Consider the following 64,923-nt stretch of genomic DNA (forward strand, 5'->3'; position numbering starts at 1 on the left):
GAGGGGAATGAATTTTGTTACTTACCTTGTGATCACTCCACCATGGTTAGTCCAAAAGCAAAATTACAAGTAGGTTCCATGAGATTGGAATGATGATTTTGGAACAACAAAGGGAGAGGGTCGATTGGGACATGGGAGGGAGGAAAGATAATTTGTGAAGCTTGTTCTTAAAATTAATCTCTACAAGGTACCTATTACAACAATTAGCATGATGATTCCATGATGAAAGATGAAATTTTGATGAAGTTTGGATTAGAGAGAGAGAGCCGAATTTTTGAGAGAGTGGTAGAAGGAAGGAGAGAGTTCTAGAGTGATGGTGAAGAATGTAGTAAGGCTAAAGTGCAACTTTGACCCCTTATCTTTCAAAAAGTTGCGATTTTGGCCCCCTAACTTTGAAAACTACAATTTTGGCCCCCTAACTTTGAAAACTGCTGAGAAGGCGACACGTGTCCAAAAAAAGGGGACATTTTGAAAAGATAAGGGGTCATAATCGCAACATTTTGAAAAGATAAGGGGTCAAAAGACATATTTTTCCCTTATGTTAGGGGGTTAAAAGAGCATATTTCCCTAAACATGGGGGGCCAAAATTGTAGTTTTCAAAGTTAAGGGGCCAAAATCGCAACTTTTCGAAAGATAGGGGGCCAAAGTTGCACTTTAGCCTAAGAATGAGAAAAATCTAGTCTTGGCCCAATTAAAATAAAAATCTTGAATGGCAAGTTACCAAAATGTCCTTCAAGAGAAAATACACAATTATCCTTCTTTAATTCATAACCACTTAATCCCTCAAGTCCGTTGGAATAGTGTCTGAGATATTTGCCGAATATCGTCATACATTTCTCAATAAATAATTAATCCTTCGAAAATTATTTTCGTCTGATATGTTTAACTGATACAACAATCTATTTAAAATTACGCGGGATATTACACTCTACCCCCCTTAAAGAAATTTCGTCCTCGAAATTTAGAGTTTACATGATAATAAGTGCGAATAATTTCTCTGTACTTTCGATCTTAGACTTCCACATACGTCTGTTACCAACTGATTCTCTTTATCCGACTAAATTATCAGTTTCCCTTGTTACATAAAGTCTTCCGACTACCTAGCCATAGATACAACTTACTTGAATTAATATGTTAAACCGATTTCAGGACATGTTTTCCAATCTCATATGTCGAAAAGATTCGATAATAACCTTCTTGTCTGTGAGTTATGGAACACATTATACACATCCCGAACATAGTGGATTATAAAGCTAACCGATGCATCTGATATCTTTCGAGTAATTTCCTTGTTCCACATACTCTTTATAAATTGTCTTAGGTTACTCTTACTTGTTTACCTATACTGAATTCTTGAAAAATCCCATACGTTTACTAGAGTAACACTTCTATCGACTTCGTCAACTTTTATCTTGTCTTGGACAGATATGACCTTTGAGTGATCTTTCATGTTATGTCTGGTCCTAATAAAATTTTACTTCTGAACTGTGCCCCAAATAACGAGGTCTTATAATGATAATCGTACCATACTCTGTATAAGATCGTCCCTACTCTGAGTAATATCTAATGTCAAGTTTATTTCTTCGAAAGTAAGAATTGTTTCAATTTTCTCCGTTAATCAACACATAAATAGGAAAATGTTACTTCTGATATATGTTATGTTTTATATGAATAAACTCAACATGGTGCTACCTCAAACATCTGTTGGAAGTACTAACTGACGAGTACAATCCATAAGTCAGATTTAAATACATAGTGTACTAACTGGCGAGTACATTAAGTATATAAATCTTAAATGAGACTGGTGCACTGACTGGCGAGTACACAATACACGAGGTAGTATAACTGATAGCTTAATACATAACATATATTTGTAGTCATTCAACTTTGCTTCATCTATACCAGATTTTAAATCAATCACGATACACCTTGATCATATTAGGATGAGTAGAAAGTATCATCATAGATCTTCTCTTGAACTTATATGTTCAAAATATACATTTCATTCTTGAACAATATTGTTATAGTTGTTACTCTAGGGAATGTTTTATCATCTTTTCTTAATTCCATACTCATAACCTGAACATGCGTAGTCTCATACCGTAGATCACATAATTTTCTAACTTGTGTGATATCAATCTTTTCTTTACCTCAAAAATATGGAGTTTAGATTCCTGAACTTCACGACTAAAATTGCATTCAAGCATTTGCATTCATATTCTGAGTAGTATTTGTTCCCTCAAATACATGTTAATGTTCCCTCAAATACATGTTAATATACTTGATATTCCATGATAGTATTTCAAACCAAAATAAAAATAAAATCTTCAAGATACAACATTCATATTCGTTGCCTCATACATGACTCCTTTTTAACTAATCTGATACTTCTAAGTCATTCTTCGAAATCACCGCGTCGATTAACCGGGTTACATACTATAGGTGATTCCAATTTCTTATATTTAATAAGGTAGGAACACCTTCATCCTACTCTTACTACTTGAACTTTTAATATCTGTGAATTATGCGGTTTGGAAAATTGTTTAATTCGTCTCTTAAGATTTCCCATAAATATCTCATTCAAAGTCTTAAACTTTTGCATATTATGTTACTTCTTGCTGATTAATATTTCGCTGCGCTACTCTGATTTATTAGTTCACTTCGCTTAGGTGTACTGCTCCAACCATACTGTAAATTTCTCCATCTCATTACTACGTTATGAACATGGGGATAACTCTACACTTCTTGCTATTTCGAGCACCGACTTATAATCACTGACGAGTCATTTTTCAAATACTGCAATTTTTTTTTTTTTAAACATGCACTACATACTTGTTCTCGCAAAGTGTTCCTTGAATGATTCTCACATTCACATTATTTATGAACTAAAACATACCTGGATATTTGAGACTTATTTCGATTTAGTTTGTTCTTGTCTGTAATGACAGTTACACTTACGATCACCTCTGTAATAACTTCGACTCCCAAAATTCGATTTAGTTAACAAAATCATTCTTTTGGTTTTCAAGACACTTGCATAAGAAAAATCATCAGATAAAAATGTTTCTCCTCAATACTTTACTTCGTTCTTAAGTCTTTTACACTAGCGACAATTTTTCCTGTGGCAGAACCTTAAAAAAATTTCAAATTCAAAAATCTTGATTAATCCCTAACACATCAACCTATTAGTTCACTGTACTTTGGCAACTTCTTATTCAGTCTTCATTTTCCGTTCCTATTAAAAAGTTACATCTCGTCTCTGACCATTACCAGGATCTCTTTCCACTTACTACCATACTTGTATTTCTTAGTTCGAAGATCAACTTAATATCATGATAAATGCAAGGGGTCTTATCCAATTTCTTTAGCGTACAATTCTTTTTAGTTTAACCTTTCTGCAATTCCCTGCCAATAAATATTACATCCAAATCGTGCTCTAATCCGTAAAGATCTTCTCACTACTATTTATTCGTCCTTCTTGACTCTTATGCTGCATAGCATCTTCACTTTACTGATTCATAAATCTAGCACTTTAGATTCGGGAGGTTTGACTAATCCGATATAGTTTATCTGACCTACGTCTTCCATTCATTACTCACATCGGGGTTTTCCTTGTCTGCTCCAAAATAATTTGCTTAATTTCAAATTAATTCACTTAACAACTCAGGCATTAAAACCTCGTCCATTTCAAGCGTTCAAGCTCTTTGCTCTTTACATACTCTATTGTTCCTGAGAGCTTACAGATTCCTTCAATCATATGATAACTTCCTAATACCAAGTTTCTCTTCCTATTATGCAACCTTGAATTGCACTCACGACTATAACTTTACTCTGTATCTTATTCCTACTTCTAAACAATGGCTTCCGTTAAAAGTTTTAAATCAATCCTTAAATATTCCTGAGTCTCTTACTTTTCCACATGCGATGTATCGTTTAACCACATGTCCAATAATCTCAGGACACTTTGTCTTTGCTTCCGGAAAAATATTATCCACCATCTGGCGTTGAATACTTCCTTATCAAAATCCGCTATAAAACCTGACACCTAGACCTTACTCCTTCGTACGCCTCATTCCTCCGAGGTTCTATTCAGCTCTCAGACATTTGTTCTAACTGTCATATACTAGTTTGAGTTGATCAGGCTCAGCTAGACATGACATTAGAATAAATATCCGGAACCCAATGGTCCCTCTTCATTTTATTGAATTCTAATGACCCAAGGCACGATCTGAATCGACCGGCTCTGATACCAAATTGTAACGCCCATACTAAACTTATCTAGAATATTTAGAATGTGCGTTAGATTTAGTACAGGGTACATTAAAATTACAATATTTTAAAATTTTCGACTGAATAAATATATATACATCACTGCAAGATCATACATTTGCTATCTGAATACATGTCTGGAGGCGTAATAAATAATCTGAACTGATATGACACGAGCATGTGAAAATATATTATTCAGCCTCCTGAATTGTCTCCTTGCCACGTACAACCTGCTGATCTGAAATAAAATAAAAGGGATTGGGGTGAGACGGGATGTCTCAGCGAGTTCCACCTATCCTAGGCTGTAGGCAATCTCAGGGAACCTAGGATCGCCATCTGTCTCTAAACTCAACCCATTTCGGGTTTATATAGTCTTATCATGCATAACTGAGCGATCGGGGGATAACTAGGATCGCTATCTGAATTACTAATATAATCCTGATACTAATACTCAACTCATAATCATAATTATAATCATAATGTCTGTCATATTATGTTAGAAATGTTAGCGTTGAACAAACAATATTATCTGAGTTGATTTTACGGAATAAACCCAGGTGGAGTAAACCCGGAATTTATTCCACTCTGACCGGTAATAATTTCCAACTGGCGGGAACCCAACTGACGGGGATACCGGACTCCTCTGATTATTGTGGGGTCATCCTCGCGGATAGTGCCCGTTCCAACTGGCGGGAACCTTTCGTATCCAACTGGCGGGATAGCGAAAGCCACAACTTAAACATGTTTTAATATTATAATTGAACTGATTTCTAATAACTGAGTTAATCCTCAACTCCACTACTGACGGGGAGATAGAGAGGAATAACTTAACTGATTTTCTTTTAATGAAAACATCCTGAAACTAATAATAAAGACGTAGTGATTCCGTCTTTGTTCTGAAATTAATTCGGATACTAACCTATTCAGGTTCTAGGCATATCGTTGTCATATACCATTCCTAAAAGGTTATAAAATTTTCCCCATATCCTGATAAATTAAATCCGACTAATTAAGCCGAACATTCATACTTAGAATTCTTTACTTTCCATTAATTGGAAATCTACCCATGAACAATTTGTTTCAATGGCCATTTTACTCTAAACATTCCTTTACACAAATAAATATACATTATGGTAGTGTATGATTAGAGGATATGCATAATACAATTTCGGCTACATATTCGGCAATAATGAGAATTGGAGTCTTAGCCAAGTCAAACCATTATATTACCTTAAAAGTGTAATTTAATTTAGCTAAGAGTCAAAATAAAGTAATAAAATCAAACAATTCTCACTTTACGTAACATTAGCCGAAATTGCATATTCATTCATTCTTACGTAAAACTTATCATAATATTTTTCCTCTAACTTCTACATTACCAAAATCATATTTATCAACATAAAAGTTATTTTAGAGTACTCTAGCAAGGGTATACATCTTAATCATATTGTCACTAAATTATGTACTAATGTACTAAATCTAATTCTATTATTCTAAAGGCATAATTTAACTACCCCAAGGGAAGTTTTCTAACTAAAGGAACTCACCTTAACATTTTTCTGAAGTCCCGACGCTGCTTAAGTCCCATTTCAGCTCCTGCTATGCCCAATAAGCACTTTTCGCCAAAACAGCTTAAATGCAGCTTATGGCTTCTGTATGCTCCAATTATAGCCCAGACTTCGATTCAAACTCTTATTATGTCTACTAAACATATACATTCAGTTCTGGACCCATTTGTTAACTAAAACTCGCAATTTAGCTTATTCGGCAAAATCTTCGTCTAAACCCGTAAGCATTTTCCTGCAGGATTTACCAAACTTCAATTGTGTTTTCTGAATTCGTTTCTAATCCAAATCACACGAAATTTATATCCAATTTGAAGGGAATTACGTGCAGAATCCATAAATCCAATAATTACTCGATTATGGATTACACAGCAGCATATACGAACCAATGAAGACCATATGAGTTTCGTCTCAAAATCATGAATTTCAAGTATACTCACTTATAACAACAACTACAACTCAAAATACACCAACAACAACTCATCAAGGCTACTAAACCACTTTTCTATATTAATTTCCTTCAATTCCAAGTTTCTACTTCTAGTCCATTCTTCAAAAATTTAACTTATTAGTAAACTCACCTTAAATGTATAATTCATAAGCTCCTTGTGCATCAACTTGTCACTACCATAATCACTCACAACACAATTTTGCATTCCTATAACATAAACCCAAGTAATATCAACAAAAGGAAACATTGGGAGTGGTGGTGATGAATTCGGTCATCATGGAAAGGAGAGGGGAATGAATTTTGTTACTTACCTTGTGATCACTCCACCATGGTTAGTCCAAAAGCAAAATTACAAGTAGGTTCCATGAGATTGGAATGATGATTTTGGAACAACAAAGGGAGAGGGTCGATTGGGACATGGGAGGGAGGAAAGATAATTTGTGAAGCTTGTTCTTAAAATTAATCTCTACAAGGTACCTATTACAACAATTAGCATGATGATTCCATGATGAAAGATGAAATTTTGATGAAGTTTGGATTAGAGAGAGAGAGCCGAATTTTTGAGAGAGTGGTAGAAGGAAGGAGAGAGTTCTAGAGTGATGGTGAAGAATGTAGTAAGAATGAGAAAAATCTAGTCTTGGCCCAATTAAAATAAAAATCTTGAATGTCAAGTTACCAAAATGTCCTTCAAGAGAAAATACACAATTATCCTTCTTTAATTCATAACCACTTAATCCCTCAAGTCCGTTGGAATAGTGTCTGAGATATTTGCCGAATATCGTCATACATTTCTCAATAAATAATTAATCCTTCGAAAATTATTTTCGTCTGATATGTTTAACTGATACAACAATCTATTTAAAATTACGCGGGATATTACACATGTGTTGCTATTCATGGAATATTAAATATATAATATATCTAAACTATTATTTTAATTGAATTTTTTCTTTCCACACACATATACACACGAATCTATTTATATCTAAATTATTTTGTGTTTGAAATTAAAAGTAACAAAACCAAATGATACACTTCATTATATTTTGTATTTTCGTTCTTAAAAAATAGCATATTTTTTTTTTTTTTTTTGCAAAAAGGAAGATGCATAGAGCATCAACCAGAATTCATTGAAAAGAGAAAAAGGAGTACAAAAAGAAAAGGGGGACTAGGCCAAGACCTTTTCAGAAATTAACAAATCTAAACTTAGGTATACCCAACCTATTCATGATGTACTCCCCCTAATTACCTCAGGGATAAAACTATACCAAGTCAAAAAATTAAGAGGCAATGCTAAACCAAGATTGGCCATACCATCTGCACATGCATTGCCCTCTCTATATACATGAGAGAAAATGAAACCTATGGAGTTAACATAATTCAAACAGTTTTGCCATCTATTTCTAATGGGCCAAGGGATGATTGAAGAAGATTTAAGAGCCAAATATACTAGCTGAGAATCTGTTTCCAGCCACAGGAAGTTGAAGTTTCTGCTCTGAGCTATTTCCATTGCAATGATAGCAGCCATGAGTTCTGCATGAAAAGCATTCACATTTCCAAGATTCTGAGCAAAGCATCCAATACACAAACCATCTTTATCTCTAAAAATTCCGCCTGCAGAAGCTTTGTTAGGATTTTTAGTGGCAGCACCATCTGTGTTGACTTTGATCCAGTTGAAAATAGGAGGGGACCAAATCACTTCCTTAATCTGAGGAGCATTTGGAGGGTGTATGTTGATTCTGAAATGTTTCAGAATTCTGAATTCAGTCATATCTGGAGAAGAGGTTTTGGATGTATGGCAGCCCGATAGATGAACCGAAGAAATAATGTTGTTGATGATGATCTTCCAGTGGATGTGCTTGTCTTGAAATCTAGCTTGATTCCTTCTGAACCAAATCGCAGATATGATATTAATTATGCTGGCTTGAATCACCACTTTGCATTGAGGGGACCAATTCCTCTTGCATATTTTCCAGATATCACTGTAATCCAGAACCTGAAAAGAAATATTAACAATTCCAGCTAACCAATTCCATATATGTTTAGCAAACATACATTCAAAGAATAAGTGAGATGAAGTTTCAGCAGTTTGGTTGCAATTAGAGCAGATAGAGGCTAAAGAACAACCTGATGACATCCTGTCATTACGTAATATTAGAGACTTATTGTGACATTTTGATAGAGTTCTCATGCAATTTATACTGTTCTGGAGTGCAAAAAGCTTAAAATTTGAAGTCTGTTCGAAGGAAATCGCGCCACGCCAATTTCAAGCCGTGCTGCGATTTTTGAAGCAAAATTACACACTTCCTGTAAAGAGGAAATCGCGGCACGCCATTATACAAGGCACGGCGCGATTTTGATGGGTCAGGCCCATGACTTCTATAAATACTGCACTCAATCTGAAGAACAAGGGTTACGATTTTGGAGAACGAAAGTGCGATTTTAACACCCAGAAGGCTGCAGCGGAGAGGATTTCATCATCTCTAACTCAGTTTATGTATGTTTTAATTCTTTCATTGATTATGCTATTTGTAAACTCAATTATGAGTAGCTAAATCTCTTAGAGATTAGGTCGGAGATGGACCTATGTAACCCTAATTGATCATATGTTGATGTGAAACTCTATTGTTTATTAATGAAATTCTAGTCTTTATTCAATTCAATTGTTCTTACTGCTTTTTATATCCTGATCAAATATAAACATGATTTTGTGAGATCGAATGACTACTGACCATAGCTTTCGACTTAGACCTAATTGAATTGTTCTAATAAACATGGTTAGTCTAGGAATGGATAATCGTTTGTTAGTGATATTAGGTTAACGTTCATAAAACCTTCAAGGATTATTAGACCACCTAAGGAATTAGGGGCTGTAGTTTAAGAAGAGGGTCCTAACTCAAGGGATTGATTAGGGCTAATTTGTTAACTATCGTGAAACTAGAAAATCATTAGTAACAATAGGTGCAGTAACCAATTAGGGGAAACATAGAGGATTCGAAGACCTGATCTCATCTCTCTCCATATTTTCTTAATCAAATCTATTTCTTTTATTTGATTTCTTAAAATCAAACCAAATCTACTGCCTAGTGGCAAATTAAAATAAACTTTTATAGATCCTAATTATATAACGAAATTGAATTATTGAAGTTAAAAACAGTCCTCGTGGGATCGATATTTTTACTACTTCGATAGTATTTGGTGCACTTGCCAAACGTCTATCAAGTTTTTGGCGCCGTTGCCGGGGACTGTTGAGTCATTTCAATTTTTCAATATTGTTTTTATTTGGGATTTTTTTTGTCATTTATATTCTTGTATATATATTTATAAAAAAAAAATATTATGCTCTTTGTTTTCTTCTCATTGTACTGTGCTACTGAAAAGTTTATCCAAGTTTTGCAGCTATGATAGACAGGGTACTCCTCTACGACACAGAAGAGATTGCTAAGTTGCAGTATGAAAAATATATGCTATCTTTTAAGATTAAAATTTTGGACAACAAAATCTCGAGTTGTGGTCATTATGAGGCGAATCAACCAGGTAGTGATGATGAAGGGAAGAAAGAGGTGATCAACATCGATTACAATACTCAACTTCAGAATATTTTAGATGATTTCTTGGTGTCAAATCAAGTTTCATTTGAGAAGTTTGATGTTCAGTGTGGTGATCTTGTTGAGAAAGCACATGAGTCTCAAAGGAAGCTAGTTCAGATGGAGACTGAATGTTACAAGGTTGTTGTGGAAGAAAATCCCAAAGTAAGGAGTGTTGACATTTTTCCGAAGTCTGAACCAACGGAGGTTGAGGAAATCACTCGTGTGCAAATGGATGCATGTCCTTCTTTACGGTGGGAGAGCTTAAACTCTAAAGGTTTAACAGTGAGAGCATGGGAGCATCTACTTCTTTGCTACAAATTCATGGAGTTCCTACCAAACAAGAGGAAGAAGAAGGATGATGTGTTCTTTCTGACATATTTGCCACCCTAACAGTGGTTGAAGCGTCAAGCTCAATGACGTAAAAGAAAGCGCTTGGTGGGAGGCAACCCACTATTTATTTTTCAGGTATGATTTTATTGCTTTCAAATACAAAAATACAAAAATATTTTTCTTTTCTTTTATTACAAGGCAGGAAAGTTTAAAAATTTGTTCAAAATATACCTCTTGCCAAGAAAATCATGCAAGGTACTGATGTCTTGCATAATTCTCTCCTCAAAAGTTTTTCAAAAATTCAATGAACTCAGGCATTTTTCAAGAAAACAAAAAAATTTTTTGGCCTGAGGAAGCAAAACACACTCCCTGTTTCATCAAAATCGCGCCGCTCTGTGTAATTTGGCGTGCCGCGATTTTGAGGAACAGAAAAGCACTTCCCCTGTTTTAATGAAATCGCGCCGCGCCTTGTGTTTGGCCGCAGCGCGATTTTGCTTGGAAGCTGCCCAGATGTTTCAAAAACCAGCCTTTTTCACCATCCTTCCCATTCCCATTTTCCTACCGTTACTCTATCAAAATTTCCCTACAAAACCTAACCACGAAATTCCTTCATTATCATCATCTTAATCACTTCCTAAACATCATCAAACCGCAAATTCATCATCCATTCATCAACCTAAACCTCCACAATTCACCAATTTTCCAAAACTCCACAAATTTCCCATTCACCATCTTCCTTTCACTCACAAATGGCCTCCAACCAAAGAAACACCCGCTCAAAGAAAGCCACCAACCCCAAGCCATCCACAAGCAAAGCCAAACGCCCTCGTGCCGCATCCGAACCACCCGAAAACGCCATTCATTTCATCAATGACCAAGCCCAAGAGTTCCACCAATCCATGAAAAGTTTTGAAGTTGTGGGGGAGAGAAAGTTTGACTTCACAAGGCTTGTTAAGTATCCGTTCTTTGAGGCTGAATTACGAAGGAGAGGGTGGACGAAGTTGAATGAGATGATCGATGAAGCGAACAACAAAACCGTGATCGTCGAATTCTTTGCAAATGCACGGGTTTCCGATACACCCTTTCAATCTTTTGTTCGGGGAAAGATAATTGATTTCAGCCCTGAAGCCCTTAATGAATGGCTGAATGTTCAACCGCCGGAGGAGTGTTGGGTTGAGAAATTGAGGAGGGAGAGATTTGGTATGACGGAGACTTCGGACCAGCTGTGGGTCAACCGTCCTAGGTTCTCAGCTGCGTTTGCTGCGGAGGCTCAATTGAATATGGGTCCTATGAGAGGTTTGGAGGCTCCCGTGAGCGCATGGAGCAATATTTTACACATCAAGAAGAGTATGGTCTGCGCATGAGGAGGGAAATCACTGATGATTTCAATGTCACCGAGCAAGATCAAGGGGATGGCATCTTTGAAGGATTGAGGACACCGGGGGCTGGACACTCGGATGATGATGTGAACATGGGCTGATCTACTGATGGATTAACATTTTCTGCTTTGTATTTTATTTTTAGTCATTTTTCTTCTGATGTATTTTCTTTATTTTCTTTTTAATGTCGAAGTCCATTGAACTTATTTCCCTATTGTAATTGCTCCTGCACTTGTTTATTATTAATGAATTTGTTTTGTTTCATGTGACCTATTCCAGTTTAGTAACAGTTGTTTGATGAAACGGTATTCCAAAAGTTCTAAAGGAGGGGTGACTTGATTCAAAGGCGAAGTGTACGGCGTTGCTAGGTAGTCACATACTCCCAGAAATCTCAGCCATAAGGTTCATTGCCAAATTTCTTTTTCAATTTACTTATATTTAGATTAGTTTACCATGCAACTACATTTCTAGAACTTGCATTGTTTCTCTATTATTGACTGGTCTTTGTCAATTACACACTGAGGCAAAAGTGCTTGGTCCTGTGAGCCTTTTTGAAGCCTACCCTGTTTTAAATTGTTAAATTTATCCTTTCTTAACCAATTGTGAGCCGGTAGGATTAGAACTTTTTGTTCGGTGACAAACTACATTACAAGCCTAGAGACTTTTAGGACTTGTCCCTTAATGTATTTTCTGAGTTAAGGCATTGTAGAATGTTGCTAAAGAATAAGTTTGGGGTTGCTATTGGAATTTGCAACCAACTAAGTTTGGGGTGGGGGTACTAGAGAATTAGAGAACAAAAATGAAAAGAAATATGAAATTGTCATGCAAAATACACACAAAAATCAAAAATGGTGTATCAAAAAAAAAAAAAAGAAATTGAATGATGAAAAAGGGACAAAACATCGAAAATCCGAGTAACTTCAAACTCGATTGTCCCTAAATGTTAAAAATGTTCTCTAGTACCTTTGCATTGATTGTATTTCCACAAGGTGAATGATTGAAGGATTGAATTTTGTGCTTTAACTTCCGTAGGAATGCCTAACTCAAATTTTGTGTAGCCTACTTATCCAAATATATCCCACCTTTCACCTAAGCCCCGTTATAACCCTAAAGACCTCAAAAGTGTGTAATGATATTGACTTTGATTGATATTTAGAAACTTTTCAAGCGTATGATGTAGACCTGCATGTCGACTGGTAGAACCCTGTTTCAATTTGATGCGAGGAGTTGTGAATTGGTGGATGCGAACAAGTCAAACTAGCTCATCTTTAGCTAGAAGGAGAATGAACTTTTGGGTACTATCGTTTTGTCAGGTAACTGTTATTTTACTGTCGTTTGTCACTGTTGCAAGCAAATTCCTTGAGGACAAGGAATGGTTTAAGTTTGGGGTTGTGATGACATCCTGTCATTACGTAATATTAGGGACTTATTGTGACATTTTGATAGAGTTCTCATGCAATTTATACTGTTCTGGAGTGCAAAAAGCTTAAAATTTGAAGTCTGTTCGAAGGAAATCGCGCCACGCCAATTTCAAGCCGTGCTGCGATTTTTGAAGCAAAATTACACACTTCCTGTAAAGAGGAAATCGCGGCACGCCATTATACAAGGCGCGGCGCGATTTTGATGGGTCAGGCCCATGACTTCTATAAATACTGCACTCAATCTGAAGAACAAGGGTTACGATTTTGGAGAACGAAAGTGCGATTTTAACACCCAGAAGGCTGCAGCGGAGAGGATTTCATCATCTCTAACTCAGTTTATGTATGTTTTAATTCTTTCATTGATTATGCTATTTGTAAACTCAATTATGAGTAGCTAAATCTCTTAGAGATTAGGTCGGAGATGAACCTATGTAACCCTAATTGATCATATGTTGCTGTGAAACTCTATTGTTTATTAATGAAATTCTAGTCTTTATTCAATTCAATTGTTCTTACTGCTTTTTATATCCTGATCAAATATAAACATGATTTTGTGAGATCGAATGACTACTGACCATAGCTTTCGACTTAGACCTAATTGAATTGTTCTAATAAACATGGTTAGTCTAGGAATGGATAATCGTTTGTTAGTGATATTAGGTTAACGTTCATAAAACCTTCAAGGATTATTAGACCACCTAAGGAATTAGGGGCTGTAGTTTAAGAAGAGGGTCCTAACTCAAGGGATTGATTAGGGCTAATTTGTTAACTATCGTGAAACTAGAAAATCATTAGTAACAATAGGTGCAGTAACCAATTAGGGGAAACATAGAGGATTCGAAGACCTGATCTCATCTCTCTCCATATTTTCTTAATCAAATCTATTTCTTTTATTTGATTTCTTAAAATCAAACCAAATCTACTGCCTAGTGGCAAATTAAAATAAACTTTTATACATCCTAATTATATAACGAAATTGAATTATTGAAGTTAAAAACAGTCCTCGTGGGATCGATATTTTTACTACTTCGATAGTATTTGGTGCACTTGCAAAACGTCTATCACAACCTCTCAGCATTAAGTTTTCATCAGTTGGGAGCCTATGATGCATTAACCTCCAAGTGAGAAAGGATTTGGTGGGAGGGATATCTTTGTTCCATATCAATTTGCTCCAATGAAAATTCTGTCCTCCTGGAGTCTTAAACATGTAAGCATCCTTGAGTGTGAGTTCACCATTTGTTGTATTCTTCCAGACAGTTTTATCTTCAATATTATCTGCTGGAATAATAACTTGCTGGACAATGAAGTTGATACCTGGAAATCTGTTTTGCACTGCCAATGGGACACTCCAGCTACCATTGACAATAAAATCCTGAACTAAAGCATGCAGGTGCTTAGATATATGATCAGGCAGATTAAATGTGGTAGATAAAGGTGCACCACACCAATTATCATTCCAGAAGCTCACATTTTCACCATTACCAATCAACCAACAAGACTGCTCATTAATATTCTCAAATTCAAATCTTATGCTGCTCCATATAGATGAATATATATGATAAGATATAGGCTTTTTTTGCTTAATTCATCTGCTTTTCAAAAGTAAAGCCCAAGGTTGTGATGAGTTCCAGAGATCCCAGCACATTTTAAGGTTAGTTGCTGCATTTAGGGATGTTAATGATCTAATGCCTAAACCCCCTTGGGAAAGAGGCCTGCAACATTTGCTCCAAGAGACTGTCACCAGTTTTCTTTTATCCACATCACCACTCCAAATAAAATTCCTAATCCATTTTTCCAGATCATTGAGGAGGGACTTTGGCCAACAGTACACTGATATACTATGAATCATCATACCTTGAATGACTGAATTTACCAGTTGAACCCTCCCAGCAATAGTTAAAAGGGATGATTTCCAAGCAGCTAGCTTACTTTTGATTTTGTCTGCAATAGGGGAAAGATGAATAGCTTTTGGCTTACCCCTAAAAATGGGGACCCCTAGATAATTGAAAGGTAAACTACCAATGTTGAAACCAATATCAGTTGAGATTTGATGAATTCTTGCATTTGATATAGAACCAGCATAAAGAGTAGATTTTGCAGGGTTTACTAATTGGCCAGATGTAGCAGCATACCTTTGAAAAAGATCCTTGAGAGCTTGAATGGATGATGTCTTAGCTTTGCAGAACACCATAATGTCATCTGCGTATAGAGTATGAGATGGAACTTGCTGGTGCCTGGACCCTTTGATAAGCTCCAACTTTCCTTGCTCCACAAGCTTCCTGATGCTTCTGCTGAGAACATCCTCTGCCAGACAGAAAAGAATGGGGGATAGGGGGTCTCCCTGCCTCACACCTCTTTTACATTTGAAAAATCCATGTTGCTTACCATTGATGGAAATGGAGAGATTGGCTGATTCTAAAATAGCACTGATCCAGCTGCAAAATTTGTTGTTAAAACCAAAGTGTTTCAACACATTCAATAAAAAACTCCATTCTATAGTATCAAATGCTTTTGCAATATCCACTTTGAAAGCAATATTGCCCCCAAAACATCTATTATGAAGCAGGTTGATAGCCTCTGAAGTTGTGCAAATGCAATCCCTGATGTTCCTTCCTTGAATAAATCCTCTTTGTTCATCAGAAATGATGGATTTCATGATAGGAGCCATCCTTTCAGCAAGAATCTTTGTTACAATTTTGAACTTAAAATTGGCAAGAGCAATAGGCCTGAATTGATCCACAGTATCTGCATTTTCATTTTTTGGGATTAGCACAATGGTGTTAGAATTGAAGCAAGATGGAAAACAACCCTTTGTAAAGAATTCAATGACAGCATTGCAGACATCATTGCTGATAAGACTCCAGAAAGCTTGATAAAAGATGGCACCAAATCCATCAGGACCAGGTGCTCCATCTTTATTAAGGGCAAAGACAGCATGCTTGATTTCCTCAGTTGTAGGAATCATGGTTAACATTGTGTTTGTGTTGTTGGAAATCACATTAGGAATCACCTCCTCCACAAGCTCATTAACCTGCAAAACAATGTTAGAAGAAAATAAAGTTTGAAAATGATTTGTAAAAAGTGTGGCAATTTGCTCTGGATCATTGATTATGTCATCATCAACTCTGATAGCAGTGATAGGTTTGGTTTTGGATTTGATTTTGGCTAGTCTATGAAATTATCTGGTGTTTCTATCACCCTCTAGGTGCCAATTTGTTTTAGCTCTTTCTTGCCAGAAAGCCTCTTCTTTGTTAAGTGCATCTTCAAAATTGATATGTGCTATCTTTTGTTGCTCTAATAAGTCATCATTTATTCCTTGAATATCCAACAGCTCCTGGATTTCAGCCAGTTTGTTCTCAGCTTCATTGACTATAACATGAACATTGCCAAAAATGTTATGATTCCAATCTTTGAGATTCAGTTTCAAAGCTTTGAGTTTTTGAGATAGCACAAACATAGGAGTACCAGCAACAGTTTCATTCCATGTTTCATTTACAATTCTCTTGCAGTCATCATGCAGCAACCACATTTTCATGAACCTGAATGTTGTAGCTTTAGAAATTGAGGAAGTCTTGAACTCTAGAAGAATGGGGAAGTGGTCTGACTTGTGCCTAGTCAGAGTTGAAACTGTAAGTGATTCACAGTGATCAAGCCAAGATTGGTTACATATGGCTCTATCTAACCTCCTTTCAGTATGTCTAGCTCTTCCTCTTCCATTGGACCAAGTAAACTGAACACCCCTAGTAGGAATATGGTATAAATTATTAGTGTCAGACCAGTTATAGAATTCTTCCATAGGTATTCTAGCAGGGCTGATATTTCCTCTATTTTCATGTGAACCAAGAATAGAGTTGAAATCACCTATAGAACACCATGGAATATTGTGTTGGTTATGAATGATTTGAAGTTTGGACCAAAGAAGTCTTCTTGTGATATAGTTAGTAGAGGCATATATAGCATTAAATCCAAAGGTTAAGTTATCAACACATATGGTGAAGGAAACTTGTTGGTTGTCAATATCTATAATTGTGGGATTCAGGTCTTTGGTGCATATACACCATAGGTTAGGAGTGAGATCATTTCTGTTGTTAAGAGCAAACATTTTTAGGTTTAGTCTATGCAGCCAGTAATGAGGAAATTTACTAAATTGGATCCAAGGTTCAGCAATCAAAATAATGTCAGGTTTGTGTTTATCTATAAATCTTTTAAGGGCCAATCTTGTTGGGGACTTGGCTATCCCCCTAATGTTCCAAAAAAGACACTTCATTTGAAAGATAGTGGGTTAACTACCTTTGATCTGGTGACATATGAGCTGGAAGCTGCATTATTCTTCTTCTTTTTGAATTTTTTCAGGTTTGACTTTGAGGTGACCACTTTGAATCCTGAATCCTCAATGTTGTGCTGGATTTCCTGTGCAATTTGATGATCAATCTGTCTTTGTTGTTGCTCCAGTGTGACTTCAGCATCATCCTCTAATTCTGCCAAATTAGCCCATGACTTGTTGAGAAAGTCCATGTCTTGTTGTATTCTGGTAGGAGTGTTTTGAGGTGTAACTTCTGCATTTGATTGTGGTGTGGACTGTGTTGTGTGAGTGTCTTGAGAGTGCTGGCTAGGATTGGATTTCTGGCTGTGTTGTGAAGTGGGGCTGTTGTTATTTGTCTGGCTAGTGCTTGTATTTTGGTTGTGTGAAGGATTCTGGCTGGGTTTGGAAAACTGGCTATTGTTTGTATTTTGGCTGCAGCCTTGTGCAGAATTTCTACCTAATGGAGTATTTTCAACAAATTCTGACCCATCAGATGAGTATTCCTCCTCATCCTCCTCTGCATCATCATGATTGAGTTGCCCTGCTACTTGCATAACGTTTCCTGCACAAGTCTCTTGTGCCATATCAGCATGATGAACATTGTCCTTGTTTAGCATCTTCTCAGCAGGGTGTACTTCTTCAGTCTTGTTTTCATCTTGATCAACATGAATGACCTCTACCTATTTTTCTTTCCTGACTGTCACCTTTCTAGTCTGATCTTTGCTTGATTCATTCCATTTTCTGCACTTATCAACACTGTGTCCCGTAATCCTGCAGTAGTTACAAAATGAAGGCAAGTTGTCGTAACCCAACTCCACAAAGAATGCATATCCTTTCCTTTCAACTAACACTTTATATTTTAGGTCCTTGGACAAATCCATATCAACAAGTACCCTAGCAAAGTGCCCAAAAGTCCTTTCAATGGCTGGTTTGCTAGTAATTGCATCAGTGCACAGTGGAGTACCAACACTACTTGCTATGGCAAAAAGAATTTTAGGTCTCCAATACTTTTGTGCTAGGCCATAGATACGGACCCACACTTGAGCAGATGAGTTTTGAAGCAAACTAGGATTAAAGTCGGTTGTCCAAGCAAATAATTTTAGAATTCCAGGATTCAAATTCCAGGATCCTACAGATCTTACACTATTGGCATCTTCTACAGAAGTGAATGTTAACTCGTAAAAACCCTTACCTAGCGAAGTTACGCCCCATCTTCCCAGATTCTTCCAAACTGGTTGAAGTTTTGAACGGAGCGCGACCACCGTGAGGGGTGTGGAACCTTTTGGCCATATGATTCTGGCATGTAAGTTGTGTTTGCAATCTTCCATACCTTTGTCATACTCATCATCAGGTATTGAAATAGCATAGTTGTCTCCTTTCTTGCTTGGAATAGGAAGCTGACTTTGGGGGATATCACAGACATTATTTAATACTTGGGCAAAAGATTTTTTGAGAATGGGTTTGGTGGGAGGTTGAGATTTAGTGGCGATCTTTGGTGATTCATCATCAAGAAGGAAATTCCAAGGGATTTGGTAAGGTTTGGTAGCCATTAGAGGGAAGATTAGAGAGGCGGTGATTGGAATGGCGTTGCTATCGGGGAAGATAATGAACAGTAAAAAAATCTCCAGAGCTCATTGTAAAAATTTTACCATGAGAAGTTTAATATCATCCATTAGACATTCGCTTAAAAAATAGCATATGTCGTATCTTCGTTAAGAAAATAAAGAAGTTTATATATTGTAATATTATTATAAAAATGGGTCAAACTTAAATGTCACTATAATGTGAAAACAATAATGAAAACAAACTATTAATAAGAATTATTTTTTTTTAATGAAACATTTAGTAAGAAAATATTCACTATTATCACTGATCAAAATTTTAATTGTTTATGCTTGGATCATTACATATATTATAATAATAAAAAAACACATAATATCGGAAGAAAAAAAATGACCTCTATTTTTACGATATTTTTAAATGATTATGTTAAATATATATGTCAAAATCACCTCAAACTTAGCATAGGAGATTTCATAAAAAAAAAAAAAAACTTAGAATAGGACTTTTTTATGATACGCTTTTAATGGCTATTAAAATAATTTATGGACATTAAAATTGATTCATGACCAAATAATTTTGTAAATGAATACCCTATATAGAACAATTGTTTTTTAAGAATGTTAAAAAAAATAATGGTTATTATACCAAATTACGGTGTGAAACAAGTCTATAAATTAGAAATTTGGATTGACATAATTTCACATCACAATTCACAACTCTTATCCCCCATTTTTTTTTTTCTATGTCACTCTTTCTTTTTCTTTCTATTTTGTTTAGTTTTTTATTCTTTGTTCTTCATTTTTTTTTTTACTTTGATATCAATGCTACAAGATTTATATTTCTTTTATGTTGTGATATCAATACTACAAGATTTATATTTCCTTTATGTTGTGATTTTGATGATTCAAATGTTCACACAAAGATTGTTTAGTTTTTTTTATGCTTTTTTCTTCATATTTTTTTTCATTGATGTCAATGTTTCAAGAGTAATATTTCCTGCATGCTGCGATTTTGATGAATCAAACGTTCACAACATAAAAATAGTTTCTTCGTCTCTCCTATAAAAAAAATCTTCATCTCTCATTTAATTTTTTTCTTGTGACTTATTTTATTCTTCCTTATGTTTTTATGACATTGTTTATGCTTTTTTGTTTTCTTTATTATTCTGTTTAAATTTATGGATGGTTCATAAATGAATACAATATTTTTTTTTTACTTTTGTGGTTCTGATGCATACAGGTGATGTAACGCCCATTTTGAAAGTGTCTAGAATATTCAAATGTGCGCTAAACTGATATTGGATAAATTAATTATACAATATAGAAAACGACATTAAGTCGAAAGATCTAGATACAACAACATCCCAAAGTTTCTATGTTACATTTTTACATCCAAGTTTGTCAAACGAGTATAAATACAAAAATTATACATCACACCACATAATATAACATATGCATCCCAAATCCACCTCAAGAAGATTCCATGAAAACTCGATCAATCCAATGCTTTTTCTTTACCTTTTCCACGAGAATTCTGTGAACCTGAACAAATAAGGAGTTGGATGAGACATAATGCCTCAGTGAGTTCTTTCTAGCCATAGGCTAGTGATAACCCCAGGGGAAAACCTATGGTTATCACGTGTCTAAAACACAACCTGACGGTTGATTATACGTGTGTGGTCATTTTTGTCTAGACGGATGTGCACTCTAGAGTCCGTCGAAGATTCTTCATAACATGTCATAGGCTCTATTATCAAGATTTGTGTCATGGCGGATAAGGGGAATCTAATACCGCAATACCAAGATACACTATACGCATCGAGGCCTAAACATAACATATTCATGACACAACCTAAGCCAGACGAATAGGGAAACCTAAGATCGTCATTGGCATACTTTCATAACTTATTCATAACTAACATCATATCATATTCATGCATGGATACATTCCTTAAATCATTATGTTAGCGTTGCTCAAACAAACATTATCTTGATTCATTTTACGGAAAGCCCCGGGTGGAGTAACCCCGAGTACACTCCCATACATGACCGATGAACCTAATTAGGGCACATTGGACTCCCTCAGTGTCGTGCGGGTCCCTTGCGGCTTGAACCATTCCCCTTGAATCGAGAACCTCTTGTATCCCCATGATGTGGATAACAAGAGACACGAGCACCTACATCTTGTATTAGTCTTGATCTTATGCATACATGAAAGGTTAAACTATTTGAGATAATTACTTATCTCGGGATCCCTGCTCGATCCCTTGTTGGTGAACTACATACTGGTTCATTCTTGTTCATGAGCGTAGGAAATATTCCTAGCATCTTAACATACATAAATATTCATGATCATCATACTAATTCTCGACAACTATGTCGAGGCTCTAGTTCCATTCCCCCTCTTATTACATCACTATCCGGATATATTGCATAGCCTATCATAACATCTCATGTGCTATTTGTCATTGAAACTCAGGATGTTGTTAATGAATTTCTTTACCAATATCCTTAGGTGAAATGTGCAATGATAACTTGACTTTGAGAGGTTTTTAAAGTTATAAGAGACTGCAGGAAAAAACTTGGTCGAAACCACTACATTTCATGAATTTTCTTGTAAAAAGTGCTGTGCTGTGAAATCTCGCTTGAGCGAGGTTCTTCAGTACCAGACCTGCAGAATTCGTAATTTCGACCTCTAAACCTCAAAATTAAGTTTCCATTGCACATAAACCACTTAGAATACATAGAAAACAACTTAGAACAATTACATGACAACAAACAACATAATTTCAATGATTAATGGCAAAAGGGGTACTAAAACCCTAAAACATACACTAACACAATCATGGTTTCTCACAAGAATTGCACAACCCAAAGGTAGGAGAAACTATCTAAGAACTCACCTTAAATAACCTGAAGATAAGCTCACAACCTCAAGACCTTGACATCCCAAACCATAGGAACAAAACTCTAGATAAGAGAAAGATGTTTGGTGAAGCTTGCTTCCAACTTGTCACCAACAACTAGCCAAACTCTAACCTTGCTTAGATTCTAATTTCTTGAAGGATTAGAAGATGTCTGAGTGAAGATCAAGGGACAAAGAAGAGTAGAGAAATCAAAGTTTTCCAGAGAGAAGGGAGAGCATAAAAGTTCTTAGAAAACCCTAGTGAGAGAAAGTGATAAGAATTATGAGAAATGTTGGCTCTATCCCACATAAATGTCTTTCCCACGTGAAAAGTCTTAAATGCCCCTTGTCATATTCGCGCGTATTTAATCGTTTCAGATAATACGTTAGTTCCTAAAAAGCGGGATATTACATCCTACCCCCCTTAAAAAAAATTTCATCCTCGAAATTTGAAATATACCTGAAAACAAATGCGGATACTGGTTCAACATATCTGATTCAAGTTCCCATGTTGCCTCACCATCTGGCGACCCTTTCCATACCACCTTCACTATGGAGATCTCTTTGTTCCTGAGAGACTTGACATCACGACCTACTATCCTTTCTGGATCCGGTTGAAACGTCAAATCAGATCTTAACTTTATGGAGTCTAATTCAACTGGCTGGAAAGGATCTGGAATATACTTCTTCAGCTGCGACACATGGAATACATCGTGTAATCCTGACATGGCTGGAGGCAAGGCTAACTGATAAGCCACTGGTCCAATACGCTTGAGTGTCAAAAACGGTCCTACATATCTAGGACTCAACTTCTTGGTCCTAAAGACACCTCTTAAACCCAGTTTAGGCGTAACTCTTAGGAATACATGATCACCTTCACTGAATTCTAAAGGTCTTCGCCTCTTGTCTGCATAACTTTTCTGACGACTCTAAGATATTCTCATTTTCTCTTGAATTGACTTAATCTTCAAAGTCGTTTCTTGAATGATCTCTGGTCCAAGGATGCTCTTATCTCCAACCTCAGCCCAACATAAAGGGGTTCTACACTTCCTACCATACAAAGCTTCATATGGTGCCATTCCGATACTTGAGTGATAGCTATTGTTGTAGGAAAATTCTATCAAAGGTAGATGATGGTTCCAACTTCCTCCATCTTCCAAAACACAAGCACGTAACATATCTTCTAAGGTTTGGATAGTCCTTTCTGATTGACCATCGGTCTACGGATGATGAGACATGCTTAATTTCAATTTAGTCCCCAAAGCTCTATGAAAAGCTCTCTAAAAGTGTGAAGTAAATATTGGATCCCTATCTGATATGATACGATACTCACTGGAACACTGTGTAGCTTGACTATCTCAGAAACGAACAAATCCGTATATTGCGATGTCTTTTAGGTAGATTTAACCGGTAAGAAATGAGCTGACTTAGTTAATCTATCCACAATCACCCATATTGAATCATGACCTTTCTGAGTACGGGGTAAACCTTCTACAAAATCCATGGTAATGTGCTCCCATTTCCACTGAGGAATCTCTAATGGTTGCAACATACCGGCTGGTCTTTGATGTTCTATCTTGACTTGTTGACATACAATACACCGCGCTACAAATTCAGCAATATCCTTTTTCATGCCGGGCCACCAGTATTCCTTCTTTAAATCTTGATACATCTTGGTTGTACTAGGGTGGATTGAAAAACTGCTCTTATGAGCTTCTTCCAAGATCAATCTTCTAAGCTCTTGGTCATTTGGGACACATAATCTTTCTTCAAACAAAAATGCTCCGTCCGAAGCCATAGAAAACTCTGGGTAACTACTTCGTCTCTGAAGTTCTGCATCGTCTCTTTGAGCTTGTATGATTCTGGATCGCAAGTCACACGAGACTTCCAAATTATGCAAACAAATACCATCACCAACTTCTGTGATTCCAAGGTTAAGATCATGAACTGTTTCATACATCTTACAAGCGTGCATCAAAACTTCGGCTTGTGCTAAAGCCTTATGACTCAAAGCGTCTGCTACAACGTTGGCCTTTCCTGGATGATACTTCAAGTCAAAATCAAAGTCTTTAAGGTACTCCATCCAATGCCTCTGCCTCATATTCAAATCTCTTTGATCAAATAGATATTTCAGACTCTTGTGGTCACTAAACAACTCAAAATGTGTTCCATAAAGGTGATGCATCCATATCTTCAGAACGAAGACTATAACTGCCAACTCCAAGTCATGGGCGGGATAGTTTGCTTCATGCGTCTTGAGTTGTCTAGATGCATAAGCCACCACATTGTTTTCTTGCATAAGTACTCCATCGAGTCCTTTAGACGATGCGTCACAAAACACCACATATTTCTTTTCTGGATCTGGAATCGTCAAAACAGGAGCTTGAGTCAACTTCTTCTTCAGGGTCCTAAAACTCTTTTCACATTCCTCATCCCACACGAAAGGCATCTCTTTCCTTGTGAGTCGAGTTAAAGGCAAAGCGATTTGAGAAAACTTCATGATGAAATGTCGGTAATAACCTGCTAATCCCAAAAAGCTTCGAATTTCAGAAACATTCTTCGGCCTTGCCCAATTTTGAACAGCCTCAACCTTAGATTGATCAACTGCTACACCACCCTAAGAAATGACCTGGCCCAAAAATTTGACTTCAGATAACCGAAACTCGCACTTACTGAACTTTGCAAACAATTGCTTCTCCCGAAGAATATCCAACACTATCCATAGATGCTGAGCATGCTCTTGCGGATTCTTGGAATAAACCAGAACGTCATCAATGAAAATAATGACAAACTGATCTAGATATGGTTGGAAAATCCGATTCATATAATCCATGAAAATTGCTGGTGCGTTGGATTCTCCAAAAGGCATAATCAGGAATTCATAGTGTCCGTAACGTGTTCTGAAAGCCGTCTTGGACACGTCAGAAGATTTGATGCGTATCTGAGGATAACCCGACCTAAGACCAATTTTTGAGAACACTGATGCTCCCTTAAGTTGGTCAAGTAAGTCATCAATCCTTGGCAAGGGATACTTGTTCTTGATGGTTACCTTATTCAGCTGACGATAATCAATACAAAGTCTCATGCTGCCATCTTTCTTCTTGACCAGCAATACCGGTGCACCCCATGGAGACACACTGGGCCTGATAAAATGCTTTTGAATAAGCTCTTCTAATTGTAATTTCAATTCTTTGAGTTCCAAAGGAGACATTCTATAAGGCGCTACCGACACTGGCTCGGCTCCTGGAATCAAATCAATCGAAAACTCAATTTCTCTTTCCGGTGGCAATCTAGTGATGTCGGCTGGAAAAACATCCAAATACTCACTAACTATAGGAATATCACTGGGGCTTAAATCTGATTCTGGAGTCACTGTGAGCATTACATAAAAACCTTTATCTTGTGCACAAATAAACTGAGCCATCTGATATGTGTGCTTAATCAGTTCTGACAAAGCTACTCCTTCCTCCGTGTTACTAGTAGGCATATAAATAGTTTTCTCTGCACACCCTATATACACATGGTTTGCTGACAGCCAGTTCATGCCTAAAATCACATCTTGTTGCTTCATCGGCAGACACACCAGATCTATATAATACGTCTTACTAGACAAGGTAATAGGACAATTTTTACAAACATGATTTGCTACGATTCCTCCATCGGTAGCCGTAGTTACCAACATAGGGGGATTCAACAAGGAAACAGATAATTGAAGTGCTTCAACACATTGAAAAGAAATAAAAGAACATGATGCACCGCAATCGAATAAAACTTTAATAGGATGTTGACCAAGAAAACACATACCACCGATCGAATCCTCCTTAGCATGTGCCTTCTTTCCATCAAAGGAATACACTCTACCGTTACTCATTGTAGTACTTACACCCTTGTCCTTGTTTCCTCTAGTTGGACAATTTGCCACAAAATGCCCTGCTTGACCACATGCAAAACAGTTGTCAGTGCCCATCCTGCATTGTCCCTGATGAGCCTTGCCACACTTCTTACAAGTTGGATTAGTCCTGGGTGGACCTGAGTACCTTCCCCTTTGCGGAGAGCCCTTAGGCTTCAGCTTATCATGATACTTGTCGACAAAGTTACCTCTGCTCCTCCCACTTGGCCCAGAACCTTCTCTAGCTGCCTTATCAAAACCTCTTTCAGCCTCCAAACTATTATGTACCATCTCGTCGAAATTTGTTAACCTTTGCTGACTTACCACAACATAAATTTCTCCCATCAAGGCATACTTATATTGGTTAACTTTCCATATCTCATTACTCGCATACTCGTGGTGAGTAGAGTAATAAGATAATTCCTCAAACTTCTTTGTGAAGTCTGTCACCGACATATGACCTTGCTTCAAATGAAGAAATTCCTGTTCCTTCCTGACCTTGTATGACAAAGGAAGATACTTCTCTTTCATCACTTGTTTGAAATTATCCCAGTTCAATTCTAGCCCATTAGTCTCCATCCTACGTTGAGCAGTTTCCCACCAATCCTGTGCTGCACCTTGGAATTGATTCGTTGCAAAAACCACCTTATCTTCCTCGGTACAGTTAACCATCAGAAAAATCTTTTCCATTTGCTTGATCCACCTCTTAGATTTAGGTGGCTCACATCTACCATCAAACTCCGGGGGATGGTTCCGATTGAATTCTCGAAAAGTTGGATTCCCCACAATCGGAGGTGGTGGAGGCGGTTGATGTATTCCCGGACCTCGCTGCATAGTTGCAGCCCACTGCTGCTGAGACTGAGTGTTCTGGTGAATCTGCTGCTGCATCATGTGCATCATGTGCTGATTTTGTTGCATCAGCTGTGCCCACATCTGAGCATCAGGGTTAACATTCTCCTCCACATCCGAGTTAACTCTTGGCCGACCAAGTCCCCTTCGTGCTCCAGACATTTTCGCTCTAACTGTCATATTTAAGTCAAAGTGATCAATTTCAACCAATATAACAATGAGGTCAATATCTTAAACACAAAAAGAACGACTACTTGGATTGTATTATTAATGACCCAAGGCAGATCTGGAACGACCTGCTCTGATACCAAATTGTAACGTCTATTTTGAAAGTGTCTAGAATATTCAAATGTGCGCTAAACTGATATTGGATACATTAATTATACAATATAGAAAATGACATTAAGTCGAAAGATCTAGATACAACAGCATCCCAAAGTTTCTATGTTACATTATTACATCCAAGTTTGTCAAACGAGTATAAATACAAAGTTTATACATCACACCACATAATATAACATATGCATCCCTAATCCACCTCAAGAAGATTCCATGAAAACTCGATCAATCCAATGCTTTTTCTTTACCTTTTCCACGAGAATCCTGTGAACCTGAACAAATAAGGAGTTGGATGAGACATAATGCCTCAATGAGTTCTTTCTAGCCCTAGGCTAGTGATAACCCCAGGGGAAAACCTATGGTTATCACGTGTCTAAAACACAACCTGACAGTTGATTATACGTGTGTGGTCATTTTTGTCTAGACGGATGTGCACTCTAGAGTCCGTCGTAGATTCTTCATAACATGTCATAGGCTCTATTATCAAGATTTGTGTCATGGCAGATAAGGGGAATCTAATACTGCATTACCAAGATACGCTATACGCATCGAGGCCTAAACATAACATATTCATGACACAACCTAAGCCATACGAATAGGGAAACCTAAGATCGTTATTGGCATACTTTCATAACTTATTCATAACTAACATCATATCATATTCATGCATGGATACATTCATTAAATCGTTATGTTAGCGTTGCTCAAACAAACATTATCTTGATTCATTTTACAGAAAGCCCCGGGTGGAGTAACCCCGAGTACACTCCCATACATGACCGATGAACCTAATTAGGGCACATCGGACTCCCTCAGTGTCGTGCGGGTACCTTGCGGCTTGAACCATTCCCCTTGAATCGAGAACCTCTTGTATCCCCCTGATGTGGATAACAAGAGACACGAGCACCTACATCTTGTATTAGTCTTGATCTTATGCATACATGAAAGGTTAAACTATTTGACATAATTACTTATCTCAGGATCCCTGCTCGATCCCTTGTTGGTGAACTACATACTGGTTCATTCTTGTTCATGAGCGTAGGAAATATTCCTAGCATCTTAACATACATAAATATTCATGATCATCATACTAATTCTCGTCAACTATGTCGAGGCTCTAGTTCCATTCCCCCTCTTATTACATCACTATCCGGATATATTGCATAGCCTATCATAACATCTCATGTGCTATTCGTAATTGAAATTCAAGATGTTGTTAATGCATTTCTTTACCAATATCCTTAGGTGAAATGTGCAATGATAACTTGACTTTGAGGGGTTTTTAAAGTTATAAGAGACTGCAGGGAAAAACTTGGTCGAAACCACTACATTTCATGAATTTTCTTGTAAAAAGTGTTGTGCTGTGAAATCTAGCTTGAGCGAGATTCATCTCGCTTGAGCGAGATTCCAAGCGAGGTTTCTCGCTTGAGCGAGATTCCAAGCGAGATTTTAGTTCAGTTCTGCCTAAATCTCGCTGGAGCGAGATTCATCTTGCTTAAGCGAGGTTCTTCAGTACCAGACCTGCAAAATTTGTAATTTTGACCTCTAAACCTCAAAATTAAGTTTCCATTGCACATAAACCACTTAGAATACATAGAAAACAGCTTAGAACAATTACATGACAACAAACAACATAATTTCAATGATTAATGGCAAAAGGGGTACTAAAACCCTAAAACATACACTAACACAATCATGGTTTCTCACAAGAATTGCACAATCCAAAGGTAGGAGAAACTATCTAAGAACTCACCTTAAATAACCTGAAGATAAGCTCACAACCTCAAGACCTTGACATCCCAAACCATAGGAACAAAACTCTAGATAAGAGAAAGATGTTTGGTGAAGCTTGCTTCCAACTTGTCACCAACAACTAGCCAAACTCTAACCTTGCTTAGATTCTAATTTCTTGAAGGATTAGAAGATGTCTGAGTGAAGATCAAGGGATAGAGAAGAGTAGAGAAATCAAAGTTTTCTAGAGAGAAGGGAGAGCATAAAAGTTCTGAGAAAACCCTAGTGAGAGTAAGTGATAAGAATTATGAGAAATGTTGGCTCTATCCCACATAAATGTCTTTCCCACATGAAAAGTCTTAAATGCCCCTTGTCATATTCGTTAGTATTTAATTGTTTCAGATAATACGTTAGTTCCTAAAAAGCGGGATATTACAGGTGATTTGAATCAAGAAATCATGAACAAGTACAAAAAATAAGAATATTGAGATATTATTTTATAGATGAAACTGATTATATGTTGGTTGAGTTCAAGACAACATATTCTTCACACGAGGGCCTAGAGGAAAAAAATTAGATGACAATATGACAAACTTTGAGATTCAAAAAAAAAAAAATAGTCGTTCTTAGAAAAGAATTTAGATAAATTTTCTACTATGATGAGTCACTTTTTATGTCTCTTATACAAAGAATAATTGTATAATTTTTTGTTATAATTTATATGTAATTGGACTGAAAAATGGAACAAATGAGTATTATATTGATGAAATTAGTTAATAAATTAATTATTATTTTAATGTTTTTACTACAATTAGTTTATAATGGAGTTTATCATTCTCTCCAGCTTTTTAAAGTCGGTTTAGTCAAAATAAAAAATAAACATCATGCACACACACTATCAAATGGAAACACCCAAGTTTCAATTCTAAATCAGCAATCTCATGCCCTCTTTTCTTCGGTAAATTGTATATTTGTTTATTGCTTACAAATTTTAGTATTTAATTTGTTATGATTTTATTTCAATAATTTCTTTAAAAAATTATTTTTCATTATGTAGTTGACAAAGAAAGCTATGACCAGTTGTTTACTAATCAATAGCAATATTTTTTTTGTTGTTGAGGGAAGTAATAATATTAATTGACATATTTAATTTATCCATCACAACACCATATATGTTGTAATGTAAATGGTAGTTAATAAAAATAATAAAAAAATATTAATTGATTTATATAGTTACAGCTCATTTAGTTATTTTCACAAAAGAGTAGAGAGAAAACTCTTTTTTCGAGAAAAATTTAAGAATGCCATGAAATAAACCTTTTTTTTTGTAGTGCCATGAAATAAACCTTTGACCAAATAATTAAGGAGTTTATATTTTATGTTTATAAATTATGAAAATTCGAGACATTATTATTTTTTAATTAAGACAAATATCTCTAAGGATCAACAATATTTTGAATGTAATTAATTTGGTATAAACCTTCTAAATAAGTGATCGCATTGTAATATTTGAAATAAACATTGTAATATTTTGAATGAAATTAATTTGGTACAAACTTTCTAAATAGGCTATCTTTTTTTTCTTTGTTTCACGACATTTTATTCCAAAGACTTGGGAGAAATAAAATAGTTCAAGTGATTGTTATTAGTTGTTGTGTATGCTTATAGCAAGGGATCGTGACTTCCGCGTAAATACGATATAAAAAATTGTTAGGATGTACCTCTAAATAACCTTTAAATAGGCATAAAAAAAATCCTATTTTGTTCTTTCAAAAATTAAACACATACTTTAATTGTATTAATTATAAATGATTTGTTGAAACTTTGACATGCTACAATCAGGGCTATCTTAAAAAAGAAATTCACTGAGTTCTTTAAATCATTTGAGAATATAAAACAAGTTTTCCATTTTCCATAGTCAATCACCTTTAAATGACTTTTAAACCATCATAAAAAAATCCTCTTTTATTTTTTAAAAAATAAAACCCATGAATTAATTGTATTAAAGGTAAACAAATTGTAGAAATTTGAAATGCTTCAATCAAGTCAATCACAAAAAACAAATTCAAGGAATATTTCAATCAAGTCAATCACAAAAAACAAATTCAAGAAATATAAAACAAATTCAAGGTATGTCTCATTCTCTTAGTTGTGTTTACTCTTGACCCTCATCCGAATCTTCAATACATGTTTCTACTATTCTTGGTAAACAATAGATCATTAAACCATCTTTTAAATAAAAAATAAATCAAACCAAGCAAGTTCTTGGTAATCAAAAGAATCAATCAAAGTATGAACTTCATACTGATAAAAAAATTGGGAAAAATAACTTATTTGATATTATGTGGTTGCTAATTTAAAATTTAAAAGAAAAACAATGACCACCCTTAAATTTTAAATGAAAGTTAAAGATAAGCTAACTAATTAGTTGTAGAAATTTCTATTATACTTATAAAAGATTATTATAGTTTTTTATTTACAAGAATTTTCATTTTTAGTGTTTTTATTATAGAAATCATTAAAAAAAATTATTTCTATAATCCTAATGTGCATTAAATCAAAATAAAAAAATATATTTTATCAGAAGAAAAATGAATAAAATTGGATATTTAAAGATTTTGATTTTTTTTTGGTACAAAAAGGTTGAGTTTTAATATGAAAAATAATACATAATAAAAGAGAGTAAAACGGGCACTCTAACTCATATTATACCAAGCAAACAATTCTTTTTCCTAAAAAATAAAATAAAAATATACCTGTTTTTCTCCTGATTTTTTTTTTTTTTTAGTAAAAGTGGGATGGGCACTTTCAATATGCCATTGTTCCATTGATGAGGGAAATAAGATATATCAATGTAAATGACCACTAGCATAGGAAATAGAATCATTCAATTTATTCGTCGTTTAATTAAAAAAATCATTAAAAAAATTAAATTTAAGCAAATATAATTTTATGATCGTTATGGGTGTGAAAAAAATTAATTATCGATGAGGAGACCTATTTCAAAATAAGCAAACATGTTTTTGTATCCACGCCTACATGTGTTCACATGATGGGTCGGTTTTCATTGTAATCTATTACTTGATGCAGTCAAATTTCATTAGGGTGGATTAATAAATAATTGCACATAACTTTTTAACAAATATCTTATATATATATATATAGTTAAAGGGTGCAATATTGCACATGTTAAAGTATCTAAAAGCAGCAACTATTTATTAAAAAACAACAATTATTTATTAAAAAATTACATATTAATAGAAAATACACAAGTTCCAAATCAACCATACTACTTTAAACTTCTTAACATGTGCAAATTTGCACATGATAGAAAAACTCTTTAATTAAATGTTATAAAAAATTCAAGACTTGGACTAGATTCTACTGTTTAAAATTTGAACACTTGAATTTAATTGAAACACTTTGAATCTCTATGGCATGGACCAAGTATATAATAGTGTGAACATTAGGTCAGTGCCTAGAAGAAATGTGCTGTATAGCTGAAGTACAATGTTAAATGAGCAAAGGTGGATACATCGATTCCTGAATGAAGTAAAAAATAAGGAAGGGTCCCACACCTTTGTGAACAAGTGTGGGTAAAGAAGTTTGTTCATGAGAGTATGATCTGTTTTTGAACATGAAATAAAGGCACCCTTACTTGAACATATATGGAAATCATTGACGTTATGACTTGGAGAAAGATTAATTTTATGTGCCAACAAGAAACTAAGTGGGTGGGTGAAAAGGTGAAAGAATTAGATAGTTCAGTATTTAAGCATTGTTAAACTGGAATAGTTAGATCGAGAAATGGTGTAGGCATTATTGAGGATAAGAATAAAAAAAAGATATTGTGAATGTAAAAAGGATAGGAGATTGGATTGTAGCCCACAAATTTGTAGTTTAACAAGACATCTTTAATTTATTTTTTTGAAAGGAAATAAGACATCTTTAATGTTATTAGTGTTTACTCACCTTAGGTAGGTTTGGAAGAATATCTGTAATATCCCGCTTAACAACACTGTCATTTGTCATTTATCTGTGTCAGCTATTTTTCAAATTATCTATGAGATTTTATTGAACCAAGGGCAAAATGGGCATTTACCATCCAAGAGATATTTTTAAAGAGGAAAATCCACACACTTCCATTCACTATTTCTCAAAAACATTTTCATCATTTCCTTCCCTTCTCTCCCAAAAACACCATCGGCCTCTTCTTCCCTCAACCCTCTTCATCACAAACTTTCATTTCTTCATGGAATCATCAAAGTTAAGCAACCAATAGGTTCCTTGTGGTGCTAATACAAGTGTTTAGCAAACAAAAATTCATCCTTCCCTCTCCTTAAAGCAAACCGCCCCTCTCATTTTTTTTTCTTCAATCTTTCATTTTTTCACTCCAATCCATTGGAAATCACTTGTAAGCAAGCTTTTAGAGATACCCATGATGGAGTAATCACTAGGTAAGCTTCAATCTTTTCCTCTCTTCCTTTCTTTATGGGGGTCAAACCACACCACTACCACTAATGTCTCTTTTGTTGAATTATTCATTTCAATGTTATAGGAATGCAAAATTGTGTTGTGAGTGATTATGGTAGTGACAAGTTGATGCATAAGGAGCTTATGAATTACATTCAAGGTGAGTTTACTAGTAAGTTGAGTTTTTGGAGAATGGGCTAGTAGTAGAAACTTGGAATTGAAGGAAATTAATATAGAAAAGTGATTTAGCAACTTTGATGAATTCTTGATGTGTTTTGAATGGTGAATGTTTAGATAAGTAATTACACTTGAATTTAGGACCTTGAGACGAAATTCGTATGATCTTCACTGGCTTGTACATACTGCTGTGTAATCCATAATCAAGTAATTATTGGATTTTTGGATTCTACATTTAATTCCCTACGATTTGGATATAAATTTCATGTGTTTTGGATTAATGATGAACTCGGAAAGTGCGTTTGAAGTTGAGTAAATTCTGCTGGATTTTTGGTTACGGGTTTTGGGACAGAGCTCCACTAAAATGGTAATAACTTTCTCTTTGTAACTCCGAAACAGGTGGTTTTTGTTGCTATGGTTAGCTAACGAAATTTCCATCGTTTTGGCACCGGTTTCACGAATTTTGGCTCAGTATTGAAGTCCGGAGACGATTTTGAAGTATGGTGACTGATGCAGGATTTGAGTTGAAGACATTGTTTTCATGTTAGTTTAAAGAATGCTTTTACGGCTTAGGGAAAGGTTTGAGTGCAGAAGCTTGGAGTGGGGAAAGCTTGGATAGATCTCAGAACTTTCATGGTGAGTTCCTTTAGTTAGAAAACTTTCCTTTGGGTAGTTAAATAATGCCTTTAGAATAATAGAATATAATTTGGTACATTAGAACATAATTTAGTGACATTATGATTTAAGGTTCACACCCTTGCTAGTGTACTCTAAAATAGTTTTTATGTTGATAAATATGCTTATGGTAATGTAGGAGTTAGAGGAAAATTATTATGATAAGTTTTACGTGAGTATGAATAAATATGCAATTTCGGCTAACATTCTGGAAAGTGAGAATTGTTGGATTTTATTACTTTATTTCGACTCTTAGCTAATATAAATTATACTTTTAAGGTGATATGATGGTTTAGTCTGGCTAAGACTCTAATTCTCATTTTTAACGAATATGTATATGTAGCCGAAATTGTATTATGAATATCCTCTGATCATATACTACCATAGTGTATATTTATTTGTGTAAAAGAATGTTTAGAGTAAATTAGCCATTGGAATAAATCATTCATGAGTAGATTTCCAATCATTGGAAAGAAAAGAATTCTAAGTATGGAAGTTCGACTTAATTAGTCGAATTTAATTTATCAGGATATGGGGAAATTTTTATAACCTTTTAGGAATGACATATGACAACGATATGCCTTGAACCTAAATAGGATAATATTAGAAATAATTTCAGAATAAAGACGAAATTACTACGTCTTTATTATTAGACTCAGGAAAATTATCATTATAAGAAAATCAGTTAAGATAAGTTATTCCTCTCTAGCTCCCCGTCAGTAGTGGAGTTGAGGATTAACTCAGTTATCAGAGAATCAGTTCAGTTTATAATATTAAATAATTTATAAGTCATGGCTTTCGCTATTCCCGCCAGTTGGATACGAAAGGTTCCCGCCAGTTGGAACAGGCACTATCCGTAAGGATGACCCCATGACAATAAGAGGAGTCCGGTATCCCCGTCAGTTGGGTTCCCGCCAGTTGGAAATTATTACCGGTCAGAGTGGAATAAATTCCGGGGTTACTCCACCTGGGTTTATTCCGTAAAATCAACTCAGATAATATTGTTTGTTCAACGCTAACATTTCTAACATAATATGACAGACATTATGATTATAATTATGGTTATGATTTTAGTATTGGTATCAGAATTATATTAGTATTTCAAACAGCGATCGTAGTTATTCCCCAATCGCTGAGTTATGCAGATAAGAACAATATAAACCCGAAACGGGTTGAGCTTAGAGACAGATGGCGATCCTAGGTTCCCTGAGGTTGCCTACAGCCTAGGATAGGTGGAACTCACTGAGACATCTCGTCTCACCCCAATCCCTTTTATTTTATTTCAGATCATCAGGTTGTACGTGGCAAAGGAAGCAATGCAGGAGACTGGATGATATATCTTCATATGCTCGTGTAGATTAGTTAAAATTATTCCTTATGATATCAGATATGTATTTAACAAATGTACGATCCTGCAATGATGTGCATATTTATTCAGTTGAAAACTTTTATTATTGTAATTTTAATGTATCCAGTACTAAATTTAACACACATTCTAAATATTCTAGATAAGTTTAGTATGGGTGTTACAATTTGGTATCAGAGCAGGTCGATTCAGATCGTGCCTTGGGTCATTAGAATTCAATAAAATGCAGTGGGACCATTGGGTTCTGGATATTTATTCTAAATGTCGTATCTAGCTGAGCCTGATCAACTCAAACTAGTATATGACAGTTAGAACAAATGTCTGAGAGCTGAATAGGACCTAGGAGGAATGAAGCGCATGAAGAAGGAAAGTCAGGTTTTATAACGAATCTTGATAAGGAAGCATTTAATGCCAAAAGGTGGCTGGTGATTTGTGAAGAAGGAAATTCCTCAGGAATGGATAGAAAATGTTATGAGTAAGACGGAGTACTTTGATATTATTAAACTGCACTTCGTATATGGATACAAGAGAAGTAAGAGACTCAGGGATGATTGTAACCTTAACAAGAGTCGCAATATAAGAAGTATGATGTAAGGTATGAAAAAATTGTCAGATGATTAATGAAATCCAAAAGCTCTCGGTGGATGTAGAGTATGTAAGAAGTGAAGGACTTGAATGCCGAAACGAGCTGGATTTTGATGCTTGAACTGTTAAGTGAACTAATTAAGGAATACGTAAATTATTTTGGAACAGACAAGGAAACCCCCTCGATGTGAGCAAAGAATGGACAACGTAAGTTAGATAAACTATGTTGGATTAGTTGCACCTCCCGAAATCTAAAGTGATAGATTTATGAATCAGTAAAGTGAAGATGCTATGCAGCATAAGAGTCAAGATGGATGAATAAATAGTAGTGGAAAGACCTTTAAGGATCAGAGTATGTTTCAGATGTATTTTTATTGGCAAAGATTTGCAGAGAAGTTAAGCTAATGAGGGTTGGGTTAATAAATACCAGTTTAGCAGTGAATGAGAAAGTGATCCTAGTGATAGTCCGATGTAAGATGTAAATATTTGATCAGGACAGAATATAAAGAGTTAAAAATAAGTTACTGGAGTTCAGAGAACTAATGGACGAATGATGTCAAGCTCTATCAAGAGGACAAGAATGTATTAACGCATGAATACAATAGGTTGATGTGATAAGGATTAATCAAGAATTTTGAATTTGAGAATTTATTTTAAGGTTCCGTTATATGGAAGGTTGTTGTTAGTGCGAAAGTGTTAAGAATGAAGTAAAGTATTAAGGAATCAAATATTTACTTTTGATGATTTTTCTCACATAATTGTTCTAAACACTAAAAGAATGACTTGGTCGATTAGAATGGATTTTGATAATTGAAGGTATATCAAGAGAGCTCGTAAGTATAATTATCAGCACGACACAAATGAAATAGAATGGAAATAAGCCGCAAATTGTCAAGTATGTTTTAGTTCATAAATAATATGAATGTGAGAATCATTCAAGTAACACTTTGCGAGAACGAGTATGTAGTGCATGTTTAAAGAAAAAAATTGCAGTATTTGAAAATGACTCGTCAGTGATTATAAGTCGGTGCTCGAAATAGCAAGAAGTGTAGAGTTAGCCCCATGTTCATAACATGTATTAATGAGATAGAGAAATTTACAGTATGGTTGGAGCAGTACGCCTAAGCGAAGTGAACTAATAAAATCAGAGTAGCGCAGCCAGATATTAATCAGCAAGAAGTAATATAATGTGCAAAAGTTTAAGACTTTGAATGAGATATTCATGGGAGATCTTAAGAGATGAATTAAACAATTTTCGAAACCGCATAATTCACAGATATTAAAAGTTCAAGTGGTAAGAGTAGGATGAAGGTGTTCCTACCTTATTAAATATAAGAAATTGGAATCACCTATAGTATATAACCCGGTTAATCGACGCGGTGATTTCGAAGAATGACTTAGAAGTATCAGATTAGTTAAAAAGGAGTTATGTATGAGGCAACGAATATGAATGTTGTATCTTGAAGATTTTATTTTATTTTGGTTTGAAAAACTATCATGGAATATCAGGTATATTAACATGTATCTGAGGGAACAGATACTACTCAGAGTATGAATGCAAATGCTTGAATGCAATTTTAGTCGTGAAGTTCAAGAATGAAATTTATATCTTGAAAAGATGAGTTCAAGAGAAAATCCATGATTGTAGATTCTACTTATTCTGACACGATCAAGGTGTATTTTGATTGATTTAGGTATGTTGAAAGTTTAGTATAGATGAAGCAAAGTTGGATGACTATAGATATATGTCATATATTCAGCTATCAGTTGTACTACCTCTTGTATTGTGTACTCGCCAGTCAGTGCACCATTCTCATATAAGATTTATATATTTAATGTACTTGCCAGTTAGTACACTATGTATTTAAATCTGACTTATGGATTGTACTCGTCAGTTAGTACTTCCAACAGATGTTTGAGGTAGCACCATGTTGAGTTTATTCATATAAAACATAACAGATATCAGAAGAAACATTTTCCTATTTATGTGTTGATTAACGGAGAAAGTTGAAACAATTCTTACTCTCGATGAAATAAACTTGACGTCAGATATTTCTCAGAGTAGGGACGATCTTATACAGAGTATGGTACGATTATCATTATAAGACCTCATTATTTGGAGAATAGTTCAGAAATAAAATTTTATTGGGACCAGACATAGCAGGAAAGATCACTCAAATGTCATATCCGTCCAAGACAAGATAAAAGTTGACGAAGTCGATAGAAGTGTTACTCTAGTACACGTATGAAATTTTTAAAGAATTCAGTAAAGGTAAACAAGTAGGAGTAACCTAAGACAATTTATAAAGAGTATGTGGAACAAGGAATTTACTCGAAAGATATCAGATGCATCGGTTAGCTTTACAATCCACTATGTTCGGAATGTGCATAAAGTATTCCACAACTCACAGTTAAGAAGGTTATTATTGAATCTTTTCGACATATATGATTGGAAAACTTGTCCTGAAATCAATTCTAACCTATTAATTCAAGTCAGATGTACCTATGGCTAAGTAGTCAGAAGACTTTATGCATCAAGGAAAACCAATATTTGAGTCGGATAGAAAGAATCAGTTAGTAACAGATGCATGTTAGAGTCTAAAGTCGAAAGTATAGAGGAATTATTTATGCTTAATAGCAGGTAAACTTTAAATTTCGAGGACGAAATTTTCTTAAGGGGGGTAGAGTGTAATATCCCGCTTAACAACACTGTCATTTGTCATTTATCTGTGTCAGCTATTTTTCAAATTATCTATGAGATTTTATTGAACCAAGGGCAAAATGGGCATTTACCATCCAAGAGATATTTTTAAAGAGGAAAATCCACACACTTCCATTCACTATTTCTCAAAAACATTTCCATCATTTCCTTCCCTTCTCTCCCAAGAACACCATCGGCCTCTTCTTCCCTCAACCCTCTTCATCACAAACTTTCATTTCTTCATGGAATCATCAAAGTTAAGCAACCAATAGGTTCCTTGTGGTGCTAATACAAGTGTTTAGCAAACAAAAATTCATCCTTCCCTCTCCTTAAAGCAAACCGCCCCTCTCATTTTTTTCTTTCAATCTTTCATTTTTTCACTCCAATCCATTGGAAATCACTTGTAAGCAAGCTTTTAGAGATACCCATGATGGAGTAATCACTAGGTAAGCTTCAATCTTTTCCTCTCTTCCTTTCTTTATGGGGGTCAAACCACACCACTACCACTAATGTCTCTTTTGTTGAATTATTCATTTCAATGTTATAGGAATGTAAAATTGTGTTGTGAGTGATTATGGTAGTGACAAGTTGATGCATAAGGAGCTTATGAATTACATTCAAGGTGAGTTTACTAGTAAGTTGAGTTTTTGGAGAATGGGCTAGTAGTAGAAACTTGGAATTGAAGGAAATTAATATAGAAAAGTGATTTAGCAACTTTGATGAATTCTTGATGTGTTTTGAATGGTGAATGTTTAGATAAGTAATTACACTTGAATTTAGGACCTTGAGACGAAATTCGTATGATCTTCACTGGCTTGTACATACTGCTGTGTAATCCATAATCAAGTAATTATTGGATTTTTGGATTCTATATTTAATTCCCTACGATTTCGATATAAATTTCATGTGTTTTGGATTAATGATGAACTCGGAAAGTGCGTTTGAAGTTGAGTAAATTCTGCTGGATTTTTGGTTACGGGTTTTGGGACAGAGCTCCACTAAAATGGTAATAACTTTCTCTCTGTAACTCCGAAACAGGTGGTTCTTGTTGCTATGGTTAGCTAACGAAATTTCCGTCGTTTTGGCACCTGTTTCACGAATTTTGGCTCAGTATTGAAGTCCGGAGACGATTTTGAAGTATGGTGACTGATGCAGGATTTGAGTTGAAGACATTGTTTTCATGTTAGTTTAAAGAATGCTTTTACGGCTTAGGGAAAGGTTTGAGTGCAGAAGCTTGGAGTGGGGAAAGCTTGGATAGATCTCAGAACTTTCATGGTGAGTTCCTTTAGTTAGAAAACTTTCCTTTGGGTAGTTAAATAATGCCTTTAGAATAATAGAATATAATTTGGTACATTAGAACATAATTTAGTGACATTATGATTTAAGGTTCACACCCTTGCTAGTGTACTCTAAAATAGTTTTTATGTTGATAAATATGCTTATGGTAATGTAGGAGTTAGAGGAAAATTATTATGATAAGTTTTATGTGAGTATGAATAAATATGCAATTTCGGCTAACATTCTGGAAAGTGAGAATTGTTGGATTTTATTACTTTATTTCGACTCTTAGCTAATATAAATTATACTTTTAAGGTGATATGATGGTTTAGTCTGGCTAAGACTCTAATTCTCATTTTTAACGAATATGTATATGTAGCCGAAATTGTATTATGAATATCCTCTGATCATATACTACCATAGTGTATATTTATTTGTGTAAAAGAATGTTTAGAGTAAATTAGCCATTGGAATAAATCATTCATGAGTAGATTTCCAATCATTGGAAAGAAAAGAATTCTAAGTATGGAAGTTCGACTTAATTAGTCGAATTTAATTTATCAGGATATGGGGAAATTTTTATAACCTTTTAGGAATGACATATGACAACGATATGCCTTGAACCTGAATAGGATAATATTAGAAATAATTTCAGAATAAAGACGAAATTACTACGTCTTTATTATTAGACTCAGGAAAATTATCATTATAAGAAAATCAGTTAAGATAAGTTATTCCTCTCTAGCTCCCCGTCAGTAGTGGAGTTGAGGATTAACTCAGTTATCAGAGAATCAGTTCAGTTTATAATATTAAATAATTTATAAGTCATGGCTTTCGCTATTCCCGCCAGTTGGATACGAAAGGTTCCCGCCAGTTGGAACAGGCACTATCCGTAAGGATGACCCCATGACAATAAGAGGAGTCCGGTATCCCCGTCAGTTGGGTTCCCGCCAGTTGGAAATTATTACCGGTCAGAGTGGAATAAATTCCGGGGTTACTCCACCTGGGTTTATTCCGTAAAATCAACTCAGATAATATTGTTTGTTCAACGCTAACATTTCTAACATAATATGACAGACATTATGATTATAATTATGGTTATGATTTTAGTATTGGTATCAGAATTATATTAGTATTTCAAACAGCGATCGTAGTTATTCCCCAATCGCTGAGTTATGCAGATAAGAACAATATAAACCCGAAACGGGTTGAGCTTAGAGACAGATGGCGATCCTAGGTTCCCTGAGGTTGCCTACAGCCTAGGATAGGTGGAACTCACTGAGACATCTCGTCTCACCCCAATCCCTTTTATTTTATTTCAGATCATCAGGTTGTACGTGGCAAAGGAAGCAATGCAGGAGACTGGATGATATATCTTCATATGCTCGTGTAGATTAGTTAAAATTATTCCTTATGATATCAGATATGTATTTAACAAATGTACGATCCTGCAATGATGTGCATATTTATTCAGTTGAAAACTTTTATTATTGTAATTTTAATGTATCCAGTACTAAATTTAACACACATTCTAAATATTCTAGATAAGTTTATTATGGGTGTTACAATATCCTAAAGTAAAATTTTGGAAGGATTTGAAAGGCTTAATTCAAGATATACCACAATAAGAATATTTTTCTAGGAGGGGATCTAAATGAGCATGTAAGGAGTGTTTGATAATTTTGAAGGCGTGAATGAGGGTATAGCCTTGGGGAGAAAAATGCATTCGGTAAATCCATCCTAGATTTTGTGTTGTCTTTTAATCTTACTTTAGGAAAAGAAAAGCGAATATCATTACATACAAGAGTGAGATATCATGTTCTCAGATAGATTTATTTCTTTTTGGGAATTCTGACATAAATATTTGTTTGGACTTAAAGTTTTACCTGGAGAGAGTTTGATTATCCAACATATAATATTGGTTATGGATGTAAGGGTTAAGAGAAGAGCGAAGATGAGATGTCATGATTGGGATACAAGGATCAAGTGGTGGCATTTAAAGGATGAAAAACATATTGTTTTCCTACAAAAGATTTTAACGGAAGGTTGTGCGAAACTACGTAGAAGCGAAAATAATATGTGGAACAAGATGACATATGAGATTAGCAAATCAGCAAAAGAGACGCTAGGAGAATTAATAGATTTTGAACCTAGCTAGGGGTAAAGAATCTTGGTGGAACCAAAATGTTCAAATTAAAGTGAGAATCAAAATAGAATGTTTTAAAGTGTGGCATAGGTGCGAAAGTACATATTTAGGAAAATTATAAGAGAGCTAAGAAAGGGACTGATAAGGCATTGAACGCAGCAAGATCACAAGCTTTTGATGAGTTATACCAATTCTTACACGCCAATGAGGGGGAAAAGTTTATATATTCTTGCTAAGGGACAAAAAAGTAGGAAAAGATATATGGATCAAGTGAAGTTTATTAAAATGGAAGAGAGTAAATTTATTGTTCAGGAAAGAGATATAAAGGGTAAATGGAAGTAGTATTTTCAAAACTTATTTAATGAAGGTTATGAGATATATATTACCATACTCGAACATGATAGACATTAGAAAGGAGGATAGAAACTATAACTATTATCATCAGATTCAAGAACACAAGGTAAAACAAGTGTTGAAATGGGAAAACACTGAATACCACATTTGATATCAAACAGACCTCTCCATAAGGTAATCAGTCAATTTTAAACTAGGTTAATGATTACAGTGATTAAAAGTTCAAAAATATCTCAAAAGTAGGGATAATATTTAGAGACTTGCATGTTACATATCAATATATTTTTACATTTGATACGGGTTCGAAGTGAGTATCTATATCTCTATTATCCGCACCATATCCGTATTTTGAAATTGGGGAAAATCCAAAGCCAGTCAAAGGAGAAAACCCGTCAAATCGAGATGAGTTCAGTCGGGTATCCGCGTGTACAGGTTTTATTGCCATGTCAAATTTTCACAAGCCAATCATAATAGGAACATGAGCTACCATGGATCTTATCAAAAAACCATTTTAAAAAGGTGAATTTGACAACAGTAAATATAAGTTTTTTTTGTTTGAAATGTCAATGTAAAATATTCTTGGTGCAAATATCATTATGTTGGAGAGATTGAAACAATTGTCCTTTATTTTAATGATCGACAAATGTTAGTAATTAGTTGTTAGATTAATCTTTACTCTTTCGTTTCAGTTTGACCACAATATCTCAAACTTCTTATTCCTTAACTCAAACCATTTGAACTATTCAACCCCTTGAAACAATTTATTAGTTAGGATAAAGATACTAATTTTCAATAAAATATAGTTGTAAACTACATATACTTTATATTTGTAAAAGCAAATATCTTAATAAAACTATACAATATTTTTTACAAAAATTACACAAAATTATGAGTTATATTTTTTTTTTAAAAAAATTGACAATTTATACTAAAGTTACTTTAAATTTATACTGATTTATATTTCAAATAACTTAAATATTCACTAACTTTGTGTAGATTAATATTCAATTTGAAATATAAATATATATAGTTAAACTTAAATAAATACGTAAATTGTTCGAGTAAAAGTTGTTATACCCTAATTTTGGACCTAAAAATACTTGCTCAAAATGTTTTTTTTCTCTGACATGTGTCTATTACTATTGAATGATTGCCAATTTGATACCCTGATATTTTACTATGTTTTAGCTGCATGTTTTATTGTCTTTGTTTTGAAGAAATTTTCAATTGTGACTTTGTCTATGTTTTCTTGCATTTCAAGCCATCCGAAAGGTTTTCTTGCATTACAAGTCATTGGAAAGTCCCTCTGAACAATTGCACCTTTCTCTGCATCTTATTTGAATGTTATTTGCAAAAAATTCATAAAAAGGGCATTTTAGTCATTTCATGCATTCAAATTCACTTTAATCTCTGAAAATTGTCTCTGAGTCTTTTCAATTGGTTTGAATAAACTCTTGCTTTAATTCCCTGTCAAAAACCATTTTAAAATTGCATTTGAGTCATTTTGAGTCATTTTAGTCCCTAGGGGCATTTTGGTCATTTCACACAAATTCTTGACAGAGAGAGGTTACTTTGAAGTACCTCATTTATGTAGTTGGTTCATTTTAGTCCATTTTGTGTTTTTTATTGGTTTCACTTTACGTTATTTCCCATTTACCAATTTTAATTCAATTTTATTTTCAATTTTCATTTTAGTCCTAAAATTTCTAATAAGTGCATTCTTAGTTTTTTTTAGTTTTGCAGTTTGGTCCTTTTATTTTCAGAAATTGCATATTAGTCCTTTTTCATTTTAAGTCCTTTTTCGTTTTTAATTGCAGTTTTGTCCTTTAACCAGTTTCGCATTTTAGTCCTTAAGTTTCAAATTTTTGTTTTTAGTCCTTTCTTAAAATTGCAGAATGGTCCTTTTAGTTTTTAAAATTGCAGAATGGCCCAAGTCCAGAATTTAGTCCAAGGTAAGTCCAGAATACGTGGCAAGCATCCATTGGCTATCAAGTACACATGTCACCTATATAAAGGCCCAATCATCACAATCCCAATCATTCAGTGCCAAATCATCACAAACACAAAACTGTTTCTCTCTCATCTCATCAAAGATCAAAACCCTAACCGTTTCAGAAATCATCAAGAACAGTGAAGAATTCAACCAAACCCTAACTTTTCAGAAACAAAATTGAACTGAATTCGCAAGAATTCACAACAGTTCTCAGTGATTCGTTGCTGAATCTTCATCATCGAACTGGTTTCCTTCGCAATTCCAGTGCGAATTCATCACCAACGGTGACGAACTCAAGCACGATCACGAAGGAATCAAACTTGAGAAGAAGAGGAATCGAAAAAGAAGAATCAAATCAGAGAAGAAGAAGAAGAATTTCACCGGTTCATTTTCAGTTTTCAACAACAACAAATCACTTACCAGAAGCTCAGAGAAGATTCACGAAGGTTCTCTTCATCTTCTCACTTGAATCTCCGTTCAAACTCAGGTAAAACTCATAAAACCTTCTCGTTTTTGTTTCAAAGCTTCATCGAAGGTTCACAAACACAAATAAACAGTTAAACGAAGTAGATTAACAAGTTCTAAGACTTGTTCTTTCGAAAAAGATTGAAAAAGATTGAAAAAAGAAGGAAACTGAAGCTTCAAACGTAGATCTACAGTGTTTCACCGTTTATTTTTCAAATCTGAGTTTATATTCATGTTCAGTGTGAAAAATAGAGTAGTTTAGGGTTTAGATTCATGTAGATCGGAGGAGGTTAGGTTTCCGTCACCGGAATCTTCATCGGCGGTGGTCAAACCCGCCGGAGAAGACGACCAGAATTCTAGAGAGAAGGGAGAGAAGTCTGAGACTTAGAGAGAGAAAGAGAAGTGGGAAATGAGGCTGGACCGGCCTCTTGTGCTTATAAAAGGAGCGTGAACCGGACCGGTTCGTTTGAACTAGTCTGGTTCACCTCTGGACCAAGCGTTTCCACCCTTAGATCTAGGGTTTAGGCAGATTCGGATCAATCCAACGCTCCTGAGCCTTTCTGGATAATCCAGATCCATTTCCCCTTTGGGCTTGGGCCTCTTTCTGCGCAGACCTTATGTTTTTGTAACTTTCTTGCTATTCACACACTGTATCCTACTTTTTACACCCCTGCATGCTTGTTTTTGTACTATAAAATTCCTAAAAAATTTGTTCAATGTTTTCTTGTTATTTTCAATAATTTTTGATGTGCTTTACATGTCAATCTTGATAAAAAATACATGAAAATAATTTGTTCCTTGTTGATTCAATTCTTTTCCATTTCTTGATAAAAATCTTGTTAAAAACTTCTAAAATTTTGTGAACTTCCTTGCAATTAGTTTTGACACTTAAAACTTGTTCCTTATGATATTTTGGCATGTTAAAATTGATAAAAATATATGTGTAGCTTGCTTGTGATTTTTGTGTTACTTTATGTCAATTTTTTGTGATTTTTTTGCATGTTCTTGATTCTAAAATCTCACTATGATCTATTGATCCTTGATATGTGAATTTACAATGTGTATGCCTCTGATTTGGTGCTATTCTTTACTGTTTTGAGGATTGATTTGTTAGTTTCTTGTTTTACAAGTCATGTGAATATCTCTATGTGAAAACAAAGTGTGAAATGTGCTTGAAATGTGTCATAATTCTTGGTTTAATATTGTCTTATAACTTTCATGTCATAGTTGAAATAAAACATTTTGAAAATTGTCATGGCATGAAAATTATAGGCCTTATGTTTATGTGAATCTTATGACAAAGTTTAAGCACATTTTACCACTTTTGTGTGCTAGGAACTTGTTACTTCTTTGTCAAGTTTCATTGCTTTACTATGCTATTTTACTTGCTTCTATTTCAATTCCTATTATGTCTTATGCTACTAACCCTTTCATTTCATGTTTCATTCATCCATGAGCATCTCATCCTCCATCTTATATTTTTAGTTTTTGTTTCTTGCACTTTAAGTTTTGCCAAGGCTTAGCATGTAAAACTTAGGGATTTTGTAATTTCTTTTATGCAATTTAAATTCTTGCAAGACCATAGCATGTAAACTAGGGCATATGTAAAGGACAATGGACTCTAATGATGTACACCGACACAAGCACCGACACATGCACACACATCACATGGATACTTTAGATGTATGCTTAGGGAATGTATGCTTTAGATATATGCTTAGGAATCACGATACTTAGAAAAATTCTCTTTTCCAAAAAACATGAACAACTTCACTCAAATAATTTTCCAAAGAAACCTTTGGGATCATAATCCCATTGAATTTTCCCTTTATTTTCTTAAACAAAAACCTTAATGAATTTTTAATCATACTTGGACTTCATTTTGCAAAATAACTAAACCCACCTCACATTTTCCAAATCTTATGCCCTTGAGGCCTCTCTCTCTTATTCTTCAAAATCCCATTTTCAAAATTAAAATCAACCAACAAAAACAAAAACATTTTTTGGAAGAGAACTACATGGAGTTTGATCCCTTAAAAGGGTATGTAGGCATGAAGTCAAAACTTCTCCAAGTCCAATAAAATAAAAATCCAAACACATTCCTCTCCCTCCAATTCTTAAACTAGCAAACCCGTAGGTGTAAATAACATTTTCAAATAGCATTTAAAAATAAAGCGCGCGCGTAGAAAGTAAAGACGGTTCCTATAGGATACTATAGTCGTTATGGGTGCCTAACACCTTCCCGTAGCGAAAACAACTCCCGGACCTCGATTCTCAAGGGTTTTTCTTATTTTTCCCTTCCCAAGAAAAAATGAGACATCAAAGGTTAAAAAGGTTCAAACTTAATCAATGTTTGACACCCGAAAAACCAAGATAAAACAGCTGGCGACTTCACTGGGGAGATTCGAGAGTTACGCCTAGTCTTTATTTTCACGCTTGCGCTTTTGTTTTTACTTGCTTATTTTTGCTTTCTTATGTGAATAAATGTTTAAATTCTTGCAAACGTGTGGGGGTGAGAATATCAAAAGCCCTACACCCGGGCTGAGTGAACTTAGGATTTAGGGGGGATATAATCGACAATTCATTCCGAGGGTTGCCTCGTGTATTGGATTATGCGATCAATCCCACATAGCTGAGGCATTTTGGGGGTGATGTTGTCGGCGCGTGTTGTCGCATTTAGGCACTTTGCTTCCAATTGTTCTATGATGCTATGGACCGTAGATAACCGAACCCATCCATGGCCATTTTCTAGGATGTAGTGCGGAGGCTAAACTGAGTGTTTGTCTCGAGCTTTAGTCGTCACGCGATGCTACACTCAAGTTAGACCTTCTTACGGATAATCATGGAGCGAGTGTTTGTCTCGTGGCACCATGATATACGTAAGAGAGGTTGCGACTTGGGAACCTTTTTTAGAACCCGGTTACTATTACCCAAAGCCCTAGTTTCACCGGACACCGTGTCCACCCATGACTCCTTGGCTTTAAATCTTAACCCTCCATGTTTTCTCCGTACTTGAATGTGATCATGCATACATGCATACATGCAAGCATAAACCTTTTTCCATGCATTTATCGAAGGGCTTAGACAAATTGAATTTGTAAACATTGTAGGAATGGGGAAGACTAAGTCCTACAAGTTCATGGAGGTTGATTTGGCTAGTTTGAGAGATTTGGCACTCAAGGTCAAGGAGCCGGCCGGTTTTCGACACCGTTATGGGGACTTACTTACTCTTCTCCGGACTAATGTGGATGAGAAGCTTGTGCACACTCTAGTGCAATTTTATGATCGGGAGTATCGGTGCTTCACTTTTCCTGACTTTCAGTTAGTGCCTTCTCTAGAGGCTTATTCTTCCTTGACGGGTTTACCTATAGCCAAGGGAGCACCTTTCACGGGTCTTGAGCATCCTCATACTCCCTTGATTATTGCTAAGGATCTCTATCTCAAGACCTCCGATGTTTCCAAGAATCTTGTCACTAAGGCTCACATCCGAGGATTCACTTCAAAGTATTTACTTGAGAAAGCCAATCTCAAGACCACTTGTCAGGACACTCATGAGGCTATTCTTGCACTACTCATCTATGGACTTATCCTCTTTCCAAATCTTGATGACTTTGTGGATATGAATGCTATTATGATCTTTCGCTCCAAGAATCCGGTTCCTACCTTGCTGGCTGACACATACCATGCTATTCACGATCGATCTGGCAAGGGTCGTGGATACATTCTTTGCTGTGTACCTCTCCTCTATAGGTGGTTTATTTCGCACCTTCCGAAGTCTTTCCATGACAATCCAGGGAATTGGACTATTTCACAGCGGATTATGGCTCTCACTCCTAATGAAGTGGTTTGGCTCACTCCCGCTGCTAGAGTCAAAGAAATTATCTTCGGTGGCGGAAAGTTTCTTAATGTACCTCTTCTTGGTACCCGGGGTGGAATCAACTATAACCCGGAGCTCGCCTTGCGACAATTTGGTTTCCCGATGAAAGAGAAGCCCATCTATCTCGCTACATCTCCTTATTTCTTCCATTACTCTAATGCTCCTACGGGAATAAGAGAGGATTTCATAGAAGCTTGGTCCAAACTTCGGAAGAAAGAGGTGAAGCATATGGGTGCGAGATCCGGTATTGCTCATGAGGCCTATACTCAATGGGTAATAAACCGAGCTGAGGAGATTGGCATGCCTTACCCTGCCATGAGATATGTGTCCGCATCTATTCCAACCATGCCTTTGCCTCTACCTCTGCCTACTCAGGAGATGTATCAGGAGCATCTAGCTATGGAAAGCCGAGAGAAGCATCAGTGGAAGACTAGATACTATGAGGCCGAGAATTTGATCATGACTTTGGATGGAAAAGATGAGCAGAAGACTCATGAGGTTTTGACATTGAAGAGGGAGTTAGCTAAAGTGATAGGCGATTGGCAAGTGCACCAAATACTATCGAAGTAGTAAAATTATCGATCCCACGAGGACTGTTTTTAACTTCAATAATTCAATTGCGTTATAGAAATAGGATGTATAAAATTTATTTTGTTTTGCCACTAGGCAGTAGATTTGGTTTGATTTTAATTAAATCAAGAAACAAAAAATAAAGATTTGTTAATAAAATATGAGAGAAAGATGAGATCAGTTCCGTCGAATCCTCTAAGTTCCCCTAATTGGTCTACTGCACCTATTTGTTATGAATCCTCTTTCTAATTTACGATGATTAACAAAATAGCCCTAATCAATCCCTTGAGTTAGGACCCTCTTCTTAAACTACAGCCCCTAATTCCTTAGGTGGTCTAATAATTCTTGAAGGTTTTACCGAACGTTAATCTATTATCACTAACAAACGATTATCTATTCCTAGACTAACCCTGTTTATTAGAACAATTCAATTAGGTCTAAGTTGAAAGCCATGGTCAGTGGTCATTCATTCTCACGAAATCAAGTTATATGTGATCAATATATAAAAAGCATTAAGAACGATTGAATTGAATAAACTAAAATTGAATTCATAAACAAAATAGAGTTTCACAGCAACATGTGTCAATTAGGGTTACAAAGATTCATCTCGGATCTAATCTCTAAGAGATTTAGCTACTCATAATCGAGTTTACAAATAGCATAATCAATGAAATAATTAAAACATACATGAATTGGTAAAAGGTTGAAAAAATCGCCCTTCTAGCCGTCTCCGATGTCTCAAAATCGCACTTTGCTCTCCAAAATCGTAACCCCTGTTCTTCAGATTGAGTGCAGTATTTATAGAAGTCATGGGCCTGACCCGTCAAAATCGCGCCGCGCCATGTATATAGGCGTGCCGCGATTTCCCTCAAACAGGGAGGATGTAATTTTGCTTCAAAAATCACAGCACGGCTTGAAATTGGCGTGGCGCGATTTCCTTCGAACAGACTTCAATATTTAAGCTTTTTGCACTCCAGAACAGTATAAATTGCATGAGAACTCTATCAAAATGTCACAATAAGTCCTAAAAATTACGTAATGACAGCATGTCATCACAACCCCAAACTTAAACCATTCCTTGTCCTCAAGGAATTTGCTTGCAACAGTGACAAATGACAGTAAAATAACAGTTACCTGACAAAACGATAGTACCCAAAAGTTCATTCTCCTTCTAGCTAAAGATGAGCTAGTTTGACTTGTTCGCATCCACCAATTCACAACTCCTCGCATCAAATTGAAATAGGGTTCTACCAGTCGACATGCAGGTCTACATATTACCATACGCTTGAAAAGTTTCTAAACATCAATCAAAGTCAATATCATTACACACTTTTGAGGTCTTTAGGGTTATAACGAGGCTTAGGTGAAAGGTGGGATATATTTGGATAAGTAGGCTACACAAAATTTGAGTTAGGCATTCCTAAGGAAGTTAAAGCACAAAATTCAATCCTTTAATCATTCACCTTGTGGAAATACAATCAATGCAAAGGTACTATAGAACATTTTTAACATTTAGGGACAATCGAGTTTGAAGTTACTCGGATTTTAAATGTTTTGTCCCTTTTTCATCATTCAAATTTTTTTTTTGATACACCATTTTTGTGTGTATTTTGCATGTCAATTTCATATTTCTTTCATTTTTGTTCTCTTATTCTCTAGTACCCCCACCCCAAACTTAGTTGGTTGCAAATTCCAATAGCAACCCCAAACTTAATCTTTAGCAACATTCTACAATGCCTTAACTCAGAAAATACATTAAGGGACAAGTCCTAAAAGTCTCTAGGCTTGTAATGTAGTTTGTCACCGAACAAAAAGTTCTAATCCTACCGGCTCACAATTGGTTAAGAAAGGATAAATTCAACAAATTAAAACAGGGTAGGCTTCAAAAAGGCTCACAGGACCAATCACTTTTGCCTCAATGTGTAATCGACAAAGACCAATCAATAATAGAGAAACAATGCAAGTTCTAGAAATGTAGTTGCATGGAAAACTAATCTAAATATAAGTAAATTGAAAAACAAATTTGGCAATGAACCTTATGGCTGAGATTTCTGGGAGTATGTGACTACCTAGCAACGCCGTACACTTCGCCTTTGAATCAAGTCACCCCTTCTTTAGAACTTTTGGAATACCGTTTCATCAAACAACTGTTACTAAACTGGAATAGGTCACATGAAACAAAACAAATTCATTAATAATAAACAAGTGCAGGAGCAATTACAATAGGGAAATAAGTTCAATGGACTTCGACATTAAAAAGAAAATAAAGAAAATGAATTGAAAACAAAGTAAATCTAGTGGGTTGCCACCCACTCAGCGCTTCTTTATCGTCACTAGCTTGACTGCTAAGGATCCTCAGAGGTCCTTCAGATTGAGTGCCACCCTTCCTTTTGGTAGGTCGCCACCTAGGTATGGTTTAACTCTTTGTCCATTTACTTTGAAACTTCGATCTCCTTCAGGTGTCACTAGTTCAACAGCTCCATATGGTGACACACTTTTGACCAAGAATGGTCCAGACCATTTTGACTTGAGCTTCCCAGGAAACAGCTTCAACCTGGAATTATACAACAAAACTAGTTGTCCACAGTTAATATCCCTAGGCACTAAGTTTTTGTCATGATACCTTTTTGTCCTGGCTTTATAGATGAGCGCATTTTCATACGCTCTAAGCCTCATCTCCTCAAGTTCATTAAGTTTCAAAATTCTTTTCTTACCAGCGGCTACTTAATCAAAATTTAAGGCCTTAATCGCCCAATAAGCTTTATGTTCTAGCTCGACTGGAAGATGACATGCCTTCCCATAGACTAACTGATAGGGTGAGAACCCAAGATGGGTCTTAAAGGCTGTCCTATATGCCCACAGTGCGTCATCTAATTTCCTAGACCAATCTTTCCTATTTGACGCAACTGTCTTCTCCAGAATCTGTTTCAGCTGTCGGTTTGAAACCTCTGCTTGACCACTAGTTTGTGGGTGATAGGGAGTTGCAACTTTGTGCTTAATGTTATACTTTTTGAGCACATTTTCAAGAAAATTATTGCAAAAATGCTTCCCCCCATCACTGATCAATACTCTAGGGGTTCCAAACCTAGTGAAAATATTCTTTTGAAGGAAGTTGACAACCGTTTTGGCATCATTAGCAACACATGGTATCGCTTCAACCCACTTTGTGACATAATCAACACAGACTAGAATATGGAGATAAGAGTAAGAGGAAGGGAATGGTCCCATAAAATCAATACCCCAACAATCAAATGGTTCAACTTCAATGATTCCTTTTAGGGGCATTTCATTCCTCTTTGATATGTCACCTGTCCTTTGGCATCTGTCACATCTTGTGACAAAGTCGTGGCAATCTTTGAAAAGGGTGGGCCACCATAATCCACTTTGCAAAATTTTTGCAGCTGTTCTTTCTCCACTGTGGTGGCCTCCATAAGCTGAGCTATGGCAGTGCCACATGATACTATGTGCTTCCTCACCTGCAACACAACGTCTAATCAAACCGTCAGTACCTACCTTAAACAGATACGGGTCATCCCACAAGTAGTGGTTTGCATCTTTGAAGAACTTTTTCCTCTGAGGGTAGGTCAGATCATCAGGAACTATGTTGCCGGCCTTAAAGTTTGCCATGTCAGCAAACCAAGGTCTTTCTCCAATAGCAAACAGCTGTTCATCGGGGAACTCGGCCTTGATGGCCTTCTCCTTCTTTGTCACCTCATCATTCTCCAGCGTTGAGAGGTGGTCAGCTACCACGTTCTCGACTCCCTTCTTGTCACGAATTTCAAGATCAAATTCTTGCAATAATAGGATCCACCTCAACAGTCGAGGCTTTGAATCCCCTTTAGTTAAGAGATATTTGAGAGCTGCATGATCTGTAAAAACAATGACTTTGGAGCCTATTAGATAAGAACGAAATTTTTCCAATGCAAAGATTACCGCAAGCAATTCCTTTTCAGTTGTGGAATAGTTAACTTGATTTTCATTTAAAACCTTGCTTGCATAGTAAATTGCATGGAAAAATTTGTTCTTGCGTTGGCCTAGGACTGCACCAACAGCATAATCACTTGCATCACACATAAGTTCAAAAGGTAAATCCCAATCGGGTGCAATGATTATTGGTGCAGTCACCAACTTGTTTTTAATCAAAGAAAAAGCATTTAGACATTCAGAATCAAAATTAAACTCGTTTTCTTTGACCAAGAGGTTACAGAGGGGTTTGGAAATTTTAGAAAAGTCTTTTATGAACCGCCGATAGAAACCGGCATGCCCCAAGAAACTCCTCACTCCTTTAACATTGACGGGTGGAGGAAGTTTCTCTATAACCTCTATCTTGGCTTGGTCCACCTCAATGCCTTTAGCACTTATTTTATGCCCCAAAACTATACCTTCAGTTACCATAAAATGACATTTTTCCCAATTCAAAACAAGGTTAGTTTCGGTGCATCTTTTAAGTACAGCATTTAAATGGAACAAGCATTGATCAAAAGACTTACCAAAGACAGAAAAGTCGTCCATAAATACCTCAATGTTCTTCTCTATCATATCAGAGAAGATGGAAAGCATGCACCTTTGAAAGGTTGCCGACGCATTACACAGCCCAAAGGGCATCCTTCGATAAGCAAACACTCCAAATGGACAAGTGAAGGCAGTCTTTTCTTGATCCTCCGGAGCCACTGCAATTTGATTATACCCCGAATACCCATCCAAGAAGCAATAAAAGGCTTGGCCAGCCAATCTCTCAATCATTTGATCCATGAATGGTAATGGAAAGTGGTCCTTTCTTGTTGCGGTATTCAACCTCCGGTAGTCTATACACATTCTCCAACCAGTGACGGTGCGGGTAGGTATCAATTCATTTTTTTCATTTGCTACCACCGTCATTCCTCCTTTCTTGGGTACCACATGAACTGGACTTACCCATGAGCTATCTGAGATAGGGTAGATCATACCTGCATCTAGTAACTTCAGCACCTCTTTCTTCACCACTTCCTTCATTGTTGGGTTAAGTCTCCTTTGAGGTTGAACCACCAGTTTGTATTCAGCCTCCATGTGTATTTTGTGCATGCAATAAGCTGGACTAATACCCTTCAAATCAGAAATGTTCCACCCCAAAGCTCCTTGATTGTCTCTTAACACCCTCATTAATTTTTCTTCTTCCAAAGGTGTCAAGGTATTGCTGATGATTACTGGTTTAGAGGCATCCTTAGTGAGAAAAACATATTTCAAGTGAGAAGGGAGTTCTTTTAATTCTGGATTTTTCTCTCCTTCTCCACTCAAAATAGGAGCATCCATAGAGTACTTACCCATTAATTCTTCTATTTTTACCGGACCCAACTCTTGCTTGCTTGCTTCTAGTTGCTTCACACAATCACTTACTTCAAGATCTTCATCATCTCCACATCTTGCTATAGAATTCACAATTGTACGTTCAAGAGGTTGTGTTGGTTGATGGTCACAAGAGTCATCTTTAACTATTTCTTCAACAATGTCAATCCGGTAACACTTGGGATTTTCATCTTTGTGCTTCATGGCCTCAAATATATTAAACACTGCTTGCTCCTTATGGAATCTCAACATTAGCTCTCCTTTCTCAATGTCAATCAAAGCACGACCAGTTGCAAGGAAAGGTCTTCCTAGAATGAGTGGCATATCCTCATCTTCAGCCATATCTAAGATCACAAAATCTGCTGGGAACACCAAGTCATTAACCTTGACTAGCACATCTTCCAGCACACCGAACGGATAAGAGATTGACCGATCAGCTAAAGTAATGGTCATTCTTGTTGGTTTTGGTTCCCCACACTTAAGCTTCTTCATCATTGAAAGAGGCATCAGGTTTATACTTACTCCCAAGTCACATAAAGCTCTTCCAATGTCTACCAGTCCAATTGAACAAGGGATAGTGAAAGCACCAGGATCCTTCAGCTTAGGTGGCAGCTTCTTTTGAAGAATAGCACTACAATTTTCAGAAAGTGCAATGTTCTCATCATCCTTAGGCTTCCTTCGTTTAGTCAACAAGTCTTTCATGAACTTAGCATATAATGGCATTTGATCAAGAGCTTCGCCGAAAGGAATATTCACCTGAAGTTGTGAGAAAAGTTGCATGAACTTCTTGAATTGACCTTCATCCTTTTCTTTCTTCTTTGAAAGGTGAGGGTATGGAAGCTTCACATATGATGGAATAACCTGCGGTTTGTCTCCATCCTTTAATATTTGACTCTTCGTCTTCCTCAAGATTGAATCTTCATCAATTAACTTCTCACTTTTTTATCCCTCTATTTTTTTCTTCCTTTCGTTTTCAACTACTCCATGATCATTGTCTTTTTCAACTACACCCTCATTATTTTTTTCAACTTCACCATTCTCCTCCACCTCAACTACATCATCAACCTTCTTTGGAGCTTTTGGAACTAAAGGTGTTAAAACCTTTTTGCTCCTCAATTCAATAGCATTACAAGACTCATTCTTAGGGTTGTCTTTAGTGTTACCTGAGAATCCGCCTTTATTTTGTTCAGTCAATTGCTAAGCTAATTGCCCCAGTTGAGTTTCAAGCATCTTCCTAGAAGCTTCATTGTTCTTTCTTTCAGCTTCTTGACTCTTTTTCATCTCTTCAAAGTTGCCTTGAGTCATCTTCATGAAGTTCATCATAGTTTCCTCAAGAGCTGATGGCTTTCTTTGTTGTTGTTGAGGAGGAGTAAGCATCTGAGAATTCAAAGCGTTGTTATTCGAGTAGCTTAGATTGGGATGCTTGTTGATTCCTGGAGTGTAGTACTGATTTTGCCTTTGATATCCTCCCATGTAGTTAGCTTCTTCATTAGAACCTTCTGGTACACATTCACCATTGGGATGTTCTTCACCACATAGATCACATTTGATTGCAGCCACTTGTTGTTGCTTATGAGCCAAAGTGAAGCCTTGAAACTCCTTAGTTAGAGCTTCGATTTGTTTGTTCATAGCTGCTTGGTTAGCAAGGATAGCAGTTTGTTCACTCACCCCAAACACTCCTCTTTCTTTCTTCTTAGCTTCAGTACGATACTCATTTCCAGCCATGTTCTCGATTAAAGCTTGGACTTCATGATCAGTTTTGCTCTTGAGACTACCTCCCGCGGAAGCATCTAAGAACATCCTAGTGTTTGGTGTTACCCCCTCAGTGAAGATTTGGAGGTATTGTTTCTCGGTGAACTCATGATTAAGGCATCTCTTAAGAAGCAAATTGAATCGCTCCCAAGCATCATATAATGACTCACCTTCTCCTTGCTTGAAGTTAGAGATCTCCATCTTCTTTTCCCAATATTTAGACATAGGGAAATATTTCTCCAAGAACTTCAGCTCTAACTCTTCCCATGTTTGGACAGTCCCGTTTGGTATTGTTAACAACCAATCTTTTGCTCTTCCCGTCAAGGTGAAAGGAAATAGCCTTAGTTTCTTTTGTGCTTCAGTCACGGTGGCTAGTTGCACACAAAACTCGCAAGTTTCAGCAAAGCGGCTCAAGTGTTCATGAGGACTCATAGCTTCAGTCCCATCGAATTGCTTGTCCCTCAAACCGTTGAGGACAGTTGTCTTGATGTCGAAAGCTACGGGGTTAGCTGGTTGAAAAGTATGGGTCAGTTGACCGCGATGAGTGGCTAACCCGTAGTCTCCTAGCTTAGGTCTCGGTGGTACAACTCCTTCACCTTCCATAGTTGTAGATTTAGGAGAAGAGATCGTTTCAGATTCAATTGAGAGTGGCTCCGGTATTTGTTCTCGAACACCCGGTGGAACGGACTGAGCTAACCTTTGCGACCGGACAGCTTTCCGAAGTGCTCTAGCAGTTCTTTCAATTTCCGGATCGTACTCTAAGTCGTCTGAACTCTGTTTACCTCGCATAAACAGCAAAATACCTTAGTAGCACTGCACAACGCAAAGTAATCAAGTGAATATGAAAACAGAAAAATAAAAATTAAAAACAAAAAATTAAATTGCAAAAACCCTAAATTATAACGTAATTGCCTTGTTGAAATAATTCAACAGTCCCCGGCAACGGCACCAAAAACTTGATAGGCGATTGGCAAGAGCACCAAATACTATCGAAGTAGTAAAATTATCGATCCCACGAGGACTGTTTTTAACTTCAATAATTCAATTGCGTTATAGAAATAGGATGTATAAAATTTATTTTGTTTTGCCACTAGGCAGTAGATTTGGTTTGATTTTAATTAAATCAAGAAACAGATAATAAAGATTTGTTAAGAAAATATGAGAGAAAGATGAGATCAGATCCGTCGAATCCTCTAAGTTTCCCTAATTGGTCTACTGCACCTATTTGTTATGAATCCTCTTTCTAATTTACGATGATTAACAAAATAGCCCTAATCAATCCCTTGAGTTAGGACCCTCTTCTTAAACTACAGCCCCTAATTCCTTAGGTGGTCTAATAATTCTTGAAGGTTTTACCGAACGTTAATCTATTATCACTAACAAACGATTATCTATTCCTAGACTAACCCTGTTTATTAGAACAATTCAATTAGGTCTAAGTTGAAAGCCATGGTCAGTGGTCATTCATTCTCACGAAATCAAGTTATATGTGATCAATATATAAAAAGCATTAAGAACGATTGAATTGAATAAACTAGAATTGAATTCATAAACAAAATAGAGTTTCACAGCAACATGTGTCAATTAGGGTTACAAAGATTCATCTCGGATCTAATCTCTAAGAGATTTAGCTACTCATAATCGAGTTTACAAATAGCATAATCATTGAAATAATTAAAACATACATGAATTGGTAAAAGGTTGAAAAAATCGCCCTTCTAGCCGTCTCCGATGTCTCAAAATCGCACTTTGCTCTCCAAAATCGTAACCCCTGTTCTTCAGATTGAGTGCAGTATTTATAGAAGTCATGGGCCTGACCCGTCAAAATCGCGTCGCGCCATGTATATAGGCGTGCCGCGATTTCCCTCAAACAGGGAGGATGTAATTTTGCTTCAAAAATCGCAGCACGGCTTGAAATTGGCGTGGCGCGATTTCCTTCAAACAGACTTCAATATTTAAGCTTTTTGCACTCCAGAACAGTATAAATTGCATGAGAACTCTATCAAAATGTCACAATAAGTCCTTAAAATTACATAATGACATCATGTCATCATAAAGCTAGGGAAGAAATTGAAGAAAAGGATAAGTTGCTTATGAGAGATTCCAAGAGGGCTAGGGGTGCCCGTAACTTCTATGCCCGATACTGCAGTTATGAGTCTGAGTCTGAGTCTGAGGATGATACTTCCACTTCCTATGCTTGAGGATTTCTGTTTCCTGTTGTTATTTCCAGTTGTTATTGTTGTTTTACATTTCAAAGTCTATCCCTTGGCTTAGTATTTCAAAGGGAGTTATCTTGTAAGACCTTGTGATGTTTGAATGTTTCAGTTTGTTTAGTAATGTTTACAAATTTCTAATTTGTCTAAAACCCTTCGATAACACAAAAAGAGTCTTTTTGCATATGCATTTACACATCTCATGCATCATATGCATTCATTGGTCACAAAAGACTTCCCTCGTGCTCATTGCCTCCTGGTTTTTCCGCCGCAGTCTGAAAGGTGGCTCGTGCTCGCAAGGTTTACCAACCAGCTAGAATTCATCAGACAAGATTGTATAAGAGAAGAAACATGGCTAACATTGAAGAAGAAAATGCTCAGCTCCGCGCCGAATTGGCTGCTATGAAAGAAGATTTGGCTAAGGCTCATGACACTATGTCCGCTCTGACGGCTGCGCAAGAACAACCAGCCACATCTGTCCCAGCTTCTACTGAAGGGATTCCATCTATCCCACTGTCTACTGTGGCTTCTGATGCTCGATTTGTTATGCCCAATGGGCGCCCTTACGGACTCTCAGCTTTCTATGCTCCTAATACTGCAGCCGGTATTTCTGGTATTGCCAATCAAGGACCTATTCCTGCAACAACCTTTGCTTCTACGAAAACTTCTATGCCTCAAGTGACTACTGTTGTTACCGATCCTGTTGTACACACTGTGCAACAGATAATCGATGTTGATACTCCGCGTGGATAGGATCCTATAGTGGAGGCTATTAAAGAACAGTTAAGAGAGCTAGCTGGAGAACTCCGCGAGGTCAAAGCTAGCCGTGGGAACGGTGTTTCTGCTAAGGCTCGTGATCTATGCCTGGTATCCCGATTTGAGATTCCTAAGAAGTTCAAAGTGCCATATTTTGACAAATACAATGGATCTTCTTGTCCACATAGCCATGTCATTCAGTACGTCCGAAAGATGGCCAACTACGCAGATAATGATGCGCTGATGATCCACTGCTTCCAGGATAGCTTGATGGAAGATGCGGCAGACTGGTACACTGGTCTGAGCAAAGATAATATCCATACTTTTGAGGAACTCGCTGCTGCTTTTGAAAATCATTATGAGTTTAACACCCGCTTGAAGCCGAATAGGGATTCTCTTAAGTCTTTGTCTCAGAAGTCAGATGAAACCTTCCGTGAATATGCTCAGAGATGGAGAGGGGCAGCTGCCCGTGTTTCTCCTCGGCTTGATGAGGAAGAACTGACATAGACGTTCCTGAAAACTTTGAAGAAGGAATATGTTGAAAGAATGATAGTCTCTGCTCCAAATAATTTCTCCAACATGGTTACTATGGGAACTCGTCTAGAGGAGGCTGTCAGAGAAGGTATCATTGTTCTTGAAAAAGGTGAGTCCTCAGCTAGCGCGCCAAAGATGTATGGTAATGGCCACCATATGAAGAAAGAATCTGAAGTAGGGATGGTATCTGGTAACCAGTCTACAGCTGCTGCTCAGTTACCTCCACCCTACCAATACATGCAGTACTCTCAACATCCTTTCTTCCCACCATTCTACCAGCAATATCCTCTGCCACCGGGTCAACCACCAGTACCCATTAATGCCATTGCCCAGCAGGTACAACAGCAGCCACAACAACAGGGTCCTCGGCCCAGGACTTATTTTCCTCCAATACCAATGCGGTATGCCGATCTGCTCCCAACTCTACTCGCTAAAGGCCACTGCGTCACCAGACCAGGCAAGCCTCCGCCTACGCCATTGCCTCCCAGGTTCCGACAGGATCTCACATGTGAATTTCATCAGGGCGCTCAAGGCCACGATGTAGAAGGTTGCTATGCTCTGAAGTACGTTTTAAAGGATCTGATGGACAGAGGACGGTTGACTTTTGAAAATAGTGTTCCTCATGTTCTTGACAATCCACTTCCAAACCATGCTGCCGTTAACATGATCGAGACTTTCGAAGGAGTTCGTGTTCCTCGAGAGGCTCCCACTTTAGATGTCCGTAATGTTGCTACTCCTTTGGTGCCGCTACATGTCAAACTTTGCCAAGCTTCTTTGTTTAATCACGATCATGCTTCTTGTTCAGAATGTCTTCAAAATCCTATGGGTTGTTGTATGGTGCAAGGTGATGTACAAAGCCTAATGGATAGCAAACACTTAATTGCCAGTGATGTTTGTGTGATTGTGCCAGTGTTTCATGATCCTCCTACTGGGGGTGTGCCTCAGACAAAGAATGTTGAACCTTTGGTAATCAGGTTACCTGGCCCAGTATCTTATGCCTCTACTAAAGCAATCCCTTACAAGTATGATGCGACCATGATTGAGAGTGGGGTAGAAGTGCCTCTGGTATCCCCAACTGCGGTTGATAACGTTGCTGAAGAAATTACAATTCTGAGAAGCGAAAAGGTCCGTCCATCCTTGTTCCAAAAGAAGGTGGTTACACCTGTTGCCACGGTAACTCCACCAGTTGCTCCTCCTGTTGTCAAGAACGCCGGCCCATCAGGCCAGTCTATTGAAGAGTATAATCTGGACGAAATTCTGAGGCTTATTAAAAAGAGCGATTATAAGATTGTAGACCAGCTGCTGCAAACTCTGTCAAAAATATCCATCTTGTCTCTGCTCCTGAGCTCAGAAGCTCACAAGAAAGTGTTGATGAAAGTGCTGGAACAGGCCTTTGTTGATCATGAAGTCTCCGTGGATCAGTTCGATGGAATAGTAGGTAACATTACTGTTTGCAATAACTTGGGGTTTGGTGACGATGAACTCCCCGAAGCAGGAAAACACCACAACTTAGCTTTGCATATCTCAGTGCACTGTAAGTCTGACATGATATCCAATGTGCTGGTGGACACTGGATCATCCTTAAATGTAATGCGTGAGTCTACACTGAGACAGTTGAGTCATCATGGAATTTCTCTAAGGGGAAGCAGCTATTTGGTTAAGGCTTTTGACGGATCTCGTAAAGATGTTCTTGGAGAAGTAGATCTGGCAATTACCATCGGTCCTGAGACGTTCCAGATCACTTTACTGGTCATGGACATCAATGTTTCTTACAGTTGTCTCCTCGGAAGACCGTGGATTCACAACGCTGGGGCAGTAACTTATACTCTGCACCAGAAGCTCAAGTTTGTGAGGAATGGTAAGCTTGTCACTATACATGGTGAAGAAGCGTATCTGGTTAGCCAAGTGTCATCTTTCTCTTGTGTTGAAACAGGGTCCGCTGAAGGGACGTCATTTCAAGGCTTGACTGTTGAAGGTGCAGAGCCCCGGAGAGCTAGTGCTAGTATGGCTTCATTGAAAGACGCCCAGAAAGCTGTTCAAGAAGGGCAAGCTGCTGGCTGGGGCAAAGTGATTCAGATTTTGGAGAATAAGCGCAAAGAGGGCCTTGGGTTCTTCCCGACCTCGGGCGTTTCAACAGGGACTTTCTACAGTGCTGGGTTTATCAATGCTATTGCTGAAGATGCTGCTGAAAGTAGTTATGTGCCTACGTTTGTTGTACCAGGAGGCACCGTGAGAAATTGGGAGGCCATTGATATTCCTTTAGTCATCATGCTTCCATGTAATGTGTCTTGTTGCTCATGTTTTCTTTGTTTTCAAAATAACAATCCTTTCGCTCTGCCCAAGGCGAAAGTGATGACTTTGTAAGGGCATGTTTGTTTCGGCATTGCCGTTATTAATAAAAATTGTCGTTCTTCTCACGACTCTTTGTTTTTTACTTTTTAGTGCCTTTTTCTTGGAAATAATGGTAATGCCAGAAAAAACCAAAACGTCTTTATTTTCTTATTAATTTCAAAAATCTGCATGGAAAAATCTTTTCTAAAAATCATCCCAATCATATTATGCAGATTGAACCATAATAAACCCGTTGAACACAATGACCCTACGGTTCCTCCAAATTTTGAATTCCCTGTATGTGAAGCTGAAGATGAGGAGGATGACGAAGAGATACCGTATGAGATCACCCGACTGCCTGAGCAAGAAAGGAGAGCCATTCAGCCTCACCAGGAAGAAATTGAGCTTATCAACCTGGGTACTGAAGAGGGCAGGCGGGAGATCAAAATTGGCGCTGCACTTGAGCCAGAAGTGAAAAGGAAGATTACTCAGCTTCTCCATGATTACCCAGATGTCTTTGCATGGTCCTATGAAGATATGCCGGGTCTGAATCCCAAGATTGTGGAACATCGGATACTGACAAGACCTGAATGCCCTCCTGTCAAACAGAAATTGAGAAGGTCTCGTCAAGACATGGCTCTTAAGATCAAGGCTGAGGTGCAAAAGCAAATTGATGCGGGCTTCCTCATGACAGCTGAATATCTTGAGTGGATTGCCAACATTGTACCAATACCAAAGAAAGATGGGAAAGTTCGAATGTGTGTTGATTACAGAGATTTGAATAAAGCCAGTCCGAAAGATAACTTCCCATTGCCTCATATTGATGTGCTCGTTGACAGTACTGCTCAATCCAAAGTGTTCTCCTTTATGGATGGGTTCTCTGGCTATAACCAGATACGAATGTCGCCTGAAGATAGACAAAAGACGTCCTTCATCACTCTGTGGGGAACATTCTGTTATAAAGTGATGCCGTTCAGCTTGATAAATGCTGGTGCTACCTATCAAAGAGGTATGACTACTATGTTTCATGATATGATTCACAAAGAGATTGAAGTATATGTTGATGACATTATTGTGAAATCAAGTGATGAAGAGCAATATGTCGTGTATTTGAAAAAGATGTTTGAAAGATTGAGAAAGTACAAGCTGCGGTTGAATCCTAACAAGTGTACATTCGGTGTAAGATCTGGAAAGTTGCTAGGCTTCATTGTCAGCCAAAGAGGCATTGAAGTTGATCCTGACAAAGTCCGAGCCATCAGAGAGATGCCGGCCCCTCGAACTGAAAAGCAAGTCAGAGGTTTCCTCGGACGCCTAAATTACATTTCAAGGTTTATATCCCACATGACTACTACCTGTGCACCAATTTTCAAATTGCTCAGAAAGAATCAGTCTGTTGTATGGAATGATGAATGCCAGGAAGCTTTTGATAGCATCAAAGAATACCTGTTGGAACCACCTATCCTTGTCCCGCCAGTGGAAGGAAGGCCTTTGATTATGTACCTGTCAGTGTTAGATGAGTCTGTGGGTTGTGTTCTCGATCAACAAGACGAGACTGGAAAGAAAGAACATGTTATCTACTATCTGAGTAAGAAATTCACCGACTGTGAGACTTGGTATACAATTCTTGAAAAGACTTGTTGTGCTTTAGCTTGGGCTGCCAAACGCCTGCGTCATTATATGGTGAATCATACAACTTGGTTGATATCCCGAATGGATCCAATCAAGTATATCTTTGAAAAGCCTGCTGTCACCGGAAGGATTGCACGCTGGCAAAAGTTGTTATCTGAATATGACATTGTGTACAAGGCTCAAAAAGTAATCAAAGGAAGTATCCTTGCTGAGCCTCTTGCTTGTTAACCTCTTGATGATTACCAGCCGATCAAGTTTGATTTCCCTGATGAAGAGATTATGTATCTAAAAGCAAAAGACTGTGAAGAACCACTGATCAATGAGGGGCCGGATCTCAATAGCAAATGGGGGTTGGTATTTGATGGCGCTGTCAATGCTTATGGTAAAGGGATTGAGGCCATTATTGTAACTCCACAGGGGCACCACATTCCTTTTACTGCTCGAATAACTTTTGAATGCACGAACAACGTGGCTGAATATGAAGCATGCATCTTGGGCATTGAAGAAGCCATTGATATGAGAATTAAGCACCTTGACATCTATAGAGATTCCGCACTTGTTATTAATCAGATAAAAGGTGAATGGGAGACTCATCATGAGAAGCTGATCCCTTACCGTGACTATGCAAGACGTCTGTTGACATACTTTACAAAGGTTGAGCTGCACCATATCCCTCGGGATGAAAACCAGATGGTTGATGCTCTTGCTACTTTGTCTTCCATGTTTCGTGTGAACCACTGGAAAATGTGCCCGTAATCAAAGTGCAGCGTCATGTGTTTACTATTGAAAATATGCCAGATCAGGCTGATGAAGATGTGAATGATGGAAAACCTTGGTATTATAATATCAAACAGTTCTTGCAGAATCGTGAATATCCACCTGGTGCTTCCAACAGGGATAAAAAGACCCTGAGGAGATGGGCTAGTAGATTCCTTCTGGACGGAGAAATCCTATACAAGAGGAACTACGACATGGTCTTGTTGAGATGTGTTGATGTACAAGAAGCTGAGAAATTGATGCACGATGTACATGACGGCACTTTTGGGACCCATGCTACATGTCACACTATGTCAAGAAAGCTGTTAAGAGCCGGCTATTACTGGATAACTATAGAGCGTGACTGCTACAGACATGCTAAGAGAT

At 36.6% G+C, this 64,923-nt stretch overlaps 2 protein-coding genes and 3 long non-coding RNA genes across 7 annotated transcripts in view; 1 reads left to right on the forward strand and 4 right to left on the reverse strand.

Annotated features, from left to right (window-relative positions):
• The window catches only part of LOC146904714 (uncharacterized), a 2,618-nt gene extending 2,285 nt beyond the window's left edge, over positions 1 to 333 (reverse strand). Inside the window, exon 1 of the long non-coding RNA XR_015017900.1 lies at positions 26 to 333. This is a non-coding gene — a long non-coding RNA (uncharacterized LOC146904714). The remainder of the gene's footprint in view (positions 1 to 25) is intronic.
• Positions 334 to 2,544: 2,211 nt separating this feature from the next.
• Positions 2,545 to 6,915, reverse strand: LOC146904715 (uncharacterized). Its single transcript, XR_015017901.1, has 4 exons — positions 6,597 to 6,915; positions 6,416 to 6,492; positions 5,817 to 6,069; positions 2,545 to 4,507 (listed from the first exon to the last, which is right to left on the reverse strand). It is a non-coding gene; the product is annotated as an uncharacterized LOC146904715 (long non-coding RNA).
• A 595-nt stretch (positions 6,916 to 7,510) lies between these two features.
• LOC146904716 (uncharacterized) lies at positions 7,511 to 17,107 on the reverse strand. Its single transcript, XM_085728349.1, has 4 exons — positions 16,247 to 17,107; positions 14,879 to 16,036; positions 14,057 to 14,503; positions 7,511 to 8,281 (listed from the first exon to the last, which is right to left on the reverse strand). Exons 1-4 carry the CDS (start codon positions 17,105 to 17,107, stop codon positions 7,511 to 7,513), a joined length of 3,237 nt encoding a protein of 1,078 aa, XP_085584475.1.
• An 881-nt stretch (positions 17,108 to 17,988) lies between these two features.
• LOC146904717 (uncharacterized) lies at positions 17,989 to 18,858 on the reverse strand. Its single transcript, XM_085728350.1, has one exon. It carries the CDS (start codon positions 18,856 to 18,858, stop codon positions 17,989 to 17,991), a length of 870 nt encoding a protein of 289 aa, XP_085584476.1.
• Positions 18,859 to 32,587: 13,729 nt separating this feature from the next.
• Positions 32,588 to 41,391, forward strand: LOC146904718 (uncharacterized). 3 transcript variants are annotated; one of them, XR_015017904.1, is made up of 7 exons: positions 32,588 to 33,040; positions 33,142 to 33,216; positions 33,633 to 33,869; positions 35,195 to 39,006; positions 39,108 to 39,182; positions 39,599 to 39,835; positions 41,161 to 41,391. It is a non-coding gene; the product is annotated as an uncharacterized LOC146904718 (long non-coding RNA). The 3 variants fall into 3 exon arrangements; XR_015017903.1 differs by having other exon boundaries at positions 33,142 to 33,600; positions 33,706 to 33,869; positions 39,108 to 39,835; XR_015017902.1 differs by having other exon boundaries at positions 39,108 to 39,835.
• Positions 41,392 to 64,923: the final 23,532 nt, after the last annotated feature.

The sequence above is a fragment of the Medicago sativa genome, chromosome 7 (assembly GCF_051527215.1).
Source record: "Medicago sativa cultivar Bolivia chromosome 7, Bolivia_mono, whole genome shotgun sequence".
Taxonomy (NCBI): Eukaryota; Viridiplantae; Streptophyta; class Magnoliopsida; order Fabales; family Fabaceae; genus Medicago; species Medicago sativa.

What these genes read in the sequence shown, in the direction of transcription:
- LOC146904717 (XM_085728350.1), bottom strand. Translation starts at nt 18,858, where the DNA reads ATGGCTACCAAACCTTACCAAATCCCTTGGAATTTCCTTCTTGATGAT.
- LOC146904716 (XM_085728349.1), bottom strand. Translation starts at nt 17,107, where the DNA reads ATGTTTGCTCTTAACAACAGAAATGATCTCACTCCTAACCTATGGTGT. An exon ending in TTGCTGGGAGGGTTCAACTG is followed by an intron (nt 14,504 to 14,878) that starts GTAAATTCAGTC and finishes ATTAATGAGCAG; the next exon opens with TCTTGTTGGTTGATTGGTAA. An exon ending in GAGGTTGTGATAGACGTTTT is followed by an intron (nt 8,282 to 14,056) that starts GCAAGTGCACCA and finishes ATTTCTTTTCAG; the next exon opens with GTTCTGGATTACAGTGATAT.